Here is a 72,089-nt window from a genome sequence, read left to right on the forward strand (position 1 = left end):
ATCATTCCATCCATCAATTGTTCCTTTTGCTAGAGTCCTAAAGCCAGCAAAATCAAAAGCAGCTAAATGGGGAGGAGGAAGGCAAACAGTTTGGTGGTGAACCTACAGGAAGGACCATTTCCATCGTAGTTGATGTCCCATTTACTTACCAGTAATCTTCATTTCTAAAAGTCTTACATCATCCCAGTCTCTGTGTACCAGAGGAGAAGCAGGATGGAACATTAGCAAAACCAATTGGTAGAACTAGTGAACTACAGGTACAGAGGAAGAAATACCCACCAGTGGAACTGCAGAGAAGAAGGGAACAACAAAAACCTAGTCCAACTATATGACTGATGCCATCACCACCCAAAAGCAACCCACTCCAAGGCAGGTCAAAGAACAGAGAAAGTACTTTACAATCATAGGGAAGAGGCCAGATCTGAGAGTTGAAAGGAAGGACCAGCCATGAAAAGGATACAGGGACTAACCTGGCAATTAAGGAGCTAAACTGACTCCCGCCAGTGATAAGGATCCAATCCCTTGAGGAAACCATCCCAAAGAAGTCAAGCACGATGAGGACTGGTCAAAGGAGTAAAGCCCAATACTAGCCTCAAGAACAACACCAGGAATTAAAATCAGCCTAGAGTCCAAATTCCCAGCAGGGTCCCCCCAGCAACACTGAGAACACCCTGAGAGTTCAGAGATCCATATTAAGAGCCATGCTAAGGTCTGTGGAGCAGCTGTCAGCACAGGAGTATTAAATGAAATGAGCACAACTGGAATACCTCTACCAGTGAATACCCAGAGCACACGCACATGGTGGTGAACCCTACAAAGCTGGAGCCTCACTGTACAAAGCTGGACCCTCTTCCTAACACTGCTGTACTTGCAAAGGAATATCAGGTGGGATGTACCTGTTGTTTGGCATCAGTGACCTGTGAGAAGGACATGAGAAGGCTGGACCCCTTTCACTTACAATCCAAGGACAAAAAGATCCCCAAGGATCGTAAGGCTGATCCCGTTTGTGATTCCAGGATCATACAAAAAGCTGAAGATGACATGCTTGCTCAGCTGACCTGTGGCACTGGACATGGACTGGACTTTGCTGTTATCATCTGTGTGACACCCTGAGAGGGTGCTTCCCCGAGCTCCTTGGGCATTGGAAGTGTACTCATGTGGTTGCTTGTGCATCAAATGAAGTTTGGAAGCTTTTTCAAACCTTTTGCTCCAGAGCTTCAAGGGAACAGACCACGATAAGTATACAATATGAAGCCCATGGCATCAGATTGAATGTCAGGTTTGTACCATGTGGAAAAGTGTTATTCCTCAGAAAAATGTCAAAGTCACTTTTCAGGTTTGGACTCAGAAACTTTTTTGAACTTCCCTACTTTTAGGCCAGGTGGGGCCAATCTACATAGTATATCCAACTCGGGCTGTCCTCAAACTGTGTCAGTGCCCTGGTCTATTGCAACCATAGGCTACCATTAGTGATTTTCATTTATTTGGGGCTTTTTCCACCTAAGTTCTTCAAACATTCGTATCTTTGGTTCACCTGATTATATTTTTGTCACTTTGCTCATGACATTTATTTTCTATTTTTATAAATTGGATTGGAATTTTTATTGTGTTGTGTTTTTGATCTGGCAACTGTTTTAGTACTAATACATTTTCTCTAAGTTAAGACGGGTTCTACTGTGCCACAGGTACCAGGGGTAGCGCTCAGGTTTTAATTACTGAAACCTTTTCTTGAACGTAAGAAAATAGTGACTTGTGGTGGACACCAATCTATCCAATCCATATAGTAAATACTGTTTATATCTTATTTCCTGTAAATGGTACTATTCATACAAAATACATGTAAATGTAAAATGTGTGCATTTAGCACTATTTCATTAATCTAAAATGCATCCCCGGGAAGCATTTTGACAAAGAAATATTGCAAAATGCAGCAGAGCACAAATGGCGAGTTTGAGCAGCCACTCACACTCACTAAATGTGCATTCGGAGTAGGATTATTTTCCCACAAATTACTCTTAATTACGGAGCCCGAAGTACCCATGGTATTAACGTTTTTTTCGTGCCAAAGAGTAACATGGAATTACCGAAATTACTATGATTATTCTGGCATAATTGAAATTCAGCCCAACCAGAATTATATTCCACTTCCCACCTCTTTGCCAACAGCATCAAGTGCAGTCTTGGACGCGTGAACCTTTGCTCATTGGGGATGGGTGCTGACCCTACGATAATGTCCTTTGTAGTGTATCCAGAGCCCTTAGGCTCCAACTGCTTTTAGTTTTACTTTCCATCGAGTTAGTTCACTTGGCATGTTGATCTTCATTGAAATGAAAATCTTGGGCTGCATTATAAGGTATTCCATTCCAGGATTGTGAATCCAAGAAAGGCCCCTCGCAATCCAGGAAAGCGATCTGAGCCCATAATGATCCAGAAATGGGCTTCACTTACCCATGATATTTTTAAGGATAAGCTGGCCTCAAGTGCTCCAGAATTAAGGGCTGAAACCCAGATAGCAGAGAATCAAGTCTCTGTGTGGATTAAAGAGGTAGTAAACTCCATAATACCCCTGAAACCTTGTAAGAGTGCCCGTCTAACTCCATCGGCGAAATGGTTCTCAGAAGGACTGGCATTATTGAGAACAAAACGCCTTGAACGCCACTGGAGGGTGAATTATCTGAATAAAAATAAGTTGAAATACTTAGAGGGACTCAAGTTATATCATCAATGAATTAGGAGAGCACTTAGGGAGTTTTACATTGAGCAAATCGAATCAGGAAAAAACTCCACTAAGAATATTTTTTGTGTTGTCAAACAACTGACTTCCTTAGAACGTGTCACAGCAATATTGTCTGCTTCCATAGACTACTGTGATAAATTAGCTGTTTTTTTCTTGGGAAAGATAGAAAAATGATATGCTGCCTTCCCTCATAGTAGCAGGAATTATATCTTTGCTCCAGCTAAAAAGGATTCTTGGGTCGAAGATAGGTTTATTCTCCATCCTCCTGAAGAAAGTGACATTCTAAAAATTATGGAAGTAGTCAAATCCGGGTCCCTCCTTGATTTGATCCCACCAAGATTATTACTGCGAGTGAAAGAAGCCATTGCACTGGTTCTTACCAAACTACTGAAGATGTCCTTTAGCTCTGGGCAGGTTCCTAGCAATTGGAAATATGCTATGGTAGTGCCACTGCTAAAGAAACCATCCCTAGATCCAGCCCTCCTGGAGATTTTGAGACCTATACCTTTGCTTCCTTATGTTGCTAAAATTGCGGAGAAACATCTGAAAATTCAACTGACTACGTTCTTGGAAGAAAAACAGGTACGCCATGAAACCCAGTCTGGTTCAGGCCACTTCACAGCGCTGAATCGGCCTTACTTTTGGCTTCGGAGGCATTAAAAATTGCATCTGATGAGGGGAGGACAACAGCATTGTTTTTACTGGATTTGAGTGCTGAATTTGATACGGTCTTCCACGGCCTTCTGTTGGAACGTCTGTGGGAGGCCAGGGTCGGAGGCAGCACATGGGAATGGATCAAGCACTTCTTGCATAATAGATCCTTCCAGGTCTTACAATATACTTTTAAGTCCAAGGCGTGTCCTCTTTCTCAAGGGGTTCCACAGGGCTCAGCCCTCAGCCCTACTTTATTTAATGTCTATAGGCACCCCCGGCAGATGTTGTACGGAAACATTGGGTGAAACTGGTGTCACATGCCGATGACACTCAGTTGGTTGTCACATTGGAGCAAAAAGAGGCAGGAGCTCCATCTAATTTCAAGGTCTGCTTGAATGATCTTGAAAACTGGATCAAGTTCAGTTGCTTGCAACTGAATGCAGGAAACACGGAGGTGATGGCAGTGGGCAAGCTGCCCTTCGTATGGTCACATTTGTTGTGGCCGGAGAAACTGGGACCAGCTCCGACCCCCAAAGCTAAGGTTAAAAATTTGGGAGTCTGGTTTGACATTACCCTATTGTTTACAGAGCAGATATCAGCTGTGTCCAGAACATACTTTGCCATTCTAAGAATGTTGTGTAAAATCCTGGATATACTGCCACTGGATGCCAAAAGGACTATTGTGCAGGCCCTTTTCACGTCACGATTATTGCAATGTCCTCTATCTGGGGGTGATCAAAAGAAATCTGAACATTTTGCAGAAGGTCCAAAATGCTGCTGCCCAGGTGAAATTGAATATCCCTAGGCGGGCTTCCGTAGGGGCAGCCTTGAGGGAACTACACTGGCTCCCTATACAGGCTAGAGTCACCTTTAAGGCATTGTGTTTCTGCCATAGGATCCTTAACGAGAAAGGGCGAGGTATCTGCGCCCACTATTCACTGCTTATAGACCTACCCAGAATCTGAGGTCTTTGGGCACTGCCAAGCTGGTCGTGCTTAAGGTTCGTAAGGTTCGTATCTTAGGGCCTGTGGGCTGCGGGTGGGGCTGGTTGCCGCGTTCTGCTATGTCCTAGCACGGGGACACTCCATTGCAGTAACCAGGCGCTTTCCAATCTTAATAATAATAATAATAATAATAATATTCCCGTACAACCTGTGGTGGAAAACTGGTGCAATCACCAGATAAATTCCCCAGCCTGGTTGCCAGGACATGACTTCCACATCTTATGCACTTCAGAGTTAATGCAGAGAGTGTGGAGGTTGTAGATTCATAGTTCTGAAATCTTTTTCATTGTACTTTGTTAATCTGAGTAATGCATTAGGAGATCCCTCCTTCAGAACACCGACACCTTTTGATAGGCAGGATCATTGCTTCAAGGCAATCACTAAATGATAGAAACACCTGCAACTGCTGCTTGTTTGGAAGATTGATCCGGCACGGTCAACCCATCGCCAGAGGTCAAGGAATGAGATACAATTATTTTTGAAAACTGCAACACGTGATCTGGTGGCTAAATTGTAAAGTGTAAAATCAGAGGGTGCAGTTTCGTAACATTTCTATTTCCAGACATGGCTACTTGTCACCGTAGGCAACTAGTAAATGCTTATGTTTTTTAATAGAGCTACATATCAACACCAGTCCCTTATTCCAACTCTCTCCAGATATGTCCGATATGGAAAACAAATCATGGAAAATTGAGTAGCTCGACATTTTTCAGCAGTCAAGTCCCATTTCTGACATGATTAGGAGACAAATGGAACACATGGCGATATGAAGCACTGTAGATATAAATTGATATTTTAAAAAGAAATAAGGTAGCAAGATTAAAACAGCCAGAGCTTTATAAAAACACACGTTATTATTATGTGCTTAGCACACCCCTCACCCCTTTTTAATATAATTAGAGTGGGCTGTCTATCGATCAACTTGTGAACTATCTAGGGTATATTTTTAAGCTATTTGTTCTCTGTACATTAAGCTCTCCCACTGAGTTCCTAGGATTTTGAAGAATTGTTGATCTGCGCTATGCAACTATGTCCTGAAACTAACAAAACATTCACAAGGTCTGCCGAGTAGTCGCAGGTGTGTGATTGTGTTGGACCCTCCATGTTTGTGCCTTCTGTTGCTGAACTCGTATTTGTTGGAATTAGGATTCTGCACACTTTACCCCTGCTAACTATAACTAAAGGGCTTGTACTTTCTTATTAAACATGGTAGAATTGGCTGATACCTAATTGGCACATTTAATTTACTTGTAAGTCTTTAGTAAATGGTACTATCTGTACGCACAACATGTAAATTAAATGCCCCTAGTGGACTGCAGCTTTCATTGTGACTGCAACTGACACTGAAGCCTATAGGGCAGCCTTTAACTGGCTTTTCGACGTGGTAAAATAAACCTTTTATGAAATTGCTGGAAACCAATGGATTGTCCAGTCCCAAGATTCATTACTATCAATCAATCAATAAAAGCTTTATTCAATTTTTTGCAAGAGAATCGTAAAAGTATACATGATAAAAAAAAATTAATTACGTGATCAAAGACTTTACCAATACAAAGTTAAAAAGCAAGCTATGCTGAGTTTCTATTCCGGTTGCTTTAAAAACTTCATATATTAATGGTTTTTCTACATTTAATTACACTTTTCAAAAAGGATACCATTAACCTTGTAGAATGTTCATTATCTTAAGATTGCAATAGTATAAAAACTGGACGACATTGTCTCAAACCCAGCAACCTTAAATTGGTAATATCCATCTCCTTCTTTGTTTTTCATAAAATCGACAGAATAAAAATACATGTATTGTCGATTGCTGGGACATGTCGTCATATGGGCAATTATTTAATATTTTAGGCCATTCTTTTGTTGTAGGGCATCTTATTAGACGGTGGAAAATCCTAAGTCTAAAACGGGTCAGTATAAATCTGTCATAATCACTCAATATCAATTTTAGGTATGGCTGAATACTATTAGAGGTCAGTATCATTTGGTTAGACTGTACCTTAGGTCTTTAAGCCTCTGCTGAAAATCTATTTGTTTCCAGATGTGTCATGCAGGATCTTTTAAAATCCTTTCTGGAGACAGAGATTATGGACCCTGGATAATCATAATATTCCGGGTGTCCAAGATCATTCATAAAATCCTTTCTATATTTCAACCAAGTGATATCTCATGCCCGGTGTAGCTTAAAACAATCTTTTATGTTCTAACAGTTAAAAGTAGTTTTTGAAGAAGTCCAGATCCTGTGCCACAGGAGCACAGGTTGGACTTTTATTATGTCCAAAATATACGGTAACCCTAGCGCTGAGTGACATATATAATTAGATGTGTTGCCCGGAACCCCCTGTATGGGTTTAGGATCAGAGTAACCCCACACACCCGCACCCTATATGGCCGTTGTGACACACTTTGCTTGATATATATACAACAACTCCACAAGGGTTTATCTGCCTAGCTTCCTTGGGAAATTAACTATTGCTGCCGTCGCGTTTTCATGAAAAGTAACTTCCTTGGTTTAAGTGCCTGGGTCCATGTCCCATTTTGGTTGAAAAGGATACCTAGGTAGGAAAATGTCTTGATAAATTCCACCTTTTTTGTATCACTAAATAAGTCCCTGCATTTTATACTTCCTCTCCCACTTCATGATGAACATTTTTGACAAATTCACTCTAAGACCCAGGTTTTCCATTTAGGCCGTATATCGTGTCAGTGCCCGTTGGGCCCTAATTGTGTTTGGGCCTTCAGCACTGTGTCATCCGTTTACAGAAGGGCAAGTATAGAACAATTTTTTATCTGAGGCAGGTTCTGGCATTGATCCACCAAGGCTTAGCCCATCCCATTGGTGTAGAGTGTAAATAGAAACAGTGCCAGGGCACATCCCTGTCTAACCCCCTCTCCACGTTGAACAGTGCAGTACATTCGCCCTTTGCCCCATATCGAACCCTTCGAACCCTTGCTTTCATATCATTGTAGAGCTGCCTCAGAAATGGTAGTAATTGAGCTTCCACCCCCATGTCTGACAATATCTTCCACCATTTGACATTCACTACACAGTCAAAGGCTGCTGTTAAATCAAAGAACACCAGATATAATCTGCCCTGTTTAGCCAGTGTATGCATCCCCAGTAATATGTTAAGGGTAATTCCTTGTTCCACTGTACCTAGACCCTGTCTGAAGCCAAGTTGTACCTCAAATAGAAAGTTATTATCTTCTGTAGAATCCTGTAGCCGATTGAGCACTATATGCCCCACAACCTTAACCAGGGAATCGAGTAATAATATGGGCCGATAACACACAGGATTTTGACTGTTGCCTTTCTTGAAAATTGGAACTAATATTGATTCTAATCATGTCTCTACAAAACCTGTGTTAAGAGTGGTCCCCAAAGTGGTAAGTTTGATTTAAAAATGCCTACAGGGACAACATCGGGACCAGGTGCCTTCCCTGCCTTGCTAGCCTAGATTACACTGTTGACCTCCTCTAAGGTAAATCAGATGTCTATGGGATATTTCACCCTGGTGATTGTTCCCTGCGTGGACCATAAAAAGTTCTTAACACTCTTGTCTGGTATCTGTGTATACAGTTTTAAAAAATGTGCCACTCTTTGGCATTCATCTACGGCGATCTCTTTGGTGGGTAAATCATGGGCTATGAGGAATGGGGCATTTAAGGCTCGCCAGAATGCTGTATTATCATTAGTCAACGTGGCTTTGTGCAGGGCGGCCCAGCCTTTGTCTTTAAGTTCGTCTATGGGAGCTTTCAGAGCTAGTTTATATTCCCCTCTGCATGCTTTTATTTCTTGACAATTTCTTAATGGTTTATGTAATACTTCTGTTAATTTAGTATAGGCCTTTGTACATCTAGAATCGAACTACCCACGGTTGTTATTGTGGACTTGTTTGTTCTTTAGCCGTAGAGTATTTTTTATTTGGTCTGAGATTTGTGCATACGATTCTAATGTATCAGCATGGGCAGTTGTTTCCTCAAGGCATTTTAGAGTAATGCTTGACATTTTGCCAAAATGTTCTTTATAAATTCAATGGGTTTTACCTTAGACCACTGGAGGGAGTAGCCATTTACCTTATTTAGGCTATATCCTGTACCCGATGTTCTGAATTGGCAAGGGCATTTAGCACCTTGCTAGGGAGAGAAAAAGTTACGCTCAAAGAAAAATGATCACTCAGAGTGTTCTTGTGTGTACTGCAACATTCGATTCTAGTCGAATGTCTACTGGATATGATTATAAAACCATTTCCTTCCTCTCCCATTACACGTCTGACTAAAGGGTACTAGTGGTGTACATAGATCATTAGCAAATCCTAAATCAAATGAAAACAAAATCTCATTTAAATATAGATTGAATGCGGGAAATCTAGATATATATTATCATCCACAGATAGTAATCCACAGTTGACCCCACCAATAAGTGGGCACAACGCAGTGTTAAAATCCCCACCCCAGATGATGAACACATCCTTTACATTTTCATTATGCAGCTTATTAGGATCATTATTTAGTTTTTTCAATATACCCACAATTTGGTCAAGCGAAGCATTGCTATAAAAATGTATTATTATGATACAATGATGTGTGTCAATATGTATATTATTCAATTGATAATATGTCTCGGAAATTGACAGGGTTATCCTGCTTGCATTCACATAATTTGATACATATGTACATAGCCCCCCCATCCCCTTATCCCTCCCATGGATGGATGGGATCACTGCAGTGTGGAAGATTTTTTAGACATTAATGTGGATAGTTTCCACCACCCAGGTTTCTTGGAAACAGAGAATGTTAAATCTTCCAACAAACTCATGTCATATGGGATTTTCAAGCTCTGTACGTATACCTGCCATGTTCTAAAATAGTACACAAGTATTATTAACCATGTCGTTACAATCGTGTCTCCTGCCAGATATTGATGTGTGGGTTAGAATGTCTCTTGTATTATATTTTCAGTGTCTTTAGTACCTAGGCTAGCAGGTAAAATATCAGGATTCAAGTGAATGCTACCTGAGGGACTACACAAGAGATTAACAATTTTATCTTTGTCTGAAGTTGTTACTAAGTCAGATCTGCAGCCGTAAAGATCTAAGGAAGAGTGTGATCCAACCAACATTCGGGTTGTATCATTTGTGGATAGGATGTTTAGTCAGTCTACCTCGTCTAGTATTGGGAGAGACTCAAATCGATTTGCTACCGGAACATTATACATATATTGACCATTATCATATATATTTCTCCTATTGAATCTTAAACCAGTGATGGATAGTGGCTGGTAGAAGTAGCCCAATGGCAGAAGAATAAAGACCTAGGTCATTAAAGTATAATTTCCTGCTCTCCTAAAGATGTTTTCCACTAGATGTAGAGTTTTAAACGTTAATACCACACAATCCCCTTGTAAGGTTTTACTATCTCTACCAAGCCAACTGCCTCCTCAGGCTATTTTAAACTCCATGAAGAGTACATCAGTTAGGCCTGTTTTAATGCCCAGCCAATGTAGAGCCTTATTTCCCAGGGCGTCCAAAGGCTCTGGCTTCTTGGCCATTAATCTTGGGATGTTAGCTAAAACTACTGTGTGTGGGTTGGCTGCTGGAGGTAGATCCAACTAGATCAATTCCGGCGAGATTGGGTGTTTAGGCGAGTACGAGTTAGTATATTTACTATTTAACTGAATCAAACTACAGGCACGTGGGTTAGTGCCTTTTATCACTTCATCTTTTTTTAAATCTGGCAGATTAGGGAGGTGACAAGTCTTTGCAGCTTCTACTGTGATCCTTGGGCCTTGCGTCCCTGTAGTATTGAAAACTGGTGTAATGATTGGGTGACTTCTACAGTTATTTATTCTCTCAGTTCCACCTACATCTCCTGATCCCTCTTGATTGCAGGATAAACTATCCTGTTTATCCATCTTCTCACCTCTCTGATAGCTTTTCAACCTCTCTTCAATCAGGTCCATTGACTAAAATATGGTCGGACACATTTTGAATACAGCCATTCTGGAGTTCTTTGTCCTTTAAGGACTTAGGAGGACCAACATGTTCGGCTATTACCTCATTATTAGTCAAGATTGTTCCCCCCAGTTTTTCTGAGTTCAATGTCTCCTCTACTGAGGTAATCTGCTTTTTAATTGCCCCCATCGCCCCTGTGAGGTAGTTCTTTAATGTCGAACGGGATCCCCCCACAGACTTTGTTGTTAGTGGTGGCTGGTTGGTTGTTGCCTTTCTTTTTCCCATCGTGTTGAAGATGTGGGTTTCGCAGAATCACCATAAAACCACCACAGTACACACAGAGTCTAAAAACTCAAGCCTCGAGACATGAGTGATTTTTCCATGTTCTTTTATGCAAAAGATAAGTAAAGTTAAAAGTAGCTTTAAATAGCTTACGGGATCTTGAGAGAGGCTACAAGGCCATCTCGTCCAGCTGAAACTTCTCGTCAACCACTCCGTGATTCTGCGGGCGGGAACCTTATATTTATGTCTCCACTGCGTCTAGCTCCAGATACTGACTTCTCCTCTAATCAGCTTGACGCTCTTTGAGGAGGGTAGTAAGGATTATGACCCTTGATCTTTGGCACTGAATACAGATTGTAAGGGCAAATATCCAAAGTCCCACAGTTTCTAATGATCTAATAGGCAAAAGCCAATAGCAAAAATGAAGAGGGGGGGCCCAGCCCGGCCTCTTTTGATCTCTGATGGGCTAAGATGGGCCACGCTTGGCCCGGTCTTTGCTCAGGCCGAGCCTGGGCACTGTCTGTCAATGTCCCGCTGTACGGGACGCCTCTCTGTCTCTTATCGCTTTCCTGCACATATCGAGTAGCGTGGCCCCTCCTCTCGTGGCCAGCTGGGGTCCCATGCTAAAGTGTGGCATGCCAGCAAAGGTTCCAGGCAAAAGTGCAGCATGCTGAGGCTCCCACGCTGTGGGCCACCTCTCTGTATCTTATTGCACTCTTGCACGTGTTGAGTAGCGTGGCCCCTCCTCTCTGGGCGGGCTAGGGTCCCGTGCTAAAGTGCAGCATGCCAGCTATGGTTCCAAGCAAAAGTGTGATGTGCTGAAGCATTACTAAGCACACAACCCTTGGGCTAAAGAGATTCACCTTTTTATAAACAAATATAAACTCCAAGATACTTCACTGATAATCCATCAATGAACATTTGATTTGATTGATTGATTTGATTAACACATTTGTAAAGCGCACATATGCTCAAGGGCGTCTTGGAATGGGAGTTGGCAGGACACAGGAGTTGGCAGGACTAAGTGATGCTGATATGGGATTCAAGCTGAATCAGTTGGATAATAATAGCCATGGTTTCAGTGCTCTTCTAAAAGACATGAGCGAAGTGCTGCTCTTTAGCTAGATTGGAAGAAGGGGCCAACATTGATCTATCTCAGATGAGACCAAAATTTGCAATTAAATTAATACCCTTTTATGATGTTCAACTAACTTCCAAAACATCATATTTCATTGAGCACCCAATGTATTTCGTGTAAATCAAACCTTTCAACAGGAGTAACTACAAGAAAAAAATGAAATGCGTATTAAAAAAGTTGTGGGAACCCTTTGCACGTCACCACATTTGTACTCTTGCCCCATTTAGAATGTTCCCCCGTGGAGTGATAACAATGTGTAATATAACTGCTTGTGCAACTCATATGCATGTTTGGGTCTGAATAAACATCCTATGATGCAGAATTACACAAGCAGTAAAGGGACCTCAACAGGCTTGCATGAGCACCATGCCTCAGAACTCTTTGTATAACACCATTCATGTTAAAAAAAGAATCACCCGAAAGTTCAGTAAACAACACCATGCTTACATGCTTACTGCGATTATGTAAATACACAAAAATATTCCCAAACACCACTGTGAACCGTGAAATATAACCCATGACCCAAAATATTTCCTATTTTTATAAATTGATGTGAGATTTTTATTTTGTGTTGTGTCTTAATTATTTACCGAATTGGTGTTTTTAAATGCTTTACATACCTGTCTCTTAGGTTAAGCCTGACTGCTTGCAGCCGAACTACCAAGGGTTTAGCATGGGAAAAGCTTATTGAGACCTATTCTGAACACCAGACTGTGTTAGTGGCCTCATTGCACTACTAATAACCCACTTTCCAACAAGTTCCAACTGTGGTTATCGCATCTGGTTGTACTGGACTGGGACAAAGTCACTAGTTTAGGCCGACTGCGATAGAGCACAGGCCAGGCATGCTGGGAATTGTATCTTAAGTCCTTGATACGAGGTCTGTGCCACAGTGCTTTGCGAGGCTTTTCATCTCTATACTTCGATCAGATGAAGCTTTCAGCTGTGTGGTGGGGCTCTGGGCTTTATGCATGTAGGGCTTTGCAGGGCTTCGAGTCGCTCAGAACCTTCTCTGATAAAGCTTTCAGCTGGGTGGCATGGCATTGCGGGGTTTCACGTTGTCCTGCATCAGTTTTGATAAACCTGTCAGCCATGCACAAAGGCTTCATGGGGCTGTGCGTCACTCAGAATCAAGTACGATGAAGCTGTAAGCTGGGTAGGGAGGCTTTGTGTTGCTTCATTTCTCGCAAGAAATGCGCATGCGTGGGCGTCCGCGCATGCGCATTAGTCAGAAGAAGTTTGAAATGGAAGAGGGAGCCCCGGAGACGCCGCGTTTCAGGTAAGTTTCTTTAATTTACTATTTATTGTAAATCCGGGGGTTTGATTTAAAAGGAGGGCGGGCGGGAGGCGGGTGGCGCGTAGTGGGGCTACGCGAAGCACATAGTGTGCGTAGATTTGGGCACACTACATGCTGCTTCACGTAGCCCCACTACGCCCACTACGCCCACCCTTAATTTTAACATTATGGAGGGTGCTGCTGACAGTAGCACCCGACACAATGTGAAAATGCCGGATGTTGCATTTCACAGCACTACATGGCAGGCATTACATGGTGCCTGCCACGTGGTGCTGTGAAATATAGGGGGGTACCATGGGTACACTCCAAGTGCACCCTTACCTCCACCTACACATGGGGGGCCCGCAATGGGCCCTGTCACCAATCCCCACTAGCCTTTCCAAGGCGGCATCGCCACCAAGGAAATGCCTGCTGTAGGCCGCATCATGATTTGGTGGATGGTGCCTGCTAGGCACCACCACCATATCTGGCCTTGAGGACCATCCGAAAGGCAATCTGTGAGATTGCTTTAGGTGGACCGGTGGCAGACGGTCTTTGCATCCGCCACGGTTCTATCGAGATTACATCCGCCATCTTAATGTGGAGGGGGAAAAGCCCAGTACGATTGCGGAAGGTCCACTTCCGCATGGCTAGCGGTGACGGGCCTTCCGCAATCGTAATCGGCCCCGAAGTACTTCTTTAGATTTCTACCCGATGATTACTTCCGGGCTCACGTTCGTGGGAGGATAGCGACTAAACGTTTGGGTGATTCTTATTATAATATGCACAGACTTTGGAAGTATGGTGTGCACACCATCCTGTTGATGTTGCTTGGTGCAAATCAAGTTTCCAGCTTAGAAAGACTTCTTCTCTTAGTTTCAAGCAGCATATCTGAGATGCTCTGCACTTTTCACTTATTTATTCAGTGGTCTCTGGAGGTCAAGCGGGAGAGCATTCCTGTCTAATGAGGTGCAGGAAAACACCCTAGAGCATGACCACTTCCTCCAAAGTTTGATATAATCTTCTTCCAGAAAGCACTATTTCTCCAAAACTCAATATGGCTGAACTTGCGGCAGAGGATCAAGAACTAGAAAAAACAAACCTCCAGTATGGCTCATTTCCATAGCTCTCCTCACTCTACCATCTGTAAATTCCTACCTTGCTATCTGGCTGCGTCTGTGAGCTGGGGGGGAGATGCACCTGGTATTCTCTGCTTGTCTTATCCCCCTTTGAAACTCCATAGTTTAGACGCCTCCCCAGCTCTGGCATTCATGTGTAGCAGAGCTCTCTTCCAAGAGATAGCCGCTCACTGGGTGAGCCACTTATCACTTCATCGAAGCAGCCTGGCTAATCCTCTTAACACTGACCAATAAGGGGAGACCACAGGAAGGCTGAATATTGACTTACAGGTAAGAAAGTCTTATGACTTATTTTCTGCATTTTTTAGGATAAATTCAATCAATAACATATTGTTGGATTAATCAATACCAGTCAATACAATTCCTTGAATAATATATTTTGTGCATTCCTAGCAATAGTTATTCATTATTAAACTATTGCCATGTTAACCTATGTGGCTAGGGATCTACAATGGGGAACATTTACTGTTCAATTTCTCCACCACCAGGGCATATAGAACATATTTTATATGAACCCTGCTTATAGCTACAGGCCCCCCCCCTCCCCCGGGACAACTAGGAGAGATTTTAGAGGTCCTGAATATGCAGAAATAGATTATATCCTCACTCCACAGGGCTCCTAGCACAAAAGTCGATTTTGAGAAGCACTTTACGACAAAGGGAGAAGTATAATGTGCAATTTCTCTATCCCCAGGGCATAGAAAACCTATTTTATAAGGGCCCTCCTTATAAGTACCTAACCCCCCACCCCTGAGACACCTAGGGGAGACACTGTGGGTACCTAATATGGCAGAATATTGAAGTTTATTACTGTTTAAGTGCCCCTACCACCAATGTTGAGTTCAGGCACAATTTACATTTGTAAGCTATGCTGCAACACAGGACTGCTATTAAAATTACGTCAGGCTCTCAGCGGTACACACATGCAAGAGCAGAAAGGGCTGCTGGCCTGAAAACTGCCATTCCCTATTATATACCATGGACTTAAAGGTAGTTTTAATTCCCATGCCCTATTATGTTCTAGGGCCCTATAGAGTAGGTCATGCCAATCATAGAGGTACCCTAACACATAGTGTAGCCTAATGTGTGTGTATGTTTTCAATGTGTGTTCACCATTGCATTGGCCCTGGGCCTGGTTAGGCAAAGCCCAGGAACAGTCAAAGTCAGTTACCACCAGTACCAGTCAGCAAAACCTGGGGGTGCCCAGGGCACAGGATTACTTTGCAACAGACCTTTGCTCGTTTAGGCTCTATTTTCACTAAAAACTTTGAAATTGAATATCTCTGATTCTACTGATTTAATTTTTGTTGTTCTGGTATCATTTTCTTTATTAAAATGTACTCTAATATTCCAAATTGGTTTGTGTTCTGTTTTCACGTTATCACTGTTTGTGTGCTGCACAAATATGATACATATTACCCCTAAATTAAGCCTGACTGTTTTGTGCCAAGCCACCAGAGATTTATGTGCAGATTAAATTGGTGACTTTGCTGGTTTACCCTGACAAGGGTTGTGTCTGTTGTCTGAGTGCCACCCCTCTCAGCCAGTAACCCCATTTTGTACAGAATCTCTAATACCTGTCTGAACCTTTGACCCATCCAGTATGTCACTGTTGGGTCATTGTATATTTTGAGTAACAATGCTACATCATTATGGGTTTTTCAGTCTAATGACCCTTTTATGAATATACACACTTCATTTTACAGTCTTCTGTCCTTATTCCAAACACAAGTCAATGAAGAACTTGAGGATTTAACAAGGCAAAGTGTCTTCCCTGTTAGAAGTTCATTTCCCAACATGCAAACTCAAGGGTCTATTCAGTAAGTTTTGCTTGGCAATAAGGCCCTTAATCGTGACATATCTGTTGTGAGAAATTGGGTTATTGGTTGAGTGGGGTAAAATCCTGCTCAAGCAACAGCCACAGTCCCTGTCAGGGTGAATCACAAAACTTACTATGTTAACCTGTGCTCAACCCTCTGGTAGCTTTGCACAAAAGCAGTCAGGCTTAACTTAGAGGCAATGTGTAAAGTATGTGTGCAGCACACAAACAGTAATAAAGTAAAAACACAACACAAGAATAATCCCACACCATCTCCAAGCGGAGTTTAAGGCTTGGCAAGGGGTTATCTTTTGCTAGTTGAATTGGCAGTATAAAACTGCATTGAAATTGCATTGGCAGACCTGAGATTCTTTTTTAGGGGCTACTTTAGTGGGTGACATAATATGGGCTGCAGGCCTAATAGTAGCATTTAATTTACAGGCCCTTGTTATATGGCATACCAGTTACTAGGGACTTATAAGTAAATGAAATATGCCAGTCAGGCAAAAATCAATGTCCCCATGTTTTAGGGAATAAGTACAAACACTTTAGCACGGTAGTGGTAAAGCACACAAAGTCCTAAGCGCAATAAAAATCAATTCAACAAAAATACGAGGTGTGAAGGCAAAAGGTTAGGTGTGACCCTGCAGAGAGGGCCAAGTCCAACAGCTAACTTCAGATGTAACACACTAAAAAAAGGTAACACTCTGGACATCATCATTTCTCTTTACATTCCTACCTCATTCAACAACCGATTTTATCTGGATTAGTCCAACAATCTTCACATGGCACTCGACACAACATTATCAGTGAATTGGATTATTAAGTATTTCAATCTCCTCAAAGTCTGCAGAACTTTGAAAGATGGGGCCTTTCATCAGCTCTCAGAAGTACCACACTGAATCAAGAAAAGATATCAGAAAGTTCCTTTCCACCATTAAACAAAATCATTGCACTATAACCTGTGCTCCAGAGTACACCAGGAATTGAGATGTATCCAGACAAATCACAGGAAAACTGGAAAAGAAATAAATTAACATCAGCTTCGATAGCCCTCAAAGAGCAATTAAGAAGTTGTAGGAATCATATATTATCTGTGTAAGAAAACAGGGCTCATTGCAGATGTCTCCCTACTTTTTGCCCCCATTTGAACTACTAGATGCTGTTTTTTTAATCTGACGGTGCACTGAAGCCTGCTAACCAAGCTCCATAGCCAGTGTTCTCTCCCTAAAACCTTTTTATTTAAACTGCTTTATTGGCCATTTGAATTTAATACAGCAGTGTACACAATAGGATTCATACTATGTGGACCTTCCCCTCCCCTCCTTCTATTATCTCGGCCCTCAATTAGTACATTTATTAATATTGTTATCTGCATTTTCATATTCATAAATTAAGTTCCATTCCAATCATAACAGTAATAACTCCCCTCCCACTCCCACCCTGTCCATGTCCTGATCTTGTTAGTCTCTGGTCGTGTCATGGGGGGAGAAAACATCAGCATGAGTATATTGCCCTCTAACGTTATTTCCACTATTCTTTCCCATCAGAAATCAACCCTCATTCCCTTCCCTATCTTCATCCTCCCCTGCATATGAAACTTGTGGATCTTGTAAATCCACAATCATAGCTACCCATGCTAGTAGATCATCTTCGAGTTTTTCAGCATTCCTGACCTGTTTCATCCTGATTAATCCTGCTGTCGCCCATTCGCTCATATCTCTCAACCATCTATCCATGAGCAGTGGGACTGGACTCACCCACAAGATTGCCACTCGTCTTTTTGCAAATACCACTGTTGCAGGGATTCTGCACGTATACAGAACTATGCGCAGGAAACCAGGACCTCTGTAAATAGTGGTGTACCAACCTATCACCTCAGTACCCAAAACCCAAAAAACCGACTAGCAATAGTGTCTCATTCGTTCTCCGTCTAACAGTGAAGCTACAAATGATTAGACAACCCAGAACACGACACTCCCGACTCTCTCAGGAATCGAGGGAGCAAGACAACTCTTTCAGTCACTCACTCACTCATACTTGTCCACAATAAGAGTAATCAGAGTCACGTTATAGTTTAAAATGTTCATTTCGACTAACGCACTCTATGGAATAGTACACGTGCCATTACTAGCAGCAAAATGCATAAACACAATATAGTTAGCATTGTCACAATTCCATAGAATACAAAAGGGGATATCAATTTATAAAGACAATTGTCACAATTCCATAGAATAGAAAAGGGGATATCATTTTATAAAGACAGTGGAAAAGGGCTACCGTGCCTAACCACCCTCCCTGTTATAAGAAGTAGTTTATTATAAAAAAAGAAGACCTCTGGGCTTTGTCAGCAGACCCCATACCTCAAGGCCTAGATGAACATATAGTAATCCCGATTTTGAGATCGACAATCGCCCACCTACCCAAAGGATCAGCTGCCTTCCGTGTAGGCTGTCCCAAAAAGGATTTAGCCAAAATGGCTACACCTCGTGTTTTAGCGGTGTGGGTGGTACTCACCAATAAATTATACCCTGGGATTCTCAGTACATCTCTTTCTGCCCATGGTATATGAGTCTCTTGGAGGCATAATATATCAAAAGAGTTTTGAATAATCATTCCAAACATTTGATCCCTCTTTCCCCTGTCGTTAAGTCCTGCTATATTCCAGGAGCACAACTTTAGCCTAGCCATATTCTACTGTATTTCTTCTTGACTTGGATTTAACCCCGTGATCAGACTCAGACTCAGCATCAGTCTCATGAATTCCTTCTCCTTTGCCATTATCAGTTCTACTTACTTTCCCAGCCTTGCGGTTGCCATTTTTATATGCTTTCTTCCCCCTATCCCTGACACCCCCTCCCCTCGTCCAACCCACCCCCCTCCCAAGCTTCCCATGGAAGGGTCTATCTCCAAGTGCATATACAACATGCTTAGCTTGCAATATTAAAGCATGTGATTTTCAGTAATGCAGTTGTGTGTGTCATGTTATGTTTAGGTGCGAGGGACTGACCAGAACAGAATAACAAAGGGCATTGTTTATCGACCTTGTACATCGTGTGCAGACTAATCCTCAGAACTCAGCAGAGAATCCGAAAAGCAGACAGTTCTCATGTGAAAAGGGCACAAATAAAGTCTTGCAAAATAAACGCATGTAGTGTTGTGCTCAAAAGCAGCCTAATGGAAACGAAGCTCAAGCTAACTTAGCACTGTCGACAATGAGTCCACCAACCATACTACACCACTCCTAGGAGCACAAACCTCCTGCTTAGTGTTTTTTTTCCTTAGGAGTGGATAGTAAGCCCAACAGCACAACTCGTATTTTCTTAGGGATTGTCCATCCCATGGCTACATGTAGTCTTTCTAGTATACTCTCCCAGTATTGTGTTAATGTTCGGCATATCCACATCATTTGTATAAAGTGAGCTTCTGATTCACCCCATCTAGGACATTTGTCTGAGTGTTCTGGGTATATTTTACTTAGGGTCTGCTGTGTTAGATATACTTGGTGCATGACATTGTATTGTATTAACCTAAATTGTGCGTTAGAGCTCACCCTTTGTACCCCTTCATGTATCTTCATTTACTCCCGACTTGATATGGTTTTCGTCCAGCACCACCTCCCATCTTGTCTGCACCGGGAGGACTCCGGTGGGGAGATCATCGCAAAGTGCTCTATTACTGTGGGAAATTAGTCATCATCCCCATGTCATAGATAAGTGTTGTTAGTATCGATGTACTGGGGGCTCCTCGGGAAATGAGAACCATAACATTCGGGCAACGGCTGATATCTTCACATGCTAGAGAAACTGCCCAGTTGCCAGGTCAAAGGCAGCCACAGCTTCCTCTCTCGATAGAAACTGCCCATTACTATAAAGGTCTCCCATTGTTAGGCATCCGCCGTCCTTCCATTTTTGGATTGACATAGAGTCCGCTATTCTTTAGAAGGGTTTTACGACTCATAACAGAATGACCGGGGCATAAGGTGCATGCCGGACCACCATCCTGACTCTGGCCTCCCGTACCTCCGTCAAGTGCAGTATTACATATGGGAACTTTTTGGGGATCCCAGCTCCCGCATAAGTAGCTTCAGGAGGAGAGCCCCACCATACGTGGCAGCCAGTAGCCGCTTTTCACAGTTTTCATTTTCCTCCAACCAATGGACCACAGGTTGCATAGGCGAAGCCATATTGAACAACTCCAAGTGAAGCACCTCTAACCCACATTCTTCCCATTTTCTTTGAAGGGTTCCTAATCGTATGGGCTTACGCTTAAACTCTGGCCTCACACCCATTCTTTAGAGAACTGCTCAGATATACTCCCATGCCACAGAGTTGAATGCTTGTTCAATATAAAGCATTGCCATAGCGCATTCCTTGTTCCTAAGGGACGGGATGTGCCAAACATGTGCTGGTCGTTGCAAGTTATGTGTGGTGTTACTCCATGGAAGAAACCCGGCTTGGTCTGGGTGTACAAGGTGGGGCACATGGCGCAGTAGCCTGGACACTAGGATTCCACTCAGGAGCTTAACATTTAGCTTTAGGAGTGAGATCGGCCTTTAGGAGTGGGGCAGTAGAGGATTCTTGTCAGGTTTCAATATCATATTCACCAGCACCTCTTGCATGGATGTGGGCAAGGACTGTCTTTCTAGGGCCTTATTATATACTTCTGGTAGTTTATCTGTTAGCAATGGCACAAATCGTTGGTAGAATTCAACCTAGAGTTTGTCGCTTACGGGGCATTTTGCTGTTTTAAGAAGTCTGATGGCTGCTAGTATTTCTTCTTTGGTTATGGGGGCCGCTAGCATATCTACAATATCATGATCTAATTGGGGCAGCTCTATCAGCTCTAGGATGGTTTGTATGATTTATTGAGACAGGAGAGTTTGTTTTGGTAGACAGCCATCTAAGTGTTGGGCCAGTGTGTTAGTAATCACACCCTGGGTGCATATATCTTGTCCCCGCTGCTATTTTGCAGTTGCAGTATCGGAGTTGAGGGGACTCTGATTTAAAAAGTCTCGCTAGCAGGGCTCCAGTTTTATCCTCCTCTATATGTAGGCATTGTCAGTACGATGTCTACGTGAAATTTTTCAGTCTACGTCAAGAGTCCATCAGAACTTCTCGTGCTGTTCCCCACTCCTCCATGTTCTGAGCCATGTTCTGAGGAGCTCTGTGCAGGTCCACCTCCAATGTACCCAGCCGCTACTCTTGTGCATGGATATCCTGTTCTAGTTGATGACTCACCCCATGGGATGTTTTTATACAAACCCCCCTTATAACCACCTTCATGGCCTCCCATTCCATTGTTCTATTAGATGCCGTCCCCATGTGTCCTCGAAGTAGTGGGAAAGGGTGTCTGAGATTGTAGCGGCTTATGGAGGATCTGTTAGTTCTTCTGCCCGGAGTCGCCACAGATGTATCACCAAGTGTTTGTCGCCACCCTTCAGGCTTAGCAAGATTGGAGAATGGTCAGAAAAGTATAGCATATAGGATACTCCAGTTACGTCAGGGGACAACACCAGTGAGAGACAACATGAGAATACTCATTTCAAAGGCTTACGCGCTCTCCATTCATCTCAGAAATGCATGCCCTGCATTACATCTAATAATCTTGCAGTCATTCGGTAATTGGTGTTTTTTTCTAGGGGGCTCCCAGTCCAACGTTGAGTCAAAGATGCAATTAAGGTCACCTGCTAGGATTGTCCCCACCCCAAGGAACAGGGTTGCTGCTTTCATGGCTGTTTAGAAAAAGACTGGACAATCTGAGTTAAGGGCATAGACATAGAGGAGGCATAACTCCCTTTTCCCCCCAATTTTCGGGGGGTTCTGTCATGTGGTGAAGGTGTTGAAATCGCACACCGGGTGCCACCCAAGTAAGTGTTCATCGTGCAACTCTGGTGTAAGAGGTGGCATATAGTTGCCCTTCCCAATGTTGACTGAAACAGGGAACAGCTTCTCCCCATATGCGTGTTTCTTGTAGACATGCTATCGCAACACTGTATCATTTCAGGTAAGCTAGCACCCTCCGTCTTTTCTCACAGTTTGCCAAACTCGAGACATTCCAGATAATGAGTTTCAGTACTTATGTGGCCATTCTTCAATAAATTTCTGTGCATCCACCCCCCACATTACCTTCCTTTCATTGTCCTACCCCATTCATGAACCCTGTGTTGATCTTTTGGACTCAGGTACCGAACACTTCATGAATAACATCTTAAAACTTCCCCAGATACAAACAACTATAATACTTCCCCTTATCTCCCGCCCTCTGGGCAGTCGTGTGGGTCCTACACTCACCATCCGGTGGAGAATACAAACTTAAATAAACACCCCGTTTACCATTGGTCCTTTCATACGGGTAGACTTCAGGATCGCCTCTCTATCCCAGTAATTAAAAAAATAGGCAATAATGGCTCTCAGTGGTACCCCATGTCTCGGTGGGGGAGCCAGCGCTTTATGCGCTCTTTCCACATTAAAAAACTTTGAGAGTCTTTTTTGGGCCAGCTATTGAACAATCCAGTCTTCCAGAAATAGTTCGAAAGAGGGACCTTCTGCCCCTTCTGGAAAGACCACAAATCGTAGGTTGTTCCTCCGAGATCTTCCTTTGGAGTCCGCCGCTTTATCGTCCAACTTGAACACTCATTTCAGAAGCAGTGTCTCTGAGGGAGCGCATTTCCGTCTGTAGTGAGTCCACGTTTTTCTCTGTAGTCATTACCCTTTCAACTACCTTACATAGGACACAGAGCAGCAGCTTCACATCAATAGCGACCTCCTCAATTCTGTGCACCATATCGTCTTGGGTTGACTGAATTGCCTGCAGCACGTCCCCCAATGTTGGGGGTTTCCCCTGCTCCCTGCGCCATCTCACTGTATTTTCTGCATGGGCCTCTGGCCCCTGGGGTAGGGATAATGGACAATTTAATATTTTATTGGCTTGCATTTTGGGCCCCTTATACTTCACCATGTTGCCACTGTGCTGTAGACCTTATATTCTGGGACCCCTACTCTCTGCCTGTGGAGTGTCCGTTTAGGGCCTGTCCATCAGGTATGTGTGCTCAGTACTTCAATTTCAGTGTGCAATTCTCAATATACCAGTTGAATTTCTCTGTGTGTCTTTTGTCTATTCAGTTCCAGCTCTCCCTGCCACCCACCTGGTACGTTCCAGGTCCTGGGATGTCTATTGCTTCAGTAGGTTCCCTCCAGTATCTCAGTTCTTCATCACAAGTTGTTTTCTTCTCCAGGAGCCTTTTCATTGGTCAGGGCATGTCCTCCACTCTGCAGTCTGTCAGTAGTCTCCCCGGGCCGTCCGCGACTCCTGCCAGCCCTGTCCATCTATGCCCCGTGGTGATGGACTCTCGATTCTGTGTAGGTTGCCGCGGTTTGCAGCATTGTGGCCCCACCAGATATGCTCCTCACGGTCTTTGCTTGTTTGGGATCATTTGGGCCGGGCTCAGCCTAACAGTCGGAGTGGGCTGATCCACATCCTCTCGCTCCGCCCTGGGGGGCTGCTGCATCTCCAGGGAGGAGTCCCATGGACCTAAGCCACCCAGCTCACTGATCTCCTGCCCCACTCCAACTATGGGATCGGAGGCAAGAGGGGGACCTCTCCGTTCCTGCCGCATTCGTTTCTGCTGGGTTCTTTTGGGGTCTGTGGGCTCATCTGTGTTCCCTCCAAATTGTCCAACTCCTTTCCAGGGAATGGCCCAAGTTTCCCATGGCTCCCATTGCTCCTTTCCTCGTGGCAGGCCTGGGCTGTACACATGTTCCTCTAGTAAAGCCTTACTGCTCTTTGCCCCTCTTCCAGGACTGAGTCAAAGATTTATTAGTGTGACTCCAAGGATCATCGTTGGGGTAGTGTGATAATATTACATGGTAAGGCTACGCAACCATACCACATAATATTCTGCTTTCCTACAAACAACAAAAACCAACAATTTAAGATTGAGTACATTCTACGAACCACTGAAAGCACTTTGCAACAACCCAAAGCATTGTGTTAATCCTTTGATTGCTAGCCATCATCAATAACCTTGAAGGTAAAAGTTCAGGTAAAAGTTCACTTTGAGAAAAACTCATAAGCTGCTAATTACTGTTATTGCTGAGAGACTCGATACCACTTGGTCCGCATTTTAAAAACTTGAAATGCAAGTTATTTTGCAGATTATCTATTCTATCAAGCTATGTTCAAGTGCGTGTGATCAAGTCCCACAAACTTTATTAAAAAGTTGTCTCCAATTCATTTCTCCTCTCCTACTAAAAATAATCAGTGCCTCTCTCTAAAAAGGTGTTAAGCCTTCAGCTCTGAAAACATGATCAGTTCACCCCACTCTTCAAAAAACCCAATTTAGAGGACAATAACTTGAAAAACTGTAGCCCAGTATTGTAATCGCGTACCTCTGAAATTTCATTGACAAAGCTTTTGCCTCACAGTTCTTGACTCACATTCATGGCAACATGCTTTAAAACTCTTGTCAATCTAGTTTCTATTGCAGTGTGGAAATGACCAAAATTCAAATACTTGATCATGCCCTACAAATACGTAAGGATTAGGATACCTGCCTACTAGTACTGGTGAAATCTTTAATCTGCATTTGACGAGTTTGATCACCATTCACTCCTTCATTTCTTTAACACTAGAATGGGAATAATTAGGCCCAGGTGAATTTTAAAAATCCACCTCCTACTAACTTCATCTACGAAAGAAACTAAAATCATTAGTCCAACATTTTGGGCCCAAAGAGCCTCCGCTCTTGTGGCGGAATTTCCACAGTTGTGGCAGGATTTCCGCACTGCAGTTTCTCATTGTGGACATCCCGCCACGAGTGCGTAGCTCCCGCCATGACTGCAAAGCCTTTGCAGCGATTGCAGAGGCTCTTTGTGAATTGGGCCTTTTGCCTTCAGAAATGCAGTGTGGCCTCCTGATCTAATTCCCCTAGATGGAGGAACTGCAGTGCATGCTATCTTCCAAAAACATGCAATACTTCACTCAGAGACATACTATATGGTTTTGCTTGGCACGGCACAGGAGCAAAAAGGTCAGACCACTTGATGCCCATGCTAGAACAACTTCACTGGGCCCCCCTTGAAGCAAGAATTGATGTCAAGACTGCATGCAACACCCACTAAAGAATTCACTCTCGATGACCATCAATCAATAAATCAATCAGTATTTGTATAGCACAGCACTGTCACTCCTAGGGGTATATGGGCGCTGAAGGTGCTGTGTCTCTGTTGAAAAGCGAGGTCTTGAGTTTCTTTCTGAAGTCTGCCAGGGAGGGTGCTGTTGAGGTGGGGGGACAGGTTGTTACAGGTCCTGGCAGCCATGTAGGAGAAGAAGCGGCCCCCGCTGCAGCTGCAATGAATGCAGGGGGTGTGTGCGAAGCCGAGTGAGGCGGAGCGCAGGTGTCTTGCAGGCAGGTGGAAGCTCATTCGATGGTTGGTGTTGGATGGTCCTTGTTTGTTTGGAGCTTGTATGATTGCATGAGAATCTTGAACTTGCATCTCTTCTGGATGGGTAGCCAGAGGAGGTTTCCGTGGTGAGTGGTGATGCTGGTCCATTTGGGAAGGTTCAGCTAGAACTAAAAACATGCCTCATCAGACTGCATCACATTGACGTATTGCTCTAGCTGTTCTGTCCTTATCCTCCCTTCTGTTATCTATAGGTTCTATGCAATAGTCCAATCTTTTTTTTGCAAATACCTCCACTGCCATTAGTGAGAAATGTAATATAGAAATACAACAAATAAGTAAAAAAAAACAATTAAGCCATACAAAAATGCTCGCCTACTACGTTTCACTCTATAATTGTTGCACAGCACAGATACATTTGGCAATAAAGAACTGGGCCCAAGCACAGTAAGTGCCGACAGAGCTAGTTTGCACAGGGACATAGCACTAATAGTAAGCGTGCATTTATTCATGCCTGTTTTTGCATGTGCTAACACATTAAACCCAGACCTATTGGCTTTGCCACTCCTTCTTTTATCTTGCACCAACAAAATCTCCCAAAGTAAGTAACCTGAATGAAAGTTAAAGCCTAAGTATTCTATGCACTCAAATGCTTATTTTTATATTGAATTTGCGGCAAATATTTATCTACATTAATCAAAACTAATACAGTAAAAGTCCAATGGATGATATGGAATTTTGAAATTCCTTTCTATCTTGGTACAGATTTAAATTGCAGAGCCCCTCATACTAAAATAAAGTTCTAGTTGACGTGAACAGGCAATTTCGAAATTACTGCAATTTGTAGTGTCCTACTGTCCTTAAGAAAGGACAACCACGGTTTTTGAAATTGGTGAAATTGTTGTTTTAGCAGTCATAAGTCTGGTACAATCAGTAATCTTTTTTCATTATTGTTATTGGTCAAAAACAAGCATACATTCAGCTTGCCCTTTTAAGATGCAGGGCATTTATTTGTTCTTTCGTGGCTGGTTTTAGCAATTGATAACAAAACATACCGCTGGCTACTGTTCAGTGCCAAATGCCTCAAATTGTGCATGAACAGTGGTAGGCTTCATTTTAGAGAATTAGTTAAACTTAGAGACCAATTATATCCACGTGCCAGCCTGTTTTTTTGTGTGTGCTTGTTTCTAAAGTAGAATTATTTCCAATAGAAGTTAAGTCAGTCAAATTGTTTCTTTCACGCATGCTATGCTCCTAAAATATTCTGGTTTAGAGATATTCAATACAGTGATGTAAGTATGCTACAGAAAATACATTTTTTTATCAAATGGCAAAAAAAAAGCACAAGTATGAGATTTGTCATTCATTTACATATAGCCAAACATACCTTTTTTTTTACAAACATAAACTACAGTACATCACCATATATATACATGTGATTTTGTTTCATTTGGTAGATTAAGGTAAATTATTTTCGTAATTACGTTTTTGTAATAAATATTGTATTCATTCATTTTTATGTTGTTTTTCTATATATTTTTCATGTTTTAATATTTAGGGGTCTATTCTGATGGCAGTAGTAAAGCCTCTAACCAAAGGTTGAAGGCTTTCCGACCACCATCATCGGTTTCCATTTCGACCGGCTGATAAAGATGCAACCGGTCGGAATTGAAACTGGACAGTCATTCCGGCTGGCTTTCAACGGGCTCAAGGAGCCAGTCTGCCAGTAGGAATCGTCTAGTTATCCTATACGGTGGACCTTTCCGCCCTTGGGATTACAATGCATGGTTCCTGACATGGTTTCCATGCTGGCCTGTCCAACATGGAAACAATGTCCGAAAGCTTGTTTGGGGGCCCCCAGCAGTGCCCTCCTTGGGTGCGTGGTCTCCAGTTGGGGGCCGAGGTGCCCCCCTATTGATCCCTGCACCACGTAGTGCAGATATGAACCACACCTCCCATTTCCTTATGGGAGCAGGCATTATGGACAGTTTACAGCCGTAATGCAAGGTCCCATAGGGGAATGTAGCAATGCGAGCGAACAGTGTTCGTTCATATCCTAATTAGACGGCCGGGACCACTGACCAGGTGTCAGTCCATCCCAGGACAGAGTCGGTGTCGGGCAGAAGCAATTCCCCTCGACATCGGAATCGGCCCCCTAGTGTTTGCTATTGAAATAGATTTTTATCAGTATTTTCTTTATCTTTACATGTTTATTATATTTTTAAAAATAGGTTTAATTTTTTTTGCTTTTATTTTATAGTATTTTAATTTTATGTTTGTAAGTTATATATTTCATATATTTTTACATTATCAGTATGTTTTTTTCACATAAAGATTTTTAAGAACTTTATTTATCATAATGCATTTGGGCTAATTGTGTACTGGGATGCCAATCCATGTGTTCCCTCTCCTCTTATTTTGATTGGCTTATTGCTGAGATATTGAGCTGACAAGTTCATTGGGATGCACCTGCACTCTAGTAAAGGTACAAAACCCATTGAAGATTGTGAACATTATTGCCAGCACCCCCACATTTAAAGTGTTACTGTCTACTGAAGAAAAACAAACATTTTGAAATACCTGTCTAAAGACATCAGTACGGGCTGTACCAACTATAGCGAAAATAAAGACTTTCAATTAAAGTGAGTGTTATCAAGCACTGTTTTTACCACAGTGCATTTGGGCCTACCTAGTGCTGGTATACCCGGCAGTGTGCTTCCTTTCCTCTTGTGTCAATTAATTGCTAACAATAAATAAGAAGCAAACACTTCTTACCTAGTGAAATATTAGTGGACTCTGTATATGCAATGATACACACCATAGCAAAGGTGCACTCAAATAAACACATCAAGGTTGTTATTATCAATAGAATCAATCCATTTGGCATCACCTATACAAATCAATTCTCAGTTTAGAGTACTTAATCAAAAGTAACGTCCAATTTCAAATACAACCTCTTTATCTAGTACTTGTACCCCCACCTCATGTAAATAGGCACTACAATATACTAATAGACTCTACATTTTACTAAAATATTGAAGAACTTGCACCATTCCTTTACAACTATGAGGACATTTGCACTGCTCAGCAGCCAGATGCCACACTAGATTCCATATAAGGTGGTGCAGTATGCACCACAACACACTGGGAAGAGGCAACAGCAAAGAATATTACTGAAAGGTGTCAGAACTCTTAATAAGCTGCAGTTGGAATGTGCAACCCTGAACTCTGCAGTTTATTGAAACCATCCAAAAGGAGTGTAGTTACCAAGATCTTAGAACAAACTATTCCTAGCCCAAATCTAACACCTAAACTTTCTAAATAAATGTGGCATGTGCAAGGCCTTGTCTTTTTGACACTATGGTCTACATCTTGCTTGAAAAAAGCATTTTAGGCCTTTTGGCAGGAAGACCTTGGTATGAGGTATGTGACTCCTCTCAGCACAAAAAGGGTAGTTCATTAACTTGAAAGGGTCTACAAGCTGAGGGGAGGGAAGGGGGGTTGGGAGGCTAATTGGGAGTCCCCAGAGATTTGGGTTTTATTGTTACTTTTACTGTATGTACTTTACTGTTCACACTACTTAACTACTTCAGATTTGCTATGTACTTGTTTATTTTCTGGAGCTTTAACCCATACAGACTGCTCTAATATAGCAACCATGTCCACATAAGTAAGGATACCAATATTTCATTTGCCACCACAGATTTGTCCCTACCCCACCTTTACATGCCACTGGGTAATTTCCAGACTCTTATTCAATGAAACCACCCTATCATGGTGCATTACTCTGCAGCCTTAAACGTAATCTCACTAAACACCGGGGGCTTGAACCATCCAGTCAAGAGAGGGAAAATCCAAAATTACTCTCATAAAATACATGGTGATATCATTCTCCTACAAGAATGCAAACTCAGCCAGGATGTGGCCCTATATCTTAGACATAATGGCTTTGCTGAGATTGCTTGCCCCCCAACATTTGGAGAAAAAAAACAGGGTCATAACTGTAATCTCTCACACCTCCAAAATGAATTTGTTTTTATCCACATCGGACACCGAAGGGATATAGTTGTTTCCAAATTATCTAAAAATATGGTAAAATGCTATGTGGCTTAAGACAACCAAACGTTCTGTTCTAAACTTACATAAAACCTATTAGCCATACGTAGAGGATCACTTCTCCTTCTTGCTGTGGATTTTAACCTTCCACCTGAACCTACTATCAAAAAGGAATCCACATGCGGGTATTTTCCTCCTAAATCTCAAAAACTTCTGAGATGTCTTTCTGATAAATTGAATTTGAGGGGCACATGGAGGCTCCAACACCCCACTGAAAAAGACTACACTTTTTACCCACCCCCCTACTCATACTCCCTTATTGTCCATGAAAGATGCTACATATTCCCTGCTCCATATTGAGAAATTGGAGCCGTTACCTTTTTCTGTTGCGGAAGTCGATTCCGCTGTGTGGCTCTTACACGGATTGATAAGTCTACCGTTTGCACTTTTTAAGTTTACCTCTTGTATGAAACACTATGCTCTGGGTAGATATGAACAGCTGGGTACCGCTTTCATACATGAAGTCTGGTCCCTCCCCTTTATGTATAGATGTACAAGGGACGGTACTGAGGTTTATCTGAAGGGTGAAGAATGTACAACGTCACCTGATCATTCTGTTGTTTGTAGGCACATTCAATTGCACGGTGCATGTAATGTACACGCTCCGAATTTGGCCTGCGTCCTCAAAGGTATCCCGGTACCAGTGATTACGCCATCTTTCACGCTGCTTGCAAACGGTAGTTATTTAATTTTAAACAATGAAGCTTGCTGCGGGATGTTAGTAGGGATCCCGTATATGGTAACTGTAACACAGAGGGTTGTCTGCTGCAATAACGTCCTGTTTCCACCCCCACATGGGAGGCTGGATGCTTCTATCTGGCCTTCAATTCCAACCTTGAAAGCAGAGTTCGACAAAATGAGCAGAATAAGAGCGCTATTGTCCCAAAAGGAGGTGCCATTGACTTCCTCCCGGGAAACATTTGTCCTTCACGTAGCAAATACGCGCACCGAGGTACAGGCGCTTTTGAATACTGACCTCCCCCTGCATTTTGGTGCTTTGATCCGAACAATTTTCAATGCCTCGTCCACGACTGGCCTGGCTCATTTTTTTAAACTTGTGGGCTCGGGCCTCGTGACCTCTTTCCAAACTATTTTTGGTGTGATTCCGGCATTTTTTCATTCTATTTTCTCCAGCGTCTTTGGAGGTGTCCCGTTAATTCTGGCTCTAGTGGCAGGTGTGCTACTTTTACTTTTCATCTTGCGGAATGGCTGCTCTTTCTGTGCCACACGTCAGCCTGTCCCGTCTGCAGTTTCTTCGTGACAGGATGCTTGATTACTATGGTGTCCTGCCGTTGGTGACTTTGAGCCTGGCATATGGATTATCTTTCCGGTATTCCTACTTCACCTGTGTGCAACCTGTCTTCCACTGCCTAGATTGTCCCTTTGAATGGCCTATGGATTTGTGTTTAACCAACATGGTGTCTCCGGACCCGGATTTTGATCGGCTGATGAGGCCCTTAGTGTCTCACGAGTCTGCCTGTTCTGGAGTTCGGATTATGGCCTGCGGTGCGGCACATGGTATCCTGGGTAATTGGGACATCGTGAGAGCGGCATATGACTTCTTGAATATGAGTTACTTGGAAGTACACGATGGTTGCCCTCTGATGGTGCTAGAGGCTCCGCTGATAGAAGAACACGTATGTTCCTTTTCTTTACTTAACTGGATGGCTGAAACCTTCAGTGGCCGTGCCAATGATTTTCTGCTGGAAGCAGTGGCCACATATGCTGCATATACTTTTATGGATTAAGTGAACTTTCGTCCACAGTGTTTTCCTCACGTGTCTTGAACTGGCCCTGTACGTCTACACTTCTGCCCGGTGAGGCGTTTTTTCATTTTTTTCACCTCCCCGATTCCAGTTTGAATTTTTTTTGTTTTTCCTCTCTATTTTTGAGGTTTTTTCCTGTTCGAACTTTGCCTGAACTGACCAGTTCCTTTTTCAATTGGATATGCCTTGTTCTGCTCTGTCGTGCTTGAACTCTGCGTTCTCTCTTTTCTTGCATACTAAGTAGTGCTTCGATCAAGGGGGCATGTAGTAAGGACTCCCTTAATACGTACATACATTGTTAAGTTAGCATAACCACGTTAGAAGTTAGAAAGCCATCTTGCTGCTTTTGCACACGACACTGCGTTCACATGTTATTGCTTAAACGAACTGCTGACTCGAGTTTTGCCTCACACGAGAGCAATCTGTTGTTACCATACCGAGCTCTGCGAAGCGACCTTGGTTTGCACACGATGTGACAAACAGTCTGAGTTGTTAGACAATGCATGTTTTCCACTCTAGGTTGATCGACCCACTATTTAGTCATAACACACGAGCAGCTGCACATACCTGAAAGTTGGTGCTTTTAATATCACGGACATCATGTTTATTATTCAGACCGAAGACGAGCCTTCCTGCGAGAAGTCTCCTGATGCTCCTGTGATGTGATTTCACTAAGCTGATCTTTGAGGTATGGGGTCCCCTATTCAAGCCTAAGAGACCTTCTGTTAGACTAATAATAATATTAGCTTCTTAGTAAAGGGAAAGTGGTAGTATCCACTGTCATTATAACATGATCACCCCTTTTATATTCTATGGAATTGTAACTATGTTAATGGTTTTGATTTTAATCATTTGTCTGCTTGTATTAGCCAAAGTACTGCATCTTAGGACACGTGGTCTATAAAAATAAACTCTTTTTATTTTCACCGTGTCTCTGTTGATTCTTGTTGTGGACTGATGTGAGAATAATATACGAACAGGTATTTCCGATTCCCACCATTCCTGAGTATGTACTGAGTCGCGTGTTCTGGGTTGTCTTTTCATTGGGACCGCCGAGCTGAATCTCGGATAACGAATGGGACACTTATGCTAGCCGGATACTGGGTTCTGGGTTCTGAGGTGAGTTTCTGGTACACCACAACTCACTGAGGTCCTGGGGTTCTACGCATAGTTCTGTGACAAACCTGCCTTGCTGTTTGGATTGCCCGTGGATTCCTTGCATCTGCACCAACGCCTCGCGGAACCCGCTGCGCGGGTCCCGCTTCGCAGAGGGGCGCTCTCCTTCGTGGGCTGCTAGCTGCTGCTGGGGTAAGACAGGGGCTGAGGGCTGCGAGCAAGAGGGCTGGGACTACATTTCCCAGGAGTCCCAGTAACCCTGCCCGTTCCACCTGGGCTGCTCTCCCTCCCCGCCCCGCCCCCAACGACCGGGTGATCAAATACCGGCTTGCCCTGCACTTCGTGGGACACCTTGACAAACCTGCCTTGCTGTTTGGATTGCCCGTGGATTCCTTGCATCTGCACCAACGCCTCGCGGAACCCGCTGCGCGGGTCCCGCTTCGCAGAGGGGCGCTCTCCTTCGTGGGCTGCTAGCTGCTGCTGGGGTAAGACAGGGGCTGAGGGCTGCGAGCAAGAGGGCTGGGACTACATTTCCCAGGAGTCCCAGTAACCCTGCCCGTTCCACCTGGGCTGCTCTCCCTCCCCGCCCCACCCCCAACGACCGGGTGATCAAATACCGGCTTGCCCTGCACTTCGTGGGACACCTTGACAAACCTGCCTTGCTGTTTGGATTGCCCGTGGATTCCTTGCATCTGCACCAACGCCTCGCGGAACCCGCTGCGCGGATCCCGCTTCGCAGAGGGGCGCTCTCCTTCGTGGGCTGCTAGCTGCTGCTGGGGTAAGACAGGGGCTGAGGGCTGCGAGCAAGAGGGCTGGGACTACATTTCCCAGGAGTCCCAGTAACCCTGCCCGTTCCACCTGGGCTGCTCTCCCTCCCCGCCCCGCCCCCAACGACCGGGTGATCACCGTAAGAGCCATATATTAACGTGTGAATACCGCTGCGCGGGAGCTCGCGCGGGAGCTCGCCGGGAGAAGGCCGGGACAAGGGCGGGACCGTCTGTGGCCGTCAGAGGCCGAGTGAGGCCGGGCCGGGCCACCTTCCTAACATTTACCACTCAATATTTATAACATCTCATGGTATCACCTAACAGACGTTTTAAATGTTTATTTTGTAAACATTGCATCTGACCATAACCAGGCTTGTGTCCTCATTGTTAGTATAACCGCTTTGACCTAACTTTGCCCATTATTGTACATAATTTGAGGTCTGAGGTTGGTGTTAATTTGGTTACTTGTATATCTAAAGATGACCCTAAGATCTGGCAAAGAGAGGCAAGTCCAGGTCTCCACCTCTAATGGCACTTTTACGGGTACAATTGACCAGTTTTTTAAACGCTCTACTGCCATACTGGAGAAAGAAATCGCTCTAGTTGAAAAACGTCTTTCACTAGATATAATTACAGGCAAGCGATCCTCTCTTGGGAAAATTAATGAGGCAGTCTCCCCCATTCCGCTTTCCCTTTTAGACACTGATAGCATTGATGTTAATACAGATTTAGTGCTTGTAACTGTTCCTGAGACCCAAACTGTGGAGTTAGCGGGGACGGGTCAAGATAGCTCATATACCACTGCACATGATAATATGCTAAATGGAGGGACTACTATTTTTTTAGACCAGCCTGGAGAGAAATCAGGTCTCTCGGACTCACCTAATCTTAATATCAGTAAGGAGCAAGTGACTTCCCCTCCCCTTTCACAACTTCTACCCTCACAGAACCCTGGGAAACGTAAAAGGTTAGACTCTCCCGACTTAGATGAACATATTGAGGGGGCGGGAAGTACTATTGATTCACCTATACAGTTGCCTAATACGAATGTGGTGGTTCAACTTGAAGACCATAATACCACAGTTAGTATTGCAGAAGGCATACTTCTGGCTAAGATAGAGTTACTAATGAAATCCCTGCTCTTACCACTATTCGAAAGGACAAGACTATTGAATACAAAAATGGATTCCTTGGATAGGTTGGTTAAAGATAATATAGCATCTACAAACAGAACTCTTGCCAGTTTAGCCCCCAAAGGCTTGCCCCCCACTGCCCTGTCATCATCGAAGTCTACTCTGGTGAATAACAAAGCAGGGGCCTCAAGTTCAAAAGCGGGACCCACTACGTTAAAAGTCCCGCAGCCAACAACTGTATCGGCCCCCAAGAAAACAGTTAGCTTGGAGGGCGCACCTAGACAGAAGGCCGAAAAGCAACCCCAGGCCAAGAAAACTCTTAGTAGTCACGACCAAAACATCCGGCCCTATATCAAACCTATCCCGAGGAAACAATGTGTTAATCTCCCCCCAGAGTCACAGCCTTACACCATCATCTTAACTGGCGTGGCTCCTTTAGTAGATGGTAAAAGAGAAACACACAAGGACCTCTACAATAAAGTAACATTCTGGCTTAATAAAAATCGCCCGCTCCCACCCAACATGAATCCTGAAATTCTTAATGTAAGAAGGGTGGATTGGATAGGTTATGGTAAGAAAGATCTTGAGGGGGACTGTGTGGTGATAAGTTTCAGAGAGCCATGGGTGGCTGAATTTATCAGCAGGGAACCTAGATTCGGAAGAGTTGGGGATGTGCAAACATTATTGTTGAATTATTTCTATCCTGCTTTATATACAAGTAGACCCCACACCCCATTTCAACATTCTAGAAGAGACAGGCCAAGAGGGAGATTTCACTTTGATACCCCAGTCTACCCTTTGTTTCACCCGCACCTCACAAACCGGTTTGCTCCGCTATCCGGCTTGGAAGGTGTGGATTGACGTGACAATCTACTACCGATTCCCGGGCCGAGTGAAGTTGTACTGAGTTCCCCTAACCCTACTCCATCTCCCAGGGCTGAGATTGTAACAGGGCTGAGTGGTAATTCCCAAGGGGAGGTAGAAAGGGTAAAACTTCCAAATCCCACATATAGACCCCTGGTCCCTGAGGAGACTGTGAATCCATTTAACAACTTGCCGAAAGAAACAAGTAATACCCTCACAGTTTTGTCTTGGAATATAGCGGGATTAAAAGGGAAAATGTCTGAGGATGACTGGGGCTCTTATGTGGACTCTTTTGATGTTATCATTTTACAGGAAAGCTGGTCAACTGATGCCATCTTTCGGGTTGGCTATCTTAACTACTATAAACCAGCCTGTAAAGGACCTAAAGGTCGTCTTTCAGGTGGTCTGGTTATTTGGATCAGACAATCCCTAGCCTTTAAAATTATAGACATTCCTACCTTAAGTAGTGATATTCTTGCCTTGAAATTGTCTGGTAAAAATAACGAGGACTTTTTTCTGATTAACATATATGCAAGAGGGCAACCTGGTGGGAAGCCTGCGAGAGCAGCTAGCGATTTAGATTCCCTATTAAACAATATTACTAGCGACAAATGTATAATGGTGGCAGGTGATTTTAATTGTTCTTTTGAACCTTTTCCTAGTCTTGACAAAGAAGGATATGGGGAAATCGATCAAATTTGGAATATTCCACCATTATCCATCCCTCCAATTAAAAAAGTTACCGAGGCCGCAATGCAGTGGTTAGGCCTCTGCCTTGAATGGGATCTGCGCGCAGCTAACGGTAGAACTAAATCAGATTCGATGGGAAAGGTCACTTTTGACAATTCCCAGCATTCGAGCCGTATTGACTACTTCTTAATAAAGATAGAGTTTTGGAAAATCCTAGAGGATATGGAAGTAGTCCAAAGACCTGAAAGTGACCATAATCCCCTGGCAATTAAATTACTACTGAATGAGGGTCTCAGATTGGATTCTGCATCCACTACCGTTACAGCCGAGGCTGTTCTCACGAATGACTGTAGAAGGGTACGCTGGACTAGGCTTATAGACAACCCTACCGTATTAGAAAGGGTTGCGGTGGAGGTCTCAGCAGCCACCAATTCGATGGTACCCATAGTTAATGAAGGCACTTCCCTGGAAGAAATAGGGTCGATCCATGAGTCTCTGTTTAATAAGATTAAAACTTTTTTTAATGAACCCACAAAAGGAAGGAATAACGGTCCAGTACCAACTAGGACCAAATGGTATGATAAATCTTGTCGTCTTGCCCATAGCACCCTAATAGCTGCTATTAAATCCAAGTCAGCCAATGATATTAGGCTAGCTAGGGTTAATTACAAGAAAGTACTTAAAGAGGCAAAAACCAACTGGGACGAACAGCGCTGGTTAGATTTATACCAAGCAAGCACCTCATCTAACCAACAAAAATTCTGGGAGGTTGTGAGGTGGGGTGGGACTGGGGACTCGAAAGTCCCTGTTAACCATGTGCCTGCAGAACAATGGGTCAAGCACTACGCGACGCAGTTTAGTAACACGGTACGGATCTCCCACACTTGGGAAGATGCCAGTGTACAGACTGCGGTGCCCATACTTGACCACATTGTCTTCACAGAAACAGAAACTGTAGTTGCTCTTAAACAAGTCCAGAACGGTAAGGCCCCCGGTATGGACTGTGTCCCAGCGGACCTTTTTAAGTATGACCAGGTGCATTGGGTTCCGTACATAACTACCCTAGCAAATGCAATAGCTAGAGGGACCAGGATCCCAAATTCATGGAAAGGGGCAGAGATCCTGCCCGTGTATAAAAAAGGCGACAAAACTGATGCAGGAAACTACCGACCCATCAGTCTTATTGATGCCCTACAAAAGGTAGTGGCTAGAATGCTTTTAGGAAAAATCAACACCTGGATGACCGAAGCTGACATTCTCTCTCCATTACAAGCTGGCTTTAGGGCTCACATTAGTACTGTAGATCAGATCTTAAGATTTGTTATGATCTACTGGAAAACTGTGTTTTTGAGAGGTGGCACGATATACGCTGCATTTGTGGACCTCAAATCAGCGTTTGATTTGGTCCCCAGAGGAAAGATGTGGGCTGCATTAAGAAAGATGGGAGTTCCTTCTGCGCTCCTAGAATTTACCATCAGGATGCACGAGGGAAATTTTGCTAGAGTTAGGTGGGGTCGCCAGGGCCAGGTCACAGAACCCTTCCCTGTGACTCGTGGAGTGAGACAGGGCTGCGTCCTGGCCCCTACCCTTTTCATACTTTTTATTAATCAAGTGGTTAAGTTTCTCTCAGAAACCCCTAGCGATGCCCCATCACTGGGTGGGACTAAATTCCCCCTTTTAATTTTTGCTGATGACACGCTCATATTGGCTAAAACACAGAAGGGTCTGCAGGTAGCTATAGACAAATTTGTGGATTTCTGCAATGAGAACGATTTAGAAATTAACATCAACAAAACCAAATTTATGGTCTTCACAAAGAAAAAACCACAGAGGGGCAATGTTACGATGAACGGGTCTAGTCTGGAACAGGTTGAAGTTATGACCTATCTTGGTGTGACAATGGACTATAGATTACGCTGGAAAGAGCAAATAGCGGCGCTTAGCTTGAAATTTACGCGTCTGTCCGGTTGTCTGGTGAAGGAGCAGCGGAGTTCTCTGACCGAAAGGGTATTGCCCGCTCTTAAAATATATAGTGCAAAAATCAGCTCTGCCATATTATACGGGGCTGATATATGGGGTTGTGTGGACCTGGCTGTCCTTGATAGGATACAGAACAAATTTTTCCGAAACCTAGTCAGTCTTCCTCCATCAACACCCGCTCTACCACTATTGATGGATATGGGGTTCCATTCAATTAAACATCAAGCCCAGTACAGGATGGTGGCGTTATGGAGACGAATATGGTCCACACTGGAACTTGCCATGTTTGCCCAAGAGCTTCAGGATGTTAGATCACAACAGGGGGCAGGTGAAATTCCATGGTTTAAGTCAATTAGAAACACTCTTATCGGATTGGGCCTCCCCCAGTTGTGGTTTGAGCCGGGCTCTCACATCTTTCCCTCTAAGAAAGATTTTAAATCTCTCTTCTGGTCTATGGTTAAAGATGAACACGTTGCTCTTTCGGAGAAACCGAACCTGACCGGTCTGTTTCTGCTACATAAAATAGTCCCTCATACCGAGTGCTTTTGGGATGTAATTGTCAAAACCTTAGATAGGAAACTTTACTTTCAGTTCCGTCTAGGTACATTGCCATTACGGGCCTTCACCAGTGGTTGGCAGAAGCCGGCGACTTCACTTTGTCCATGTTGTACTGACCATAAAGAAACAATAGGTCATTTCTTGTTTGTTTGTAATGCTTACCGTGAACCACGCCACAAGTGGCTAAAGCCTATATGCTATAGATTAAAGACCCGGTCGAGCAGTGAAGCCTTGCTCATTCTAAGAACTAACACCTCTGAATGTCTTTCCATTGGATTGGCCAAATTCCTTGGATGGGCTTGGTTATTAAGGTCTAAGACAGTTTGTAACATACCGTCATGAAAAACCCATATAGTACGTTACTTTACTAGATTGTGTCTCCGACCAGTATTGATGTTGTGTCTTTTTATATGCATTTGTTCAATAATAATCTTCTCTTGTCGTCTTTATGCACATATTTAATTTAATTGAGGTTTTAATCAATTCTTAATTCTTTTTGTTCTATTGTTCTTTACGCTAAATTTTCATATAATGTTATTGATTATGTAATATTGTTATTATTTATATGTATGTAAATATTTTGTCTTTTATGAAGAATATTCGAAATAAAGACGTTAAAAACTGAAAACTGATTATATTATAAATACAGGTGACCATTCCCACAACATTGATCAAACTACTATTGAGCCCAGCTTAGTCTCAGGTCACTCTAGAATAACCCATTCATTACCAGGATTCACAACTAAAGCAAAAACTCCCTATGGAGACTAAATGATGAAAAAGTAGCGTCCTTTAATCATGGCAGACAGTGATTAAAGATTTCCTAAACAATAACCTGAAACTGATCATTCCTCTTTAACTAGATGGTAGGCTGTCAAACCATGGTCAGAGGTACCCCAATGCAAATTAGGTCAAGAATGAACAAAGCAACTAACTCAAAACTATAAACATTAGGAAAAGAAGATCTCCATATGTGATCCTAAGACAACTCACTTTACTCGTAGCTAAAAAAAATTGAATATAATCAAATCTTAATGACATAAGCAGGGATTTAAATTGACAAGGAAAAGAGTTTAAGATTGTGCAAGTCCAAGAAATCGGTCACAATGCTCGCTTCCTACCTAAAATACAAACAAAAAAAAACTGCATTACAGCAATCATGGACAATAACAACCACATCCAAACTAATCCTGGAAAGATTGAGGATGCTTTCAAAGAATATTATGAGGTCCTTCATTCCCCAAACACAAAGGTGACAGCAATTGAATGTGAACATTTCCTGAAAACCTTGTCCATCCCCTCTGTTAACGAGAAGTAGGAATGTATAATCAACTCGCCTCTCACCAATCAGGAAATTGTGGACGTCAGTAAATCCCTTAGAATTGGCAAAGTCCCAGGACTGGATGGCTTTTCAGCCCAGTTTTATTAAATTTTTGGGCAACTTCTAAGTGGCTCCCTCCTACAACTGTGCAATCAGGGGCCTCTTTATGAGCAGGTTTGTGTTACTCTTGCACAGTGTGGTACAAGAGTGTCCCAAACCTAAGTTCAGATTTATGCAGCACTCAAGTCCACTTTGCGTGGCCCTGTGTGGCTCCCTAAATCTGGATTAAGGCAACACAGCGCATATCGCTGGTTTGCCTTTCTCTGCCCCGGGAAGGCATTCCATGGGCATCGCATGGGTGTGCCCATGCACCTCCTATTTATTTTTACACATTCCCAGATTTATCAGAACTGGTAAACCCGGGAATGCGCCAAATAGATACTCCTTCCAAGGAGAGGCATAATGAGAGGAACTATCTTTATTTCTTCTTGTTGCTTCCTCTTTCTATGTGTGCTGAATTCTGAATCACACATAGATAGAGGAATATGCCTCTCAGGATTATTTTTGTGCACAAAGTGCATCGCAGTGACTTGTTGCACTGCAAGAAATTTTTGTAAATAGACCCCTCAGTGTTCTGACCTAGGTTTGGTCAGCGGCAGTCCCTAAGAGGCAATAATCACTGTCATACCCTGAGAAGGCAAAGACCTGGAACTGACTAAGAATTGCACATAAATATCCCTGATCAACATTGATTGCAAAAGTTACACAAAAATATTAGTCACCAGACTCCAACATTTCATGCCTAAATTATTTAACCTTTCCCAGGTGGTTTGCTTTAAAAAACGCCTCTCTAGTGACAACACCAGGCTGTTCTGTTATGTAAATGACAAAGCCTGACCTATATCTACACCCACATTAGACACAGAAAAAGCTTTTCATAAGTTGACTGAATCTATCTAATAGCAGTGCTTCATAAACGCATTCTTGACACTCCCTTCATAAGCATGGCAATGGCTTTATACTCTCACCCCAGTGCTAGAGTACGTGCAGACTTTTCCAAGATTTTGGGATATGTCCTCAGCAAGGACAAATCTGAGGTCATCCCTTGACCAATGTAGGTTCTGCAGAAATACTGGATGCCACAGGGGTAGCCTGGCAACCATGCCACGTCAAATATCTTGTCACACGGTTCCTACTTATTCAGTAAGACTGTGCATTTAGGCAACATAAGTATCACAGCTATGGGTACTATGTCTACTCATACCATAAGAATATGTTGACCTAGTTCTTGACTAGCCCACAGTGAGCAATCTGGACCCCTAAACCTCACAAGGTACCTGTTGCTGTCTGCAAACTCAGACCATGACAACCCGAATTCCACCAAGGAAATTATGGAAAACGATCTACCCATTTGTTGTTAGTTCAGGCATGCCCAAAGGGAGACACAAGAAACACACAAATCTACACTTCAAACATTTATTGAAGCAATTGGATTCTTGTGGAAAATACCTGCTCTGTAATGATTAGTAGAAGGAAACAGGGCATTGTAACCAGCATTACAAGAATAGTGGAAAAGATGAATAATTCAACCATTAAAATAAATCCATTGATTATATGAACACATACACTTGTACTCCTACCTAGCACTACCTAGCTTAGAGAGCCTATGGTAAATGCAGTTCTAGCATAAACCTTGGAATGGTCTAACTCACCATGTATCTATGTGCATGTTTTACCATGGGTGCATGAAACAACTGTTTCTGTTGCATATGTTGTTTAAAACATTATTTAGGGAAGGGATGGCATTGAATTACACAAAACATGTGTTTTAGGGGGTATTTCAAGTTTTTTTCTGCAAGAAGTGTATTGGTGTGGTAATATTTGATGCCTTGGGAGGATGTGTGCTGTTGTAAAATGTTCATAGCTCAGTTAATTTTGATTGTTGGCATAGCTGAATCAGTAGTGTTTTCTCCTCAGTGTTACCATACCTCCTTTGTCTGGCCAGTGAGTGTGTTTGCCATCGGCCACCATTTTTCTTTCTTCTACATGCCATGTGGCCTGGGGCCATTTTGTGTAGTCAGTCTCCATAAGCCTACATGTATTCTTTGTTTTCCAGAACTTGAGTTTGAGTTTAAAATTATTTATAAAGCGCACGTACACCAGCGGTTTCATGGCGCTGCAACTAACAGTTATCTGGCCGGAGGAAGCTGAAGCAAAGTCAAAGGGAGCAGAAGCAGAGACTACTAATGGACTAATTAAAGTATTTAGTGAACAGATGAGCTTTGAGCTGTTTCCGGAATTGCGGGTAAAGAGTTAAGGCTCTGAGCTCAAGCGGGAGGGAGTTCCAGAAGAGAGGAGCAAGGGTCGCAAATTTCGATCCTCCCCATTTCTTCCTCCGGAACCGCGGGACTGTGAGAAAGGATTGAGTAGATGAACGCAGTTCTCTGGAGGGAACATAGGGGATGATCTCAGATGAGATAAAAGCAGGGGCCGTGCCCAGTCGTGCTTGGAAGGTGATGGAAGCAAGCTTAAACTGGACACGCGCGCGGACAGGGAGCCAATGTAGGGATTTGAGAAGGGGAGTAATGTGGTGGGACTTTGGCAGTTTGAATACCAAGCGCGCCGCCTGGTTTTGGATCTGCTGCAGACGCCTTAAGCTATATGCAGGTATACTTGCATATAAGGTGTTGCCGTAATCCAGGCGGGAGATGACCATTGCCAGGGTGATCAGTTTTAGGGCGTCAAAAGAAAAGAAACGGGACACCTTGCGTATAGTGCGCAGAGAAAGAAAAGAAGAAGAGACCACAGAACTAACCTGGGAGTGAAGAGTGAGTTGAGCATTGAGATTAATGCCTAATGTTTTTACTGAGGTAGAAGGGACAGGTGGAGGGCCTAGGGAAGGGGGCCAAAACAAGGAAGACCAGGGGCTGGATGGACCACCCGTCAGCACCAGCTCAGTCTTGTCTGGGTTGAGTTTCAGATGGTTGTGGTTCATCCAGTCCCGGATGTGAATCATGATAAATTGGAAGTTAAGGATAGAGGCAGGAGAAGAAGACAGATTAAAGACAAGTTGGAGGTCATCCGCATAATTAAATACGGTGATCTCCATTTGCTGCAGTGAAAAAATAAGAGGGGCAATGTAGAGATTAAACAAGAGAGGTGAGAGGGAGGAGCCTTGAGGGACCCCGCACTGAACTTTCCGGAAGTCCACCGCAAAATCACCCAGGCGAACTGCCTGGGTGCGGTCCCTCAGGAAGGAGGATAACCATACCAGCGCGGTGCCCCCGATACCCGCCGCCCTGACACGGGAAAGCAAGATGGTATGATCGACCGTGTCAAAAGCGGCTGAGAGATCGAGGAGAACCAGGGCCTCGGTCTGGTTAGTATCCATTCCCTCCCTGAGGTTGTCGAGGACCGAGAGAACTACGGACTCCGTAGAGTGTGCGGGGCGGAATCCGGCCTGGCGGGGGGCAAGGACCCCGTACTTCTCTACAAAGGAGCTCAGAGCGCAGGTGACATGGCGCTCGAGCACCTTCGCCAAGAAAGGCAGGAGAGAGATGGGCCGGAAATTTGCAGGGACTGAGGGGTCGGCGCCCGGCTTCTTCAGGATGGGCACAATGACTGCAGCTTTGAGCGGATTGGGTACCACGCCCTGGGAAAGATAACTGTTGAGAAAGTGAAGGGGGGGTCTGGACACGTAGAAAAGATGAGACGAAGGATGTGAGCAGGACAGGGATCTAACGGAGAGCCAGATTTGACAAGAGGGATTATGGAGGTCAGGGATTCCTTGGTTAAGGAGGGGAAGGTGATGAGTTGTCCTTTGGGGGGAGGAAACTGGGGATCCACAAAGGTAGGAGAGGGGGAGGGATATTGGCTTTAATAGTGGCGATTTTCTGAATGAAAAAATTGTTCAGGGAGTGACAGAGTTCCAGGGAGGGGGTGGGCTTCAGAGTGGTTCTGTCGGAGAATGCCAGGTTGTGTACAATCGAGAAGATTTCCCTCGATTGGTTCTCAGCTGCGAGGATTTTAGAAGAAAAATAGGTAGTTTTGGCCGCCAAGATGGCCTTTTTATATTGGGTCAAGATGTTAATGAACTCCAGTCGTAGTGAGGGGCAGTAGTTTCTCCTCCAGGCCCGCTCCGCTCGACGTACCGCAAGTTTGGTGGCCTTAAGATCTTTATTAAACCACAGGTTGGCATCCTTCTCCCGCTTTGAGGTAACCCGTTTCAGAGGGGCAATAGTGTCACAGCCAGAGGAAAGCCATTGTTCAATGGCCGTGAACTGGGAAAGAGTGGATAGTCCTTGAAGGGAGGGGTAGGAGGTGGTGAGTAGGGTGGATAAGTTTTCAGGGTCTACTCGGCCCCAATCGCGAACCCAGATGTTCTTAGGAAGTGGGGGCTTGGCCGGAGGATGAGTGGGAAGGGCAAATGAGATTAAATGATGGTCTGACCACGCACAAGGTGAAAAGGATAGAGACTCTACGGGACAGTTCAAGGACCAAATCTGGTCTAGGATATGACCCTTGACATGGGTAGGGGAATGGATATGAGGTGTAAAGTTAAGGGATTGAAGGGTGTCTGTGAATTCTTTTGAAGATGGACATTCTGCGGGGTCTGAGGGCCAAAAGTTAAAATCACCCAAGAGCAAAATCGAAGAGTTGTTAACTGAGATCGTGGCCAAAACTTCCAGAAAATCGGGGAGAAACCCTAAGGGGGATTGAGGGGGACGATAGATAAGTAGGCAAGTGAGAGGAGGTGTAATAGAGGTGGTACGGATAGCCAGGTACTCCGTAGTGGCAATATCTGGTAAGGAGAGAATTTGAAAGGGGAGGTCAGTTCGGGTGATGACCGCAACGCCGCCCCCAGCTCTACCATTATGGCGATCTGCACGTAGAGCGTAATATGGGGCTGGGAGAGTGGCCAATAGAATGGGGAGAGAGTCATCGCAAAACCATGTTTCTGTTAAAAGAAGAAGATCTGGTGCATGGAGGTCTAGCAGCACCGATAGTTCATGCGAGTGGGCTACTGCTGACCGGGTGTTTAAATAGTAAGCCGAGAGGGTTTTAGATGATCTAGGGTTAACATCACCCACAGGGAGGGGAGAGGGGATATGGTGAGGGGGAAGGATAGCGGGGGAAAGAGCGGGAGACAGGCCAAGAGAAAAAATACGAGAACAGGTAGTGGCTTATAGAGGCCATGGGCCCTGGAGGCTACGGAGATTGGGCGGGGGAATAGGTAAATAATTGGGCAGAATGACATGCCCCTGGCCCCGGACGGCCGCGGACGGGCGCAGACGGGCTTGCCTTAGGCGAGCCTTCGGCGCTCCATCGTCGCGCCCGCTGCGCCCATCCGCTGCGCTTCCGGCCCATGCACATTGTTTTATAGGGGGTGGAAAAAAAAAAAGGGGGGTGTGGCCGGCGAAGTGGGCGGAGCTAGCTCGCTCGCTGTTGATGGCGGCAGCGAGGGAGGATTCCCCGTGGCAGTGACAAGAATGGCTGTCAGGGGGTCAAGAGTCCGCCTGGGGTCCTGGCGTTAGTGCAAGTAAGTAAAAACAACACAGGACTATACAATTTAAAAAATGATTAGCAGCGCTCCCGGCTTTCCGCCTCAGGAGAATGTCAGAGTGAATGCGTGAGAGACCAGCGCGCCCTTTTAGCCCGGGAGAGGGGGGCGTGGCCGGCGAAGTGGGCGGAGCTAGCTCGCTCGCTGTTGATGGCGGCAGCGAGGGAGGATTCCCCGTGGTAGTGACAAGAATGGCTGTCAGGGGGTCAAGAGTCCGCCTGGGGTCCTGGCGTTAGTGCAAGTAAGTAAAAACAACACAGGACTATACAATTTAAAAAATGATTAGCAGCGCTCCCGGCTTTCCGCCTCAGGAGAATGTCAGAGTGAATGCGTGAGAGACCAGCGCGCCCTTTTAGCCCGGGAGAGGGGGGCGTGGCCGGCAAAGTGGTGCCACAGGTGTCTCCCTGGCGTAGATGTACATAACACAAACATTTACTTCTGTATGTTATTTGTGCTGATTGGAAATTAAATACGTATGTTATTGTGATGTGGTTTGACTTTATAATGGACGCACTATTGTTGATGCTTATTTAGGATAATAGTGTACGTAACCACACTACATTTTATTGTCTTTGTCTGTACTGGATTCAAACTGCACCAATGCCACATTTAACTGAATGTTTTTCTTGCCTGTTTTCTTTTAGGTGCACAAGAAACATCATCCATAGTACTGCCAGACAGAAGGCCTGTACAAAAGGATGTGACCAATCAACATGAGATGTGAGTCCTCCAATCTCTTCTGCTTATGCAGCTAAGTGTCGGTCCCAACTGACAGCTTCAAGATGGCTCCAAAGAAAGATGCTGCCAAGAAGGCAGCCAGTGGGAAGAGGCAGTTTTCCACAACTAGCCCGTACCTTTTTCCGCAAACTTGTGCCTGCCACACAGGCCTCTGGGTAGCAAGCTGGACTAGCAATTCCCCATCAATGGCACCACCCCAACCTAAGCCCAAGCATATGTCTCTCGCCATGCAGCCACTGCAATCATGGTGACGCCGGTAAACAGTGACATTAAATTGTATTTGTCTCTTTTGCAAAGTAGTACTCAATCATTGTAGGACACTGAGCACAGTGGACAACACCCGCAGACAGTAATAGTAGATCTTCCTGGAGTAGAAGCAGAAAAGAATGCTGAGCTTCCTGCTGAGAAATACATTCTTCTTTTAGAACCATTGGCTTTTGATCTCCAGCAAGAAAAAGGAAGGTTACTCCACCATCTTCTCCAAGCCCCCGTTCTTAAGATCTAGACATGGATTGGGCCCTAGCTGAGTCCAAGACACACCAGGAGAGTCTCAGGAAAAGTAAAGTTCCTGAAAACATTAAAATTATGAAAATGGGTGACGATGACAATGAGCCAGTCATTGTGGAAGCTGGACCAGAAGAGACCGACATTACCCCTCCCATTCAACCTGCTCCGAGGGATGTGGCATCACCACCAACGCCAGCACCAGCTCCAATATTTGTAAGGCCCATGCTGAGACCTACATTCGACACTAGCTCAGTAGAAGTGTGCACTGCAGAGAGCCAGTCATTAACACACCCGCCTGCTTCCAGTTATTCGGGCATTTGCAGTGGCACCAGTGGCCTACTAAACATGTTCACCTCCCAGTTTGGGACATTTTTAGGATTCGCAAGCAGGAGGCTAACCTTGCACTATGCTCCATTTACCACAAAAGTATTAAGAGCATTTAATGCGCACATTAAAAAAATTGCTTCAGGTTGTGCTGTGAGAGGGGAATCAGCTCATGTCACAGTGGGAGGTGAAGGTGATGAGGAAGAAGAGGGGGAAATTCTCTTTACACAAAGCAGCCCTGTCTCCAGCACTGCAACAGTATCACCTGCCTCAGCAACCTCACAATGGCACAAGAGTCAGATGGAGACACCACAGCAACAGCATACAGTGACTGCCAAGATGCACATTGAGTCTACCACCTCTTGGATCTCTCCAGCAGTTGCCTGAATCACTGGTAACAAAAAAGAAAGAAAAATGCATTCTTCTATTCCAGGCATGTTTGGAGAGGCCCTATGAACACAACCTCCCAACCACACTTTTGCACATTTGGAAGCTGGCTAAAGTGATAGCCATGGACCTTTTCCCTTTTTCTTTTTCTTTTGTGCAAGGTGTGGGTTTTTTAGAATTTGTGGCCGCTGTCTGATCGAAATGGAAGGCTCCCAACCGGACCTGTTTTGCCAAAGTTGCTGTTCCAGCACTCCATCATGATGTGCTGCAATTGGTTGGACATGTTTTCCAGCAGAGTGCTGTTCACACTATCCACCTGACGACAGACATGTGGACCAGTTGTCAAGCCACTGATTACATGTGTATCACTGCACACTGGAACTCTTTGTGGGGGTTAGGCAACAGGTAACTATTGGTCTCGGTGCTGGAGAAAGCTTTAAGGACATTCAGCAGCATGTATCAGTAGCCGTGGTCTCCATAGTGTTGTAAACACCTTGGAAGACTTTAACAGCAAGGTGCTTGAATGGATGCGACCTAGAGGTCCCAGAATTGGATTTGTGGCCACGGGAAATTATAGTAATATAGTAAAGCTCATGGCAGATGGTGGCTGTTTCAGGGTCCGGTGTTTAGAGCATTGCATCAACATCACTGTGTAGATATTTCTCAAAAAAGAAGACATAGTCAGCAACTTACTGACCATCTGAAGGAGAATCTGCACTACTTCCAGCCATCCTTTTAAAGCCCGGTGGAAGTTGAGAATCATTAGGCATGATAATAGAGTACCTCATACAGGAGATGACAATACTTTGGAACTCAACCTATTACATGTTGCAACATCTGTTTGAGCATGCAAGTAGATCATTGAGTATGTCATTCAAAGAGGAAGGTATGCACCTGCAAAATATATGTCCATTGTGATGGAAAAATGGGATTTAGTCAAATGCCTGCTAAAGATGCTTCCTCCTTTTGAGTTTTTGGCACTGGAAGTCAGCAAGGAGAACAGTGCGATGGGCCAAGCTATCCCGTTGTTGCAGCTGATACACAACCAATTAAAAATGGTGACTGAAAGCTTTGCAAGTGTAAATGAAAATGTGCATTATTTGGTTCAGAGCTTAATCTTTAACTTGGTTTTTAATACAAGGCTGCAAAGAGACATCTTGCCATCCAAAGAGTACATCTGTGCTACAATACTTGATCCATGGTACAAAAAATTACTGCCCACTTTCATTCCTTTATCAGAAGGGAAAATTTCAGAATTCAAGACGTAGATTGTTCAGCTTGCTAGAGACCCGGAGGAATAATGGTTGAAAAGTAGAGTCCAACCCCTGGGCACAAGTTCTGAGGTGTCATCTTCAACTACTAGAGAGGGCAGTCATGTTGCCTCACAGCAGACAACACCAGCAACAATCACACCAGTGGTAACAACAACAGGAATATAACAATCAGCCAGAAACTTTGCATTGGGTTGATTTCAATTTGTGGATATTAGGTCCATTGCAGAGGCAAAGTCAAAAGTGGTCGAGCAAGCGATAGAGACAATGACCATCCAGAGGATGTTCCACGACTACCTGGATCACCCATGTGAGGTCTATGTGGATCAAACCCATTGGTGTATTGGTAGGGGAAGATGCGCCAGAGCTCAGCAAGCTGGCAATAAAGTATCTGGCTTAGCCGGTAGCCAATAGGTGTGCTGAGCAGGTGTTCAGTGCAGCTGGCGCAGTTCTCACAGTGAGAAGGACCAGTCCCTTGCCTGAAAATGTGGAGAGATTGACCATGATCAAAATTAACCAGCACTTCATACCACACAATTACACCAATCCTGAAATACCACAGGAGGAAGATGAGGGTATTTGTCAGACTCAAGTGTGTTGGATCATGATGACCATCTTCTGGGTGAGCCACCTGAGTTTGAGGATGAACTCAACTTCTTTGACTGAGAGTAGTCCATCACAGACCTTTTTAATTATTTTTCATCAAACTGCTTTGCCAAAATATTAAGATATAGCTAGTGGAACATTATCTTTGTGTCTGACTTATGCAGCCTCACCATTGTTAGGCACATGTATGGCCGGATTAGAGTTGTACCAGTTTGCGTTAAAGATCCTCCCCATTTCCTTCAAGGACATTGGAGACAATGCCTGTCTCCCTCCCATGCCTAGCCTTTTGTTTATCTCCTAGCAGGGCTGCCCCTGTAAAGATCATTTTATTTACAATACTGCCAATTTCCAATGTTTAGCTTGCATCAAATAGGAGATATAATTGTGTACCCACTACCTACCGCTATGCTTGGGTTGGAACAGGTAACTAATTGCACCAATGAGTGATATATTATTGAGTGATGATTCATGTGATGGCCGACAGAGAGGGAGGGTGTTCAACTAATTATTTGTGCACTTCATATCGTGGATTTGCAATGTTTGAGGCCAGATGGGTGATAATTTTCCTGAAGGTGATTGGCCCTTTCACAATTAGCGAGAATTACTTGCAAGGTCCATTACGTCTTTCTGGTTCTTCAGAGACCAGAAAAGTCACTTTAGTTAACAAACACACATCTATACAAAATGCTCAAATTATGTTTCTCTTCTTGTTCTTTTACAGCACAGGTCTAGGGACAGAGTTGCACTGAATTGTTACTCAGAGTCAGAAGGAGGATGAAAGGACTCCGGGCGGGACTACCTCAACAGTCAGAAGAAGGAAGGTATTGAGTTTATCCTCTGCAAAGGAAACCAACATGATGATGACTCAAAGGCCTACTAAGCTCTGTGGACTGGAGAGAGGTACGTTGATTTGGGAAATGTTGCTTAGTGTGTGTGCTGTCTCAAATGTGAAACGCCTCATATGCAGTTATGGCCGGGGGAGCCTATTGCTTGTAACTTGAGACAGACTTGTGATGTCACATCATCATCATCATCATCATCACGTGATGCATATACTCATATAAATGTTATGATGAAAGTTGGGAGATTGATCAGCCTGGTACATGCGGCTACTTGTTTGTGTTTGGTTGCAAATTGCGCTCACTTTTTGGTTAATCAATCTGCCATGACTGATAAAATGAATGATGGCGGTAGACTTTTCTACTGCTCCTGCTCTGCCTCTGAGTCTTGGTAGTTGGAATGCGCCTCACAAAGTTTACCTTTTGTCCTTTTCCTTAACTCTACAATATTGTTTCTGTTTTACAATTCGCAGGCCTGTTTGTTTCCTGCATGAAAGTCAACAGCTCCATAACACTCCTGCTTCCCTTACCAGACAGGTTCAATCAGGCTGCAAAGACAGACATTCCGAGAATAATGTAGATGCACCACAACATTGTGCAATACAGTATAATTTTTCTTTCAACAATCATCATTTTTAGAACTGTGTGGGTTCTCTAATAACAGAGGGAGCTAGTCTGCACAGAATTTGGTTGGGCTGTACAGTAAACTTTAGCAGGGACCTTTTGACCAAGATCCATATACCTCTGTGCCTGTAACTCCATCCTTATACCCCAACTATGTTAGTACACCAACAGTCTTTGAGTCACCACAAACAAACACCCTTCCTACTTGCCCTCCATTTGCATTCTCTCAGTAACCCAAGTGATTCTGTCACAGTTCAGTCTCAAGTGGTCGGTTGGATGCACATTGCTTGGGTATAAAGGCACTTATCACTCCATACAGCCCCTCTCAGCCCACCCAGACTAAATTTCTTTTCACTTGCCCATAATTTGTATTTTTCAAACCTAGATAATAGGACATTTAAATAAATAGGGCCAGATGTACATAGGTTTCCATTTGCAATTACCGAATAGCAAATTGTGGAGATTCACTGTTAGGTATTCACAAACAGCTATGTACTACAGTGAGTTTTACAATGATTGTAATTCTCAATGTGTCGCAAATTGACCTACCTCATTAATATTCATGAGGTAGGTCACAATTTGCGACCCATTGGGAATTGCTAAAAATCACTGGGATGATGGCCTGCTGGGGACAGCAGACCAGCATGTTTGTGATTACTTTTAAAAAGAACAACGTTTTTTTTAAATGCAGGCCTTTTTTAAGTGTGTTGTGGTTAACTCTTTTTCGTGGATGGAATTTGCGGAATATTGCCACTCTGCACTCTGCTGGTGAGCACGGAGTTCAGCAAAAAACTCGGATTCCGTTGTGTAGTGGTGTTTTTGCCCCCACTGCCCAACATTAGTTTATATGCATCATTCCACTATAACAGGCGTCACTATGAGAAGAAAGATGGGACACAGCCAGCCTAAATGAGGAAAGGAGCTAGAACAGGGGGGAATGACAGGTACGTGACCAACCTTTGCAACAATGGAAGTCACTCTCAGATATAGAGCGGCAGTGATGTCATGTGTGACACACTCGGGCAGTACATCAAGAGATTCATCAAAGAAAGGAAGGGGTTCTGCCAACCTGAGCAATGGCATGAGGCACCGTTAGGAATTGGATAACAAGTTTAAGCAACTCGTCTTTTCCGCACAGGCCATTTTTGGGCAGAGCTGCATGCTGGACCCAGCACTGCGCCCTGTTAGTTTCAGTGATTAGTTATGACCCCTTGTTCCCTGTACTTCAAGCCCACCTGCCCTTGGTACCTCTGTCCTGCTTCTCGCACTTGACCATCCCTGATGCCCCACCCCCCGCCCCAGGAACCTACCCTTGTCCCTAGAACTCCACATTTTACACCTCCCCCACCTTCTGCCGCTCACTTCCTCGGGCTCTTACTGTTTTCCACTTCCGCCTAGCTTGAGCTTCTGTGGGTCGCAGCCTATGAGCACTGTCTGGACCAGTGATGTTACCTGCTCTGTAGATGAGAAGAGTGGCCTCTCAACACCCTGAACCATTGAGTGGGCTGCACAGCCCCAAACTGCCTGGGGCCAAGCAGTTCTGGGCCCCCTGCTCCGTGGACAGATGCTCCTCGACCTCCTTGACAATGAAGGCTGGAGCAGGAGAAGCTGTCCGGAATGTCCACTGCTATCTGTGCAAGAAGTGAGGAGATGTGGAGAGGAGGTGGGGCAGTGGGGGCAGATGTCTAGGGCAGAGCGGGACTCCGCACAATTCCACTGTAAGTTTTGCAACTCCGCTGAATTTCAAGTAGTGTAACTCCATGAACTCCGCCCATCCTTACCCATTTCCCTAAAGGAAAACAGGATGCATTTCAACAACAAGAATGAGTTTTCTTTAAATTTTTTAACCCCTTTGCTGCTAGGCCTTTCCCCCCCCCCCCCCCCCTGTGCTAAGCCTTTTTAGGGCTATTTGGGGTAGTGCGCACTTAGGCCTCTGTAACCTTTTGACCACATAAGGTATCCAAGCAAAATTTGCGTCCTTTTCTTTCAACATCATGGGGATTCTAAAGGTACCCAGGGTTTGTGGAGTTCCCTGGAGGGGTCCCAGAAATTAGCCAAAATACAGCAAAATGTTGGGTTTTTTGGGGAAAAATTTGAAAAACGGGCTGCAAATGAGAGCGACTGGGTTTTCCTCTGCAAATGGTATCAAAAAAGGGTTTGTGGGGCTGAAATCACCATTTTCACAGCTTTTAGGGAAGGACAGACTTTTGTCAGAAAACCAACATTTTTTACACAGTTTTGGCATTTTTCTGGGACATAGTCTATTTTTGCTATTTTTGTGCTTTCAACCACCTTCCAGTTACTGGTAGAAATGGGTGTGAAAGCAATAATGGATCCTGGAAAGCTATACATTTTAGAAAAGTAGATACAATTCTGAATTCAGCAATAGGTCATTTGTGTAGATCCTTCAAGGCTTCTTTATAGAAACGAATAGTTAAATATAGGGAAAATTGAAAATTAGTTGAAAAAAACAGCCTTTTGTGTCAACGTTTTCACCTGTAACTTCTTCTAATTACGACAGCTCTTTGAATATACCATTACATCCGCTAAACGTTCCTGGTTGTGGGGATATATAGGACTTGTAGGTTCGCCAAGAACCTGACGAACCCAGAGTAAAAAACTGAGCAGCAATTTGCAATGTTTTTTATTATGTTCCGGGTATCTAGCAATTATTGTGGGAAAATCTATACATGGGAAAATCTATACATGGAAAAATCGGTATGAAAGACACCTATGTATTTCTGAAATGGGAACAAATTATAGAGTTTAGAAACAGTACATATTTGCACATTTTCGAAATTGGGAATACTCATACTAGCATGAGAATTATCGGTCATTTTTCAAAATGACTTCTTTTTTACACAATGTCTTTCATTTGGAAGGCAGAAATGCATAAAAAATCAATAGGTAATAACAGTTGCTTTACAAATCTGAATTACCCTAAGTCTCTCGATAAAAATGGTACCTCACTTATGTGGGTAGGCATAGTGCCCACGACAGGAAATGGCTCAACAACCAAGGTGAACACACCACATTTTCACAATGAAAATTTGCCCTTTTTTTGTGAAGTGTCTAGCTGTAGTTTTTGAACACTAGCTCTGCCGGCACCTAGGGAAACGTAGCAAACCTATAAAATTTTGAAAACTAGACACCCAGGGGAATCCAGGATGGGGTGGATTGAGGGCCTCCCACCAGGTTCTGTTACCCAGAATCCCTTGCCAACCTAACAAATTGTTAAAACAAACACATTTTCCCCACATTTCTGTGGTGGAAAGTTCTGGAATCTGCGTGGATCCACAAATTTCCACCCACCCCCGTTCCCCAAAGTCTTCCGAGAATAATGGTACCTCAGTTGTGTGGGTCGGCCTAGTGCCCGCGACAGGAAACGGCGCAAAACACAACGTGGACACACCTCAATTTTGCAGTGAAAAATGACCCTTTTTTGTCAAAGTGCTTAGCTGTAGTTTTTGAACACTAGCTCTGCCGGCACCTAGGGAAACCTATACATTTTTGAAAACTAGACACCCAGGGGAATCCAGGATGTGGTGACTTGACTGCCTCCCACCAGGTTCTGTTACCTAGAATCCCTTGCAAATCTAAAAAATTGACAAAAAAAATCAAATTTTCCCCACATTTCTGTGGTGGAAAGTCCTGGAATCTGCGTGGATCCAGAAATTTCCATCCACCCCGCGTTCCTCAAAGTCTTCTGAGAAAAATGATACCTCACTTGTATGGGTCGGCCTAGTGCCCGTGACAGGAAACGGTGCAAAACGTAACGTCGTCACACCTCAATTTCGCAGGGAAACATGACCCTTTTTTGGCAAAGTGCCTAGCTGTAGTTTTTTAACCCTAGCTCTAGATCACCTTGGGAAACCTAGCAAACCTATACATTTTTGAAAACTAGACACCCAGGGAATTCTAGGATGGCGTGACTTGACTGCCTCCCACCGGGGTCTGTTACCCAGAATCCCTTGCAAACCTCAACATTTTTTAAAAAAAACACATTTTCCCCACATTTCTGTGATGGAAAGTTCTGGAATCTGCGTGGATCCACAAATTTCCACCCACCCCGCATTCCCCAAAGTCTTACAAGAAAAATTATACCACACTTGTGTGGGTCGGCCTAGTGCCCGCGACAGGAAACGGCGCAAAATGCAACGTGGTCACACCTCAATTTCACAGTGAAAAATGACCCTTTTTTGGCAAAGTGCCTAGCTGTAGTTTGTGAACCCTAGCTCTGCCGGCACCTTGGGAAACCTAGCAAACCCAGGGGAATCCAGGATGGGGTGACTTGACTGCCTCCCACCAGGGTCTGTTACCCAGAATCCCTTGCAAACCTAAAAAATTGTCCAAAAAAACACATTTTCCCGCCATTTCTGTGGTGGAAACTTCTGGAATCTGCGTGGATCCACAAATTTCCACCAACCCCGTGTTCCCCAAAGTCTTACGAGAAAAATGGTACTTCACTTGTGTGGGTCGGTCTAGTGCCCGCGACAGGAAACGGCGCAAAACGCAACGTGGTCACACCTCAATTTTGCAGTGAAAAATAACCCTTTTTTGACAAAGTGCCTAGCTGTCGTTTTTGAAGCATAGGTCTGCCGGCACATAGGCAAACCTAGCAAACCTATACATTTTTTAAAAATAGACACCCAGGGGAATCCAGGATGGGGTGACTTAGCTGCCTCCCACCAAGCTCTGTTACCTAGAATCCCTTGCAAATGTAAACAATTGTCCAAAAAAACACATTTTCCCCATATTTCTGTGGTGGAAAGTTCTGGAATCTGCGTGGATCCACAAATTTCTACCCACCCCACGTTCCCCAAAGTCTTATGAGAAAAATGGTACCTCACTTGTGTGGGTCAGCCTAGTGCCCGTGGCAGGAAACGTCGCAAAACGCAACGCGGTCACACCTCAATTTCGCAGTGAAAAATGACCCTATTTTGGCAAAGTGCCTAGCTGTAGTTTGTGAACCGTAGCTCTGCCGGCATCTAGGGAAACCTACCAAACTCACACATTTCTGAAAACTAGATACCAGGGAGGTATGGCTTGCATGGATCCCCCAACGTTTCCTTACCCAGAATCCCCTACAAACCTCAGTTTTAGCTGAAAAAATCACTTTTTTTCACACATTTTTGTGTGGGAAAGTTGTGGCATCACCGGGCTCACACAAACTTCCCACCACCCAGCGTTCCCCCAGGTCTCCCGGTAAAAATGGTGCCTCACTTGTGTGGGAGGCCCAAGTACCCACGACAGGCAAGGGTCCAAAACGTAGTGAGGCGACATCAAAATTGCCTATCTCAAAACCACCTGGTTTTGCAAGGTGGGTAACCTGTGTTTTTGGCCCCGTGCTCAGCGGCCATCTAGGGAAACCTACCAAACCCACACATTTCTGAAAACTAGACACCTGGGGGCTTTCAGGGAGGTATGGCTTGCGTGAATCCCCAACGCTTCCTTACCCAGAATCCCCTGCAAACCTCAATTTTAGCTGAAAAAATCAATTCTTTCACACATTTTTGTGTGGGAAAGTTGTGGCATCACCGGGCTCACACAAATTTCTCACCCCCCAGTGTCCCCCCTGGTCTTCTGATAAAAATGGTAGTACCTCACTTGTGTGGGAGGCCCAAGTACCCGTGACAGGCAAGGGCCCAAAACATTGTTTGAAGGCAATGTTGATGTCGCCTAACTACGTTTTGGGCCCTTGCCTGTCGCGTGTACTTGGGCCTCCCACACAAGTGAGGCACCATTTTTACCAGGAGACATGGGGGAACGCTGGGTGGTGGGAAATTCGTGTGAGCCTGGTGATGCCACAACTTTCCCACACAAAAATGTGTGAAAAAAGTGATTTTTTCAGCTAAAATTGAGGTTTGCAGGGGATTCTGGGTAAGGAAACGTTGGGGGATCCAAGCAAGCCATACTTCCCTGGAAGCCCCCGGGTGTCTACTTTTCAGAAATGTGTGAGTTGGGTAGGTTTCCCTAGATTGCCGCTGAGCACGGGGCCAAAAACCCAGGTTACCCCCCTTGCAAAACCAGGTGGTTTTGAGATAGGCAAATTTGATGGGATGTATGACGATACATCGCGCACGATCCCATCGCGCGCGTTATCCACGCGGCGAATACATAGTACTTCAGGCGCTGTTGCAACGCGCATGCGTTGATGCCTATAGGCAAGTAGGAAACATCGCCAACGGTAACATCGCATCATGGTGATGCCGCCTCTACCCTGCCCCCCCTGCGGCCCCCCCCTTACCCATGACGGCAAACAGTATACTTGTTTCCTAGTTCAGTAGCCTGTGCCCACTGAACGGGTGTGTATAAATCCATTTAAAAAAAAAATCAATTGTGAACCGAGCCATTTGTCTATACAATGTAAGGCAGACTGACGTAGCCAAACATTTTCAAAATTAAAAAACATGCTGAAAAAACGCATGTTAACACTGCTGATTGCAGAAAAGACGTCCACCTGCTATTTGAGTATCGTCCACTTGGCGGCAGCGGAGTGACGTCTTTAGTACATGTTAGCCCCATTTGGTCTGATATGCACTGTTATGCAAACTGTATTAACTTCTGTTTTGCTAGTGCCAACTCCGGTCCTCTCTGTCAATAAACGTGAACCAGGAACGTACTTAACAATGCAGAAACATATCTAGAGAAGGTATGCAATGAAAATCACAACCCCTCCACCCACGCACCCTTCATACATCATCCACAATGTTACCCACCCATGCATTTACCCATCCATCCACCCATCCACCCATCATGCCCCCATCCCCACTTTTCTCCATCCATCCATCCATCCATCATGCATCCTGTCACACTTTTACATACACATCCATCCACCCATCCATCCATCCATCACGCATTTACCCATCCATCCATCCATCATGCCCCCATCCCCACTTTTCTCCATCCATCCATCCATCCATCATGCATCCTGTCACACTTTTACATACATATCCATCCACCCATCCATCCATTCATCCATCCACCCATCCATCCATCCATCCATCATGCATTTACCCATCCATCCATCCATCCACCCACCCATCCATCCTCCCACCCATCCATCCACCCACCCATCCATCCATCCATCCATCCATCATGCATTTACCCATCCATCCATCCACCATCCATCCATCCATCCATCCATCCATCCATCCATCCATCCATCCATCCATCCATCCATCCATCCATCCATCCATCCATCATGCATTTACCCATCCATCCATCCACCCAGCCATCCATCATGCCCACATTCCCACTTTTCTCCATCCATCCATCCATCCATCATGCATCCTGTCACACTTTTACACATCCACCCATGCATCCATCCATGTGTGGGTGATTTCCAGTAATTGGTCTTCTCTGTAGAGCAACTACAGTAAGGTGTAGTAAGGTGGTATTTCGAAGGTCTAAAAGTCGTAATTGTCCATGTGTGCATAAACGTGTCTAAATATATATTGATAATGTTTATATTGTCGAGAATCTTTCATGGGGGGGTCTGTAATGTGGCCAATTGGGTGATTTCCATTAATTGGTCTTCTCTGTAGACCAACTACAGTAAGGTGTAGTAAGGTGGTATTTGGAAGGTGCGAAAGTCGTAATTTGCCATTTGTGCGTAAACGTGTCTAAATATATGTTGATAATATGTATATTTATAGCCGAGAATCTTTCATGGGGGGTCTGTAATGTGGTCAATTAATGTCCCATACGCCTTCGACTACAGGTGTGGGTGCGGGTGGGGTCGTAAAAGCGTTCCCCTACTTTATCCAATGTTGCCAATTAATGCCCCATGTCAATGTCCCATGTCATCGCAGCACGAGTTTATGCGTTGCAATTCCTTGCGACTTAAAAGCTAGCGATGTAAATGTGCATGCGCATTACTAGCATGCGATCGAAAAGCATGCGGTGTCAAGCCTCCTGCGATGTGAAAGCCACGTTGCGATGGCAGTGCGTGAAAACAGAGTCGTTGTAATGGGTGTTTCCCATTTGATGTCGTCTAACTACGTTTTGGGCCCTTGCCTGTCACGGGTACTTGGGCCTCCCACACAAGTGAGGCACCTTTTTCACCGGGAGACGTGGGGGCATTGTGGGTGGTGGGAAATTTGTGTGAGTCCGGTGATGCCACAACTTTCCACACAAAAAAGTGTGAAAAAAGTGATTTTTTCAACTAAAAATGAGGTTTGCAGGGGATTCTGGGTAACAAAACGTTGGGGGATCCACGCAAGCCATACCTCCCTGGAAGCCCCCAGGTGTCTACTTTTCAGAAATGTGTTGATTTGGTAGATTTCCCTAGATGGCCGCCAAGCGCGGGCCCAAAAACCCATGTGACACCCCTTGCAAAACCAGGTGGTTTTGAGATAGGCAAATTTGATGTCGTCTCACTACGTTTTGGGCCCTTGCCTGTCATGGGTACTTGGGCCTCCCACACAAGTGAGGCACAATTTTTACTGGGAGACCTGGGGGAATGCTGGGTGGTGGTAAATTTGAGTGAGCCCGGTGATGCCATAACTTTCCCACACAAAAATTTGTGAAAAAAGTGATTTTTTTCAAGTTAAAATTTAGATTTGCAGGGAATTCTGGGTAAGGAAACGTTGAGGGATCCACGCAAGCCATATCTCCCTGGAAGCCCCCAGGTACTTTTAAAAAGTGTGTGGGTTTGGTAGGTTTCCCTAGAAGGCCGCCGAGCACGGGGCCAAAAACACACATGACCCCCCTTGCAAAAACAGATCGTTTTGACCTAATTAGTTGTTTATTTCTACAGCGTGAGAATTTCAGCACAATATTGCAAGGAAAATGTGACAGACATTTTGAGGTGTGCAGGACATTGTGGATAAAATAACTTGTTGGAATTCACAATAGAGACATCACTATGAACTCCCATGGGTTTACGACAATATCTACAGTTGGTAGGTTATTCTTAGATGGAATGTACACCTTGGCAGAGAGACTAAAACGACAAAGATTCCTGCACAACCATCTATTCCTCAAACACACACACATACTGGCTGGATTTGGCATGAGGGCGAGTGATGGTTCAGTATATAAAATTTTATTAACAAGAGATTTCATAAAAATGAAATGCACTGTCAATAATTAAATGGACAAAAAAACGAACCAGTGACTCGCAGCTCGTGAGCTGTAAAGCCATGGCAAGGCACCAACCGCTTTACAGTCCATTCACACACCTTTCATACGTGATACACACAAGACCATTCACACCACCAGGCACAAAAACAACACATTAGAACATTCACAAAAAGGGACAAGGTACACCCTGCTTCAGAAAGACAAATATTACTGCACAGTCATCTATTCCTCAAGCACACACACATACTGGTTGGATTTGGCATGAGGGTGAGTGATGGTTCAGTATATACAATTGTATTAGCAACTGATTTCACAAAAATTAAACGCACTGTTAATAATTAAAAGGGCGAGAAACTGAAGCATTGACATACAGCTCATGAGCTGTAAAGCCACGACAAGGCACCAACCTCTTTACAGGCCATTCATATACCTTTCATATGAGTGACACATACAAAACCATTCACACTGCCAGCCGTGGGCCCATCACATTACAACACTCACACCAGCAGACAGCGCCATTCAAGGGCCCATCACTTTCACACGCCCATATTCCTGACACAGCAACCACACAAGCTGATGGATTGCGAGGAGTGGCACTCAGCTAGCAGTGTGTGTAGTGACCGGCAGAAAGTCACTACTCACACACCGCCAGCCGAGCGCCAGTCCACATACACCGCTAGCCAAACACCAGTCCCTGCACACCGCCAGCCAAGCGCCAATCCACGCACACCGCCAGCCAAGCGCCAATCCACGCACACTGCCAGCCAAGCGCCAATCCATGCACACCGCCAGCCAAGCACCAGCCCACGCACACCACCAGCAAAGTGCCAGTCCTCACACACCACCAGTCAAGCTCCAGTCCAGGCACACCGCCGGCCAATCACCAATCCATGCACACTGCCTGCCAAGCACCAGTCCACGCACACTGCCAGCCAAGCACCAGTCCATGCACACCGCCAGCCAAGTGCCAATCCATGCACACCGCCAGCCAAGCGCCAGTCCACGCACACCACCAGTCAAGCACCAGTCCAGGCACACCACCAGCCAAGCACCAGTCCACGCACACTGCCAGCCAAGCGCCAGTCCACGCACACCACCAGCCAAGCGCCAGTCCACGCACACCACCAGCCAAGTGCCAGCCTACACACATCGCCATCACATTTAGGATTTGTTTAGATAAAAATAAAAACACAAACAAATTGCAAATAGATACAAATCTACTCACACAAAATCTGAAACTAAATACATTGCACTAATGCCAACCTTGAAACAGAATCACATTTTTAAAAGAATACAGACCAGGCAGTTCACTTTACCACTCATGGATGCTCCCAAAATGATTTTGCATCTGGTACGCTCTAAAACAAGCAGGGAAACACAGCCCAGGGTTAGAAGGACACTCGGGCAGTACATACGAGTCTCCTTCTGCGTACCTCTTCGCCAACAGACTCTACATCTCCTAGTGTGAATGTCTTTTCAGGATGTGGGAGGAATGAAATCAGGAAAGTGGCGATCTTTTAATCGAGCCACAGCCTTCACCACTCCAACTCTAGGAACATTTGCCTGTTCCACAACAACAAGGCTGCCTATCACAGATTGCTGAAACTGAACAAAAGTCAACTTTGATGCAGGAGAACACTCCTTGAACACAACAAAAGCATTGAAAGTTGCTAAATTAAAGAGATGGATGGCCAACTTCTTATACCAAATGTAAGACTTACGAATAGCAGTGTAAGGTTCCAACCTCTGATCTACTCTATCAACACCACCCATGTGCTTATTGTAGTCTAAAATGCACACAGGTTTGCACACTTCAGAAATCTGACCCCAAACAGCCACAGGTGAAGTACTCTCATCATGGATGGTAGTCAGCATGTACACATCCCTCCTGTCTACAAATTTTACAGCTAGTAGTTCATCACTACGCAAGGAACTGCACTGTCCCCTCTGAAGTTTTCTGCAAACAAGCTCTTTTGGATAACCTTTACGGTTAGAGCGGATTGTGCCACAAGCAAAAGTGTCCACTTTGGACAATTCCTTAAACAATTGCACAGCAGTGTAGAAGTTATCAAGGTACAAATGGTGACTTCTGTTAAACAGTTCTCTAGCAAGATCCCACAGAATTTTCTCAGAAACTCCAAAAGTGGACGGACAACCAGGGGGGTCAATAGTGGAATCCCTACCAGTGTACACACGGAAATTAAAAACATATCCTGTCCTACTCTCAGACAACATATACAGCTTAATTCCATAGCGTGCCCTCTTGCTAGGGATGTACTGCCTAAAAACCAAACCACCCTTGAACAAGATCAAAGACTCATTCATAGATATTTCTTTCCCTGGAGTATAGATATCTGAAAATTGATCCACAAAGTGATCAAGAACAGGCCGAATCTTAAAAAGACGGTCACTGTCAGGGTGATCTCATGGCAACGCCAAAGAATTATCAACAAAATGCAGCATCCGTAGCAAAAGCAAATACCGATCACAAGTCATCACTGCAGGAAATATGGCCGTTGCCATCAAGGGACTGGTAGACCAATATGAAGCCATGGACGTCTTCCTTATCAAACCCATAAATAAGGTCAAACCCAAAAACTTCTTCATCTCTTCCAAATTTATGGGAGTCCACCGGGTAGCTCTAGAGTGGGGCCTAAGTTTGTCACTGTTGTCCCTCAAAAACTGTTCAGCATACAAATTAGTCTGCTCAACAATCTCACCCACAAATACATCATCCATAAACAACTGAAAAACTGTATAGGCAAAAAATGTTCACAATCCACTCTACACCCTGCATCACCACTAAAGTCAGGCAACACCGGCTGCACCATGTTTGGATCAACCCAGAGTCCAGCACTTCCAGTAGGAAGCCTAGCAGCCTTAGGCTTTTGCACCATCTGCACAGCAGTATCCTCCTCTAAAACAGGCACTTCATCCGCACTGAGAGTATCTTCATCTGCACTGAGAGTACCTTCATCATCCGATGATTCCATGTGGAGAGAAAACTCACTGCCTGAATCTTCCCCTCCCTCCTCTTCCTCAGACGCACTGTCAGTCTCATAATCCTGCTCAGAGGAAGATTCAAGAAGCATACCAACCACCTGCTGAGCAGTCAGTCTACGGGTAGCCATACTGCTTACTAAAAAAAGTAACTTGTCAAACAAGTCAACAACAACAAACACTTTGAAAAATAAGTTATAAACAAAATGCACCTTTATCAGAAATACCTATATACTCCAAAATGATACCACTCACTTGACAGAAGCAGCTAAATTCACCACCACCTACTCTGCACAGACACACAGACACAGCATGGATAAACAATATCCCACTAAAAAAGAAAGAGAAAAGAAAATGACACACAAGACAATGCAAAACACATCGCAAAGAATTCCATGCACAAAACACTAACTAAATAAGCTGCCATTATGACACCACTTGCAAAAAAATTTATTCATACATGACAAAAATAATAATTTCGAGAAGATATAACAAAAATGTTTTTCTTACCAAAAAAATGCAACTGCGCAAAACTGCAGAACACCACTGTTGAAATCGCAAACAGGAATCAAAAGCTTTACACTAGAATACAAAGGAGAAAAAAACATTACAGTCACATATGCAAATAATGCACCAGTCCACGCACAATTCTCCAGCCAAGCTAAGGGGTAGGTGGGCCTAAGAGTATAAATAAAATATTCACCACCGTAAAAGGGGAGCAACCCTTGCCCTTGAGTCCACTCCCAAACACACAAATAAAAAAAAAACAGGTGTCTAGTGGCTTCTGCCCCTCTTGAGGGCAGATGGGCCTAAAAACATATTGCTATTCTGCCACCCAAAGAGGGCAGAAATTACCACAATCATCCTCCCATAAAGGGGAGCGACCCTTGTCCAAGGGGCCGCTCCCGGGTGGCCTAGTAGCCCTACAAAAACACAAATCAGCCGATCTGCCCCTCAGGGTGGCAGAAACGGCCAAATTAATGCTCACCAAATGGGAGCAACCCTTGCCCAAGGGGCCACGCCCCACCAAACAATCCCTGGTGGTCTAGTGGGCCCAATTTTAAAAAAAACATGGCGATCTGGCCCCCTGCGGGGCAGCCACAGCCACAAATATTGACCCCAAAGGAGAGTGACCCTTGCCCAAGGGGTCACTCTCCACAAATAACTCCCTGGTGGCCTAGTTGGCCCTACATTAAACAAGCATTTGCAAAGCAATCGGTCTCGACTTTGGGACCTTATATGTACTTAGCTATGTAGCACATTAGCCTGCGCCCTGAAACATCTGCTGTTCTTTGACATGGAGGGAAAGCAAGCACCAAACTGCGTGACACGCCAAGTATTGGAACACATGGGGAGAAATATTGCCTTTCAGCGGGAAATGGTATAGTCCAAAGCTCTGTTTTGAATATAAAATCTGGGCCTTCGGTGGTCATATCACTGGAAATAAACAAGATTTAAAAAAAATATTATTGTCTATGGGTGCTCGTGGAAGACAATTTCTATGGACTGAAAACTAGAGAATGCTGAAGTGATTCTGGTATTTTACTGACCTCTGCTGGTCGTTTTCTATCAAGAAAGTTAAATAGAGTCAGTTGATCAGAAAAAAAAGTCCCTAAGCGGAAGCAGGCAAGTCCTAGGGCTGATCTCCAAAGCCCACAAACCATATAAACATATAAGTATATACTAAAGTATATACAAGAGGTCTCGAATGCTCGACCTAAAAATGGCAAAATCTGCCCCCCCATGGGGGCAGACAGCCAAAATCATAAGCCCCCAAAGGGGAGTGACCCTGGCCCAAGTGGCCACTCCCCACTAAACACCTCCTGGTGGTCCAGTGGGCATTTGTTTTTTTAATAAAGAAAATCTGCCCCCCCAGGGGGGCAGAATAAGCCTAAAATATACCCCCATAAGGGAAGCGACCCTTGCCTAAGGGGCCGCTCCCCCAAACAATACAAACATACAGAGCCTAAAAAAAATGGCCCCCAAAGGGGAGTGACCCTTGCCCAAGGGGCCACTCCCCACTACATTTCTTTAAAATGGCCAGTGGGCCGATTTTATTTAAAAAAAAAATCTGCACCCCCTCCCAGGGGGGCAGACAAAGCAAGAATACATTGCCCCCAAAAGGGGGAGCGACCCTTGCCTAAGGGGCCGCTCCCCCCAAATAGTAAAGACATGGGCATTTAAAAAAAAAAAAATCCCTGGCGTATAGTGGGCATTCCTGCTGCACAATCGCATGATCGTGCAGCAGGAATACACAAAAGAGGCATCAAGGGAAAGGAAAACCCTTTCCTTTCCCTCGATGTCTCTTTTAAGAAAATCCCCTCACCCCAGCCCCAAAACTTCCTTCTTTCTTCACCGACGCGCAGGAAGCAAATGGCTTCCTGCGTGTCGGTGATGAAAGGGAAACCTCCAATGACGCGGAGGGGGGCGGGGGGAGGCAGGGAAAGGTCTTCCCCTGCCTTCCCCGATAACTAATCCCAGATCGACTGCCCATGGGGGGAGCGCCATCGCTTCCCCCGTGGGTGGGTGTCATGACGAGCTTGACTCGTCATGAGCACACGACAACTGTGTGCCATGACGAGTCCAGCTCGTCATGAGCACACGAAGGGTAAGAGTAGGCATTGGCCCATGGGACCCCTTCCTATTTGTGAATGGCTTACCACCTACTTGAAGTAGGTAGTAAAATACGAATGCTTGGCAACCACATTTTGTTTACAAAATATTCACACATACCACTATGAGTCACTTTTAAGAGGCACACCCTTATTACACCACTTCCTAATACCAAATCACTAAACCATTTTGCTATTCGTAATAGGTTACCGAATCACAAAATAGGGTTTAGGACATGGAAATATGCAATTTTGTGGACACAAACAGCCAGGTTCTGTGAATCTGGCCACTTACAGCCTCAGAATAGCTATGTACATCTGGCACATAATAACTTGTGTCTCTGTTCCTGAAGGACTGTTTGCCATGGATTTGACTGAACTGTGTCATACTAATGTCTTCATTTTCTTCCACAAAAGATCTATGCTGATTGCCTGCTCATCTTGCTCATCTTAACCCTGATGAATAATATTGCTGTTTAGTGTTTGTCTTTGTCACACTTTTCCCAAAATCCACTTTCCCATCCATTACTCAAATCCTCAACCTTCTTCCTCTGGGTTGTGCAATTTATTGAGGTAATGGATTACAAACTTTGTGGTATGGTTTTGGTGAAAGCAACACAAACTCACTGCAGGATCTACTGTTACCTGAGCTATAGATGACAGGAGCCCCATCGATGCATAAAAGGGATTTAGATACAGAACATCATTCATCATCATCATCATTCAGGCCCTGTGCTGAGTAAACAATAAACCTTGTCAACTCCACCCCTGACTATGGGTCCACTTCTCCTGACTCGAGGGTTTTGTAACTTTAGTTTTAATTAAATAGCTCCCCAATGCTGAGAAGTTACTATTTCTAGTTCTTCTTATAATATCAGGTATTCTTTACTTGTTGTATTATACTGGTAGTAGTCTGTTCTCAGTCTTTTTATGGCTCTGATATAAATATATAACCCACTAACTCTGTGTTTTTCTTTCAATTTAGCTACCTGTGATGTATAATCATTTTGGTTAATACTACAGTTGGAGCTCACCTAGGCATGAGAGGGACCTCGCTTATTCTGACCCTTCCCTGTTAGCGTACTAGCCTGCAACTACTACCTCCACCATTAAGAAAGCACCTTTGGAAATCCTGCAGTGAGGGTAAGAAGATATAGATGTAATAGTCATTGCTTCATCTATTCAGGTAAGAGAACTATAGAGTGAAGTTAACAAGTTTAGTTAGAAAGTAACTAACTTCTATTGCAGATTCAACTTTCCTTCCTTGTTTATCTAGGTTGTTATAGGCAATAGAGGCAACAGAAGCATACCCTATCCCCCTAATGGTCAATAATATAGTTACAAAGGGTAATATGACATGGGTATAACTAACTATAATGGCAATCCATACACTTTAATAAGCAAGCAGATAAAAAAATAGGCTCCGTGAAATTGCAGCAGTACAAAGTAAAGCACTAAGAACTACAATACAGTGGAATACCTTTCCCTTCACTTGTTTTTAAGAATAGAAACCTAAGCTCTCTACCCACAACAGACCTACCCCTCTCCCCAAACAAATCACCCCATCCCCAACTAATGTCTAAAGAAAACTCAAAGTCCAAAGTAAGTTAACTTCCTTTCAAATTTCCCCCCTCTCCTCCCACAGCAAAAGTCCCTTCTACCAAACAAATTATAATAAGGATTAGAAAAGGGCACTCTCCCAACTTCTCAAGCTTTCCCTCCATGGGTGCCATCCTGCAGTCCAGGTGCACCAAATATAGCAGGAACGGCACCGAAAAAGGGGCTCTGAGTGGGAGGGGTCAACAGTGGTGGTTGGACAGCTGGCTGCCGGTGGCCCTGGTGATGTTGTTTCTGGGAGGCTGGAGGAGCTGACTGCTGGCTGGAGGAAATGGGGCCTGGGCAGCAGCAGATGCCTCAGGCTCCTTCTCCTCAAGAGCCATCAGTCATTGATAGTCTAGGCAGATGGCCATCATCCTCTGTTGCCACAGCTGGGCTGCTATCTCCTGGCATGTAAGGGCACCTAAATCAAGAAAGAAAAAAAAGAAAAAATACAAAGTTTAACACTGCTCTGTGCAAACACTTGTTTACAATTATAGTGGCACAATAGCAGTATATTGTTGTACCAATACAGGCCTAAAATAGAAGCACTTCCTTCCTGAAACACGTTAAGGCAGAATAACAGCACACAAAAGAACCAACACACTTACACCTCCCCCTCCACCTCCAATAGACCTAATCAACAAAGTAACTCAGACAGAACAGACATCTCAGCAACCCGCCCTCCGATCACTATGCTGAGATTGAAGCCAGACTTGGAGAAATCACGCAGACTCTCCATCAACTCAAAACTGACCTACTAAATCTAACAAACATCACATCGGATATCTCACACAACAGAGGACCCTCAAAACTACAGGAGGATAATAGATCACTATACACTAACAACAACTCACACCACTCCCACCTCCAAAGTATCACTCTCAACGGGTCCACCCCTTTACACCCACCACTGGCCACAAAACTGTGTTCCACACCCTACCACAACCCCATGTCTAGGCCAGCCAGGACCAAGATTCCCTTCTCTGAAAAGGACATCCAAGTCCTTCTCCTCACATACCAGAAAAAACATCAGGACTTCCCGCATAATCTGAGTCCCATCTCAACAATTGCATTAAATCCATACCGAGAACAAAGACCAAACTCGAGAAAGATAAACAAGGCCAACCTCAAAACAGTACCCCTGACAGAGACAACCTCTACGAACAACAAACCTCACCTGAATGCAATGCTCCTAAACTGCAGGTCAGCCGTAAAACACGCAGCCGACATAGCAGACCTTATTACTACGAATGATCCTGACCTAATCCTCCTAACCGAAACATGGCTACAGACAGATTCTACACCCATACTTGACATTCTAATCCCTTCAGGCTATGACATCATAAGGGCAGAGAGACCAAAAAGATCAGGGGGTGTCATAGCTTGTACACATCGCACTCACCTCAAGGTAAACCAATCTCAAATCACCAACCACCCCTCCTGCGAATACCTAAGCATGAATATTGTGAGCAACAACATTCCCCTATGCAAACTACAACTGATTTACCACCCTCTGGGCAACAACCGCTGATTCATCTAACAAATCATGGAGACCATCTCCTGCAACGCAGGACAACACTGCATCCACATCTTCCTTGGAGACTTCAACCTCCACTGGAATTATCAAAACGACCCCTCAGTCAATAGCCTTAAAACCTTCCTCACTGACCTTAACCTGGTCCAAATATGTGACAGCCCAACTCACAACCAGGGTTCAATACTGGACCACATCATTGCTAGACCAAATTCCATCAAACCAGAAATGATCATCCCTCTGACTGGACAGATCACCACTACATCACCTTCCTCATAACCGAACCAACAAAAACACATAAACACCAACTTAAGAAACCCAAACAATGGAATAGGAACACCCATGACAGCAACCTCCATGATCTAACCTGCCTCAACAACAACATTTTATTACCGCCAGTAGACATACCAGAGGTCCTCGACCTCACTAACTACTACAACAACTCGATGACAAGCATTCTTGATGCAGTTGCACCCATTCAGATAAAAACACCCTCCTCTAAAGACTCTAAACCATGGTTCAATGGGTGCCTAAATGACCAAAGACGCAACCTGAGACTAGCTGAACGGACATGGAGATCCTCACCATCACTAGAACACCTTAAGCAATTGAGATCTCAAAGGAGCATCTACAACAAGCACATCAGACTCTCGGGAGCAAATTTCTTGAAAGCGCAACTAAACAAGGCCAAAATGGACCAAGGAAACTCTTCAAAATTATCAAGCAACAACCCGCTCAACAGACCATCGCTTCCACGTTAGGACCAAACTCACAACCAAACTGCAACATATTTCCTCCCGCTTCCTTGAAAAGTCTCAAAACATATAGAATGAACTCCGAACAGTAAATGACCACCTCAAAAAAATACCTCACCCTACCCCCACTCACCCCCGTCCATACAAACCTCTCACCAAAACAAACTCCCCTCAAAAACAAAGTGTCCTGGAACACCTTCAAATCTCCTAACGAAAATGACATTCTCAAGATCTTAACAACACTTAAACCTTCTAACCCCTTCTGCGACCCCCTTCCAGCCAATATCTTTAATGAAATCAAAACCTCTCTAATCCCACTATGGACAAAGATTGTGCATGCCTCCCTACAGCAAGCAACCTTTCCGAGCTGCCTAAAAACAGGGCAAGTAACCCCCATTCTAAAAAAAAAACACAACTTATCACACTATCCCAGATAACTACCGTCCATTCTGCACTATCCCTACCCTAGCAATAATACTAGAGAAATGCATCCATTCCCAACTTTTTAGCCACATAGCTCAATTCCACTTTATTGACCAGTTCCAATCTGGCTTCAGCCAGGACCACAGCACAGAAACTGCCATGACACACATCGTGGACAACGCGCTAAGAATACTAGACCAAAACAAATCCTGCCTCCTAATCCTCCTAGACCTATCCTCAGCCTTTGATATGGTCAAACACGATAGCCTCCTATACTTAATGAACACAGAATGGGGATATCTGGGAATGTCCTAAAATGGTTGGCCTCTTTCTTAGACAGCCAAAGACAAAGAATCAAGCTCAACTAATCGATGTCGACCTCCACGGCAGTCCCCTTAGGAGTTCCTTAAGGCTCCTCCCTCTCACCTACCCTTTTCAATCAATTCATGGAGCCCTAAACCGAAATTCTGAAACTCTCCAATGTTCAATACCACATATATGCTGATGACACCCAACTATACCTAAAAGTATCATCACCTAAGGATATCCACTCACTCAATATAACTGTGCAAAAAACACACAACTGGCTAACCAGAAAGCACATCAAACTCAACGCGCTCAAAACCAAATTCCTCCTAAATTACCCCTCCGCAAGGAAATTTAACCTAAAAGACTGGATGAAACATCAAACAGCCTTTGACTGCAAGCCACACATCATAAACTCTGCAAAATCTCTAGGAATAACAATCTACAAAAATCATAACATGCTAGTTATACCCAGACTAGATTACAGGAATACAACCTTATGGGGTCTGCCGAGATCCAAACTAGCTCCACTAAAAGCCTCACTCAACGCGGCCGCAAGACTGGTCATTGGCTCCAAAAGGAACAGCCATACCACCCCTGATCTAAAGGCAATGAACTGGCTCCTTTTGAGGTAAAATCACAGCTAAAATCCGCTTTTATGACACACAAAGCCCTGGCACACCAAAGTATCTAGAAGGTAAACTGGAACTATCAGGCGGTGGCAGAGCATCGAAAAGCTCCAGCATCTGGCTACTGAAACCACAAAAAGTTTGGGGAAAAAAACATACAACAGAACTTTCTCCGGCCTAACACCCAGAATCTGGAATGCACTGTCCCTGGATTTAAGAATTAACCCTTTAAACACCTCCTTCAAAAATGAAGTTAAACTGCTTTTAATGAACAAATTTCTACCCAACCACCTCACATAACTTGCTTGCCAATCAGAACCTACACTCGATCATAAGTACCATTGACTTTCACACTCCTGAAACCCCTTGGACTTCTCAGATTGTTTGACGTCAAATCTGCCCTCCCTACTCCTTACTCTCTCTTTGTAGCTATTTGTATTAAACTTCTACGTGTTGTAACTTTTGTAAAGCGCTCTGATACCCTTCCAGGTTCTAGTCTGCGCTATGGAAAACTTTTCAAATAAAACAGTAAAATAAAACAAAATAAGCTCTTCACTAAAATATCGACTAACCGACCCGCCCTGCCTGTGCCGACTCTGGTTGGATTGGAGCAGTCGGGATTTGAGCCAGAGTGCAACTTGTCATACAACTTGAGAACTGTGTTCGGTGCGATACAACATGTCAAGCCTGAGATTAAAGTGGCTGCGGTCTTTCTGGATGCAGAAAAGGCCTTAGATTCTGTAGAATGAACCGTTATGTATGCTGTGCTGAGGCACATGGGGGTAGGAGAGGTTTTTCTTCAATTGGTGGCAATGTTGTATAATAACTCCCCCATTGCTAGGATACAAGTTGGCGACATGATCACAGCCCATAAAATATCGAGGGGCACCCGACAGGGTTGCCTGCTGTCCCCACTGCTATATACCTTATTGGCTGAGCATCTTGCATGTGTCCTAAGGGAATATCACGGCCATAGGTGATTCAATTCCCTAAATATAACCTTATAACCTGATTGTGGCAGCCTATGGGGGGTGGCATGCTTCTGTATATTAGAGATCCGGGGTCTAATTTAACCCCGATCCCAGATGAGGTGGTGAAGTATTGTGAAGTATCTGGACTCAAGATTAATTGGGCTAAATCGACAATTTTCCCCCTACTTCCGCTATGATGCCCATCGATCTAGACTACCCACTCCAGTGGACTTCTGACTCAGTCTGCTATTTAGGTATACAGGTCCATACTGACTCGGTTCTGATCCTGAGTGAAAATTACGTCAAAGTGATTGCTAGGTGGAAGGAGGATGTGGATTGGTGGATCTGCGTCCCCTTGTCCTTATTGGGGCATATATCCCTTATGAAGATGGTCGAGCTTCCCAGATTTTTATTCCTACTTTTATACATTCCAATGGTGCTCCATTGACACATGTTTAAGATAATTCGATCTCTGTTGGTAAGATTGGCCTAGGCAGGGACACAGGCTTGTGTCAAAAGGGCCGTACTCACACTACCCTACTCGATGGGGAGTCTGGGGCCTCCAGATTTAGAGTTATATTGTACAGTGACACAGGGAT

This window comes from Triturus cristatus, chromosome 10 (genome assembly GCF_964204655.1).
Source record: "Triturus cristatus chromosome 10, aTriCri1.1, whole genome shotgun sequence".
NCBI lineage: Eukaryota > Metazoa > Chordata > Amphibia > Caudata > Salamandridae > Triturus > Triturus cristatus.